This window comes from Perissodus microlepis, unplaced genomic scaffold (genome assembly GCF_051167445.1).
Source record: "Perissodus microlepis isolate ML-2025 ecotype Zambia unplaced genomic scaffold, ASM5116744v1 scaffold_24, whole genome shotgun sequence".
Taxonomy (NCBI): Eukaryota; Metazoa; Chordata; class Actinopteri; order Cichliformes; family Cichlidae; genus Perissodus; species Perissodus microlepis.
Window position 1 is genome coordinate 297,402 of NW_028182046.1, and position 72,089 is coordinate 369,490.

A 72,089-nucleotide genomic window follows, 5' to 3' on the forward strand; every position below is an offset into this window, starting at 1 on the left:
TTAGATAAGACAATGTACCACTGAACACAGGAGGGATTATTGCTGAAAATGGGTCTCTGAACACCTCTGTAGATATTCTATTAAAAATCATTCATGATTTGTGATCAGTGTTAATATTAAGCATTTATATGATTCTTTTGATAAATTGCTGTGATTCAATCTGAAACCAAATTTGAGTCTATTCAGAAAACAAGACATTTCTAATTCACCTCAGACTTTTGAGCTGTAGTCTACATTGTAATGATAGTGTATGGTTATTGATTAGAGCAGATGATATGAGACTATCAGGAGAGACTGTTAAAAAGTTATGAGCTGTCTTGATGCAGAGAAAGTGGAGTTTGTCATCCTGGAGCTGTTGCCAAGATTGAATGATGCTCTGCCTCTGTGCTCAAGTTCAGACATAGGCTTTAAGCAACCATGAGCCACTGATAAGCGTGATAGATTAATAAGCATGTATAAAGTGGACTTGTTAAACAGTTCTGATAGGAGAAAGTCACTGAGCACGCAATAAAGTGGACTTGTTAGGGACAGTTTACCATCAGCCTTGATAAAGTTTAACTTCATTTGTATTGAAAGACAGACTTTAAAGAAGATTCTTATTTGAAACTGGTGATAAAATCCAGGTCAGATACAGTTACATACAAGCATACAGTACACACTACTGCTCAAAGGTCAGAGGTCAGTTAGGAAAAGTCCCTGATTTTAATAGAAAATTGGCTTTAATGTAACATCACATGAAGTTTATCAGTAATGTTTCACAGCTTTAATCAAATCATTCATCATCCATAAGTTGTGATGGAAAAATGTCTGCAAGCGTGCAGGAGCCCATTTTTAGAGACAATCATTCCTGTGTTATCATGTTCATTGAAGTTTATCAGGTCAGACGACCAACAGATGATAAGAAATATAATCTTACTAATTATTAGAGTTGAAAAGTACTTTGCTAAGCAAATTTCAATGAGGTTAGGCTGGAGATTGAGACGTTAACATAAAAGGTTCAGTTGGTGATGCATGAAAGAAAATAATTTTCTTCTAAAAATCTATTGGAGAATTCTGATTGTAAGAAATGAAAAATATTCAAATAGTGAAACTTTTTAAAAAAAAATGAAGGTTTTGTGCAGCTGGGTGTTGCAGCCCCTTTAGAGGAAAATGGAAACTTGATTTCATGAGGTTAAAAACAAACACTGGGATGATTCAGACACATTTATTCTTTCTTTAATCACCACAATAGTTTGAGTTTGTGCAAAAATCTTTAAAAAGCTGTTTTGAGTTATAAGTTAGGCTTTAATGTGTTAAGCTTGCATTAGATAAGACAATGTACCACTGAACACAGGAGGGATTATTGCTGAAAATGGGTCTCTGAACACCTCTGTAGATATTCTATTAAAAATCATTCATGATTTGTGATCAGTGTTAATATTAAGCATTTATATGATTCTTTTGATAAATTGCTGTGATTCAATCTGAAACCAAATTTGAGTCTATTCAGAAAACAAGACATTTCTAATTCACCTCAGACTTTTGAGCTGTAGTCTACATTGTAATGATAGTGTATGGTTATTGATTAGAGCAGATGATATGAGACTATCAGGAGAGACTGTTAAAAAGTTATGAGCTGTCTTGATGCAGAGAAAGTGGAGTTTGTCATCCTGGAGCTGCTGCCAAGATGAATGATGCTCTGCCTCTGTGCTCAAGTTCAGACATAGGCTTTAAGCAACCATGAGCCACTGATAAGCGTGATAGATTAATAAGCATGTATAAAGTGGACTTGTTAAACAGCTCTGATAGGAGAAAGTCAATGAGCACGCAATAAAGTGGACTTGTTAGGGACAGTTTACCATCAGCCTTGATAAAGTTTAACTTCATTTGTATTGAAAGACAGACTTTAAAGAAGATTCTTATTTGAAACTGGTGATAAAATCCAGGTCAGATACAGTTACATACAAGCATACAGTACACACTACTGCTCAAAGGTCAGAGGTCAGTTAGGAAAAGTCCCTGATTTTAATAGAAAATTGGCTTTAATGTAACATCACATGAAGTTTATCAGTAATGTTTCACAGCTTTAATCAAATCATTCATCATCCATAAGTTGTGATGGAAAAATGTCTGCAAGCGTGCAGGAGCCCATTTTTAGAGACAATCATTCCTGTGTTATCATGTTCATTGAAGTTTATCAGGTCAGACGACCAACAGATGATAAGAAATATAATCTTACTAATTATTAGAGTTGAAAAGTACTTTGCTAAGCAAAATTCAATGAGGTTAGGCTGGAGATTGAGACGTTAACATAAAAGGTTCAGTTGGTGATGCATGAAAGAAAATAATTTTCTTCTAAAAATCTATTGGAGAATTCTGATTGTAAGAAATGAAAAATATTCAAAGACTGAAATTTTTTAAAAAAAATGAAGGTTTTGTGCAGCTGGGTGTTGCAGCCCCTTTAGAGGAAAATGGAAACTTGGTTTCATGAGGTTAAAAACAAACACTGGGATGATTCAGACACATTTATTCTTTCTTTAATCACCACAATAGTTTGAGTTTGTGCAAAAATCTTTAAAAAGCTGTTTTGAGTTATAAGTTAGGCTTTAATGTGTTAAGCTTGCATTAGATAAGACAATGTACCACTGAACACAGGAGGGATTATTGCTGAAAATGGGTCTCTGAACACCTCTGTAGATATTCTATTAAAAATCATTCATGATTTGTGATCAGTGTTAATATTAAGCATTTATATGATTCTTTTGATAAATTGCTGTGATTCAATCTGAAACCAAATTTGAGTCTATTCAGAAAACAAGACATTTCTAATTCACCTCAGACTTTTGAGCTGTAGTCTACATTGTAATGATAGTGTATGGTTATTGATTAGAGCAGATGATATGAGACTATCAGGAGAGACTGTTAAAAAGTTATGAGCTGTCTTGATGCAGAGAAAGTGGAGTTTGTCATCCTGGAGCTGTTGCCAAGATTGAATGATGCTCTGCCTCTGTGCTCAAGTTCAGACATAGGCTTTAAGCAACCATGAGCCACTGATAAGCGTGATAGATTAATAAGCATGTATAAAGTGGACTTGTTAAACAGTTCTGATAGGAGAAAGTCAATGAGCACGCAATAAAGTGGACTTGTTAGGGACAGTTTACCATCAGCCTTGATAAAGTTTAACTTCATTTGTATTGAAAGACAGACTTTAAAGAAGATTCTTATTTGAAACTGGTGATAAAATCCAGGTCAGATACAGTTACATACAAGCATACAGTACACACTACTGCTCAAAGGTCAGAGGTCAGTTAGGAAAAGTCCCTGATTTTAATAGAAAATTGGCTTTAATGTAACATCACATGAAGTTTATCAGTAATGTTTCACAGCTTTAATCAAATCATTCATCATCCATAAGTTGTGATGGAAAAATGTCTGCAAGCGTGCAGGAGCCCATTTTTAGAGACAATCATTCCTGTGTTATCATGTTCATTGAAGTTTATCAGGTCAGACGACCAACAGATGATAAGAAATATAATCTTACTAATTATTAGAGTTGAAAAGTACTTTGCTAAGCAAAATTCAATGAGGTTAGGCTGGAGATTGAGACGTTAACATAAAAGGTTCAGTTGGTGATGCATGAAAGAAAATAATTTTCTTCTAAAAATCTATTGGAGAATTCTGATTGTAAGAAATGAAAAATATTCAAAGTGTGAAACTTTCAAATCAAAAACCATGGATGACAGGAGAGGTCTACAGGCTGCTGAAAGCTAGGAATGTTGCCTTCAGAGATGGAGACGAGGCGAGCCTGAGGACAGCTAGGGCCAACCTTTCCCGTGGCATCAGAGAAGCTAAGAGACAGTACTCTAGGAAAATATCTCATCACTTCAAAGACAGCAGAGACTCACGGAGCCTGTGGCGGGGCATTCAGACCATCACAGATTACAAGCCCCCACCACAGACCTGTGATAGCACTATCCCCCTGCTGAACGAGCTGAATACTTTCTTTGCTCGCTTTGAAGCCCAAAACAGCACCACTGCACAGAAGACCCCACCCCCTCCTGGTGACCAGGTGATGACTCTGTCCCCGGACAGCGTGAGGAGATCCCTCAGCAGGATCAATGCACGTAAAGCTCCGGGTCCTGACAACATTCCTGGTCGTGTACTGAGAGACTGTGCAGTGGAACTCACTGATGTCTTCACAGACATCTTCAACATATCACTCATCCAGGCTGTCGTCCCCACATGTTTTAAAGCCACCACAATCATTCCGGTTCCAAAAAAGTCATCTCCCTCCTGCTTTAATGACTACCGTCCTGTTGCACTCACTCCCATCCTGATGAAGTGCTTCGAACGACTAGTCATGCAACACATCAAGACTGTCCTGCCCCCCTCCCTGGATCCCTTCCAGTTTGCGTATCGGCCCAACCGCTCAACCGATGATGCCATCTCCACTGCACTCCACTCAGCACTCACACACCTGGAAAAAAAAGACTCATATGTTCGAATGCTGTTCATAGATTTCAGTTCAGCATTTAACACTATAATCCCCCAACAGCTCACTCAAAAACTGGTCCAGCTGGGGCTCAACATCTCACTGTGCAACTGGCTGTTGGATTTCCTCACCGGAAGACCTCAAGCAGTACGGGTCGGCAGTAATACATCCAGCACCATCATTTTAAACACGGGGGCCCCGCAGGGATGTGTGCTGAGCCCCCTCCTCTTCACTCTGCTGACCCATGACTGCACTCCATCATATAGCTCCAACCTCTTCATCAAGTTTGCGGACGACACAACGGTGGTGGGTCTCATTAGCAACAGGGATGAGACCGACTACAGAAGTGAGGTGAGACGCCTGGCCACGTGGTGTGTTGATAACAATCTCTCTCTGAATGTGGAGAAGACGAAGGAGATTGTCGTGGACTTCAGGAGAATGCACACCCAACATGCTCCTCTGACCATCGACGGAGCGTCTGTGGAGAGAGTGAGCAGCACCAAGTTCTTGGGTGTGCATATCACAGAGGATCTCTCCTGGACGCACAACACCACAGCACTGGCCAAGAAATCACAGCAGCGTCTCTTCTTTCTCCGCAAACTAAGAAGAGCAGGAGCACCAGCCCCCATCATGTACACTTTCTACAGAGGCACCATCGAGAGCATCCTGTCGAGCTGCATCACTGTGTGGTTTGGAGCCTGCAATGCGTCCTGTCATAGAACCCTCCAACGCATAGTGAGGGCTGCAGAGAGGATCATTGGTGTCTCTCTCCCTTCCCTCCAGGACATTTACAGCACCCGTCTCACTAAAAAAGCCCTTTGCATAGCGGCTGATCCCACGCACCCAATGCAAAGCTTCTTCAAGCTGCTGCCGTCAGGGAGGAGACTGCGGAGTCTCCAGGCCAGGACCAGCAGACTGAAGGACAGCTTCATCCATCAGGCTGTCAGGAAGCTTAACTCCCTTCCGATTCTGCCTCCTCTCCCCTCTTCTCCTTCATGGTCTCACTGAACTCTGTCACACACACTCACACACACACACACACTCTCTGACTTCACTCACTGGCCTGCACCAGTTACCAGTCACTTTGTGGAGCGTTGGACTGCCAGTACCTCATAAGACTTTGTTGTCATACCATCTCTTACCGTATATTACTAATCTCCATTTGCACTATTTGCTTATTTGCACTACTCTGCCTGGTTTACACTCATGGTCATTTATCCTTACTTGAATATTGTATATTGTATATTGCATAGCTTTCTTGTTATATGTAAAATTGTATTGTATTTATTTAAATTTTTATTTTTAATTATTTTATTTGCATTTTTTAATCTAGGGTTTGAGAGTAACGAAATTTCTATTCTCTGTATGTCCTGTACATGTGGCAGAATTGACAAATAAAGTTGACTTGACTTGACTTGACTTGACTTAACTTTTTAAAAAAAAATGAAGGTTTTGTGCAGCTGGGTGTTGCAGCCCCTTTAGAGGAAAATGGAAACTTGGTTTCATGAGGTTAAAAACAAACACTGGGATGGTTCAGACACATTTATTCTTTCTTTAATCACCACAATAGTTTGAGTTTGTGCAAAAATCTTTAAAAAGCTGTTTTGAGTTATAAGTTAGGCTTTAATGTGTTAAGCTTGCATTAGATAAGACAATGTACCACTGAACACAGGAGGGATTATTGCTGAAAATGGGTCTCTGAACACCTCTGTAGATATTCTATTAAAAATCATTCATGATTTGTGATCAGTGTTAATATTAAGCATTTATATGATTCTTTTGATAAATTGCTGTGATTCAATCTGAAACCAAATTTGAGTCTATTCAGAAAACAAGACATTTCTAATTCACCTCAGACTTTTGAGCTGTAGTCTACATTGTAATGATAGTGTATGGTTATTGATTAGAGCAGATGATATGAGACTATCAGGAGAGACTGTTAAAAAGTTATGAGCTGTCTTGATGCAGAGAAAGTGGAGTTTGTCATCCTGGAGCTGTTGCCAAGATTGAATGATGCTCTGCCTCTGTGCTCAAGTTCAGACATAGGCTTTAAGCAACCATGAGCCACTGATAAGCGTGATAGATTAATAAGCATGTATAAAGTGGACTTGTTAAACAGCTCTGATAGGAGAAAGTCACTGAGCACGCAATAAAGTGGACTTGTTAGGGACAGTTTACCATCAGCCTTGATAAAGTTTAACTTCATTTGTATTGAAAGATAGACTTTAAAGAAGATTCTTATTTGAAACTGGTGATAAAATCCAGGTCAGATACAGTTACATACAAGCATACAGTACACACTACTGCTCAAAGGTCAGAGGTCAGTTAGAAAAGTCCCTGCTTTTAATAGAAAATTGGCTTTAATGTAACATCACATGAAGTTTATCAGTAATGTTTCACAGCTTTAATCAAATCATTCATCATCCATAAGTTGTGATGGAAAAATGTCTGCAAGCGTGCAGGAGCCCATTTTTAGAGACAATCATTCCTGTGTTATCATGTTCATTGAAGTTTATCAGGTCAGACGACCAACAGATGATAAGAAATATAATCTTACTAATTATTAGAGTTGAAAAGTACTTTGCTAAGCAAAATTCAATGAGGTTAGGCTGGAGATTGAGACGTTAACATAAAAGGTTCAGTTGGTGATGCATGAAAGAAAATAATTTTCTTCTAAAAATCTATTGGAGAATTCTGATTGTAAGAAATGAAAAATATTCAAAGAGTGAAACTTTTTTTAAAAAAATGAAGGTTTTGTGCAGCTGGGTGTTGCAGCCCCTTTAGAGGAAAATGGAAACTTGGTTTCATGAGGTTAAAAACAAACACTGGGATGATTCAGACACATTTATTCTTTCTTTAATCACCACAATAGTTTGAGTTTGTGCAAAAATCTTTAAAAAGCTGTTTTGAGTTATAAGTTAGGCTTTAATGTGTTAAGCTTGCATTAGATAAGACAATGTACCACTGAACACAGGAGGGATTATTGCTGAAAATGGGTCTCTGAACACCTCTGTAGATATTCTATTAAAAATCATTCATGATTTGTGATCAGTGTTAATATTAAGCATTTATATGATTCTTTTGATAAATTGCTGTGATTCAATCTGAAACCAAATTTGAGTCTATTCAGAAAACAAGACATTTCTAATTCACCTCAGACTTTTGAGCTGTAGTCTACATTGTAATGATAGTGTATGGTTATTGATTAGAGCAGATGATATGAGACTATCAGGAGAGACTGTTAAAAAGTTATGAGCTGTCTTGATGCAGAGAAAGTGGAGTTTGTCATCATTTAAAAGCAGAGCAGAATGAATGATACTGATGGGAACTATGAGCGTTTGTAGTTACAGGATCAGTGAGTGTCTGTTTAAAGATTATTAACATACTTTTAGATCACTATGGAACACCAGGATTTCTGCAGAGGACAGAACCACCTGCTTGAATCTACCATGATGCTCTGTGTTGTGTTGTCATGGCAATATGAAGTCAAATAAATACAAATGTTGAAAAATGCACATTTAAAGGAGGACAAGAAGACAGGCAACTGGAAGAGCTTTTGAAACAGGAAAACTTTTTTGGATTTCTCTTAATTTACCTGGAAATTTTGCTAATACAAGTCAAGGAGGAAACAAGGAGGCAGGTTGGATTATATTTGAGGACAGGACGCATGAAGGAGAAGCATGAGGAGAGAGGAAACAGCAGAGCGATGGTGCAGAGCTAATCATGGATCAAGTCGAAGAAGCAAGCATCAAAACTGTGAGTAAACATAACACACAAAAAGTTAAAAATGACTGTGCTGATTAAGGAAACATTAAATGTGGTTAGTTTGGGGTCTGCAGCTTCAGGTTTGTGGGTTCAGTTACTCTCAAAATTGAGGAAAGACAAAAAATGTTTCTTTTGAAAGGTTGTTGGAGGATTCTTACTGTAAGAAATATCTGGGTGTGCATCTGCTTTTATTTAAAAAAAAAAGTTGAATTTTATTTAGTCACATTGGAAAGGGAAAATTGGAGGATCAGGACAATAATGTGGCCAAATTTACTGTTTCCTTAATCAGAACAATAATTTTGATCTGAACTAGAAATGTTGAAATGGGTTATTTTCTTTCTTCTCTACTGATCACTGTGTTGCATGTTTAGTTACTTGTCAGTCTACATGGTTAATGGTACTAGAAAAAGGCTCTGCACCTGTGAAAAACAAATCCAAACCCCCAAAATCACTGTAGATCAGAGTAGCTAAGCTCTGGTTAACTGCAATTATATTACAGGAGATTACAAATATTAGGATGATTCAAAGAAACAAAGATTGCTTTAAGGTTTGAAGATTTGACTTTCTTATTGGAAGAGATGAAAACGAATCCATGTGTGACACTGAGGAAAAACTGAAAGCTAAAAAGATCTGGAGGTCCAAATGTTGTTATACAAATGTCCAAACTTGATTTAATGACATTAGAAAGAAAAAATGGGATGTTTAAAAAGGTAATATATAAAAATGATTTTTATATTACTTGAAAAAATGATGTTGGTTAGTGCGGCTGTATTTGGAAAAACTGCTGGGTCACTAGTAAGATGAGATTTAATGTGATAAAGTGAGGGAAGGTAATATAATCTGCACACTCGCTATTATTGTTGTAATCCACACACCAGCATTATTGTTGCATCCATACACCAGCTAATATTTTATCAAACATTAATCATAATTGGTGATGAATGCAAGTTTTAAGCAATTATATTTATTTGCATTCAAAACCAATTTACAAAATATAAAAAAGAATCTTGTTTTTTTTTAAAATAAAAAGACGTTTCTAACTGACTTCAGATAGCTGAGCTGTAGAGGAGATTGATAAGCACTGATAGGAGAAAGTCAATGAGCACGCAATAAAGTGGACTTGTTAGGGACAGTTTACCATCAGCCTTGATAAAGTTTAACTTCATTGGTATTGAAAGACAGACTTTAAAGATTATTATTATTATTATTAGAGTTGAAAAGTACTTTGCTAAGCAAAATTCAATGAGGTTAGGCTGGAGATTGAGACGTTAACATAAAAGGTTCAGTTGGTGATGCATGAAAGAAAATAATTTTCTTCTAAAAATCTATTGGAGAATTCTGATTGTAAGAAATGAAAAATATTCAAAGAGTGAAACTTTTTTTAAAAAAATGAAGGTTTTGTGCAGCTGGGTGTTGCAGCCCCTTTAGAGGAAAATGGAAACTTGGTTTCATGAGGTTAAAAACAAACACTGGGATGATTCAGACACATTTATTCTTTCTTTAATCACCACAATAGTTTGAGTTTGTGCAAAAATCTTTAAAAAGCTGTTTTGAGTTATAAGTTAGGCTTTAATGTGTTAAGCTTGCATTAGATAAGACAATGTACCACTGAACACAGGAGGGATTATTGCTGAAAATGGGTCTCTGAACACCTCTGTAGATATTCTATTAAAAATCATTCATGATTTGTGATCAGTGTTAATATTAAGCATTTATATGATTCTTTTGATAAATTGCTGTGATTCAATCTGAAACCAAATTTGAGTCTATTCAGAAAACAAGACATTTCTAATTCACCTCAGACTTTTGAGCTGTAGTCTACATTGTAATGATAGTGTATGGTTATTGATTAGAGCAGATGATATGAGACTATCAGGAGAGACTGTTAAAAAGTTATGAGCTGTCTTGATGCAGAGAAAGTGGAGTTTGTCATCCTGGAGCTGCTGCCAAGATGAATGATGCTCTGCCTCTGTGCTCAAGTTCAGACATAGGCTTTAAGCAACCATGAGCCACTGATAAGCGTGATAGATTAATAAGCATGTATAAAGTGGACTTGTTAAACAGCTCTGATAGGAGAAAGTCAATGAGCACGCAATAAAGTGGACTTGTTAGGGACAGTTTACCATCAGCCTTGATAAAGTTGAACTTATTTTGTATTGAAAGACAGACTTTAAAGTAGATTCTTATTTGAAACTGGTGATAAAATCCAGGTCAGACACAGTTACATACAAGCATACAGTACACACTACTGCTCAAAGGTCAGAGGTCAGTTAGAAAAGTCCCTGCTTTTAATAGAAAATTGGCTTTAATGTAACATCACATGAAGGTTATCAGTAATGTTTCACAGCTTTAATCAAATCCTTCATCATCCATAATTGTGATGGAAAAAGGTCTGCAAGCGTGCAGGAGCCCATTTTTAGAGACAATCATTCCTGTGTTATAATGCTCATTGAAGTTTATCAGGTCAGACGACCAACAGATGATAAGAAATATAATCTTACTAATTATTGGAGTTGAAAAGTACTTTGCTAAGCAAAATTCAATGAGGTTAGGCTGGAGATTGAGACGTTAACATAAAAGGTTCAGTTGGTGATGCATGAAAGAAAATAATTTTCTTCTAAAAATCTATTGGAGAATTCTGATTGTAAGAAATGAAAAATATTCAAAGACTGAAACTGTTAAAAAAAGTGAAGGTTTTATGCAGCCGGGTGTTGCAGCCCCTTTAGAGGAAAATGTAAACTTGGTTTCATGAGATTAAAAACAAACACTGGGATGATCCAGACACATTTATTGTTTCTTTAATCACCACAATAGTTTCAGTTTGTGCAAAAATCTTTAAAAAGCTGTTTTGAGTGATAAGTTAGGCTTTAACGTGTTAAGCTTGCATTAGATAAGACAATGTACCACCCCATATGGAAAAGAAATAGTAAAAACTTATATGTGATTACTCATGAAAGTGGCCACTTTCATGAGTAAATCATATAAGGCTTACATGATTTACTCATGAAAGTGGCCACTTTCTCATTACTTTCATATATTGTTTTAGTAAGTATCCAAAACATACAAGTTTCATTATATAATTTTTCAAGGGATCTTATATCTGTTTTCACTCTTATCTGCTTTTCATACAAGTTTCACACAAGACAGATACAAACTTTATAAGATTTATATATATCTTTTCCATATGGGACTGAACACAGGAGGGATTATTGCTGAAAATGGGTCTCTGAACACCTCTGTAGATATTCTATTAAAAATCATTGATGATTTGTGATCAGTGTTAATATTAAGCATTTATATGATTATTTTGATAAATTGCTGTGATTCAATCTGAAACCAAATTTGAGTCTATTCTGAAAACAAGACATTTCTAATTCACCTCAGACTTTTGAGCTGTAGTCTACATTGTAATGATAGTGTATGGTTATTGATTAGAGCAGATGATATGAGACTATCAGGAGAGACTGTTAAAAAGCTATGAGCTGTCTTGATGCAGAGAAAGTGGAGTTTGTCATCCTGGAGCTGCTGCCAAGATGAATGATGCTCTGCCTCTGTGCTCAAGTTCAGACATAGGCTTTAAGCAACCATGAGCCACTGATAAGCGTGATAGATTAATAAGCATGTATAAAGTGGACTTGTTAAACAGCTCTGACAGGAGAAAGTCAATGAGCACGCAATAAAGTGGACTTGTTAGGGACAGTTTACCATCAGCCTTGATAAAGTTGAACTTATTTTGTATTGAAAGACAGACTTTAAAGAAGATTCTTATTTGAAACTGGTGATAAAATCCAGGTCAGATACAGTTACATACAAGCATACAGTACACACTACTGCTCAAAGGTCAGAGGTCAGTTAGAAAAGTCCCTGCTTTTAATAGAAAATTGGCTTTAATGTAACATCACATGAAGGTTATCAGTAATGTTTCACAGCTTTAATCAAATCCTTCATCATCCATAATTGTGATGGAAAAATGTCTGCAAGCGTGCAGGAGCCCATTTATAGAGACAATCAGTCCTGTGTTATAATGTTCATTGAAGTTTATCAGGTCAGACGACCAACAGATGATAAGAAATATAATCTTACTAATTATTAGAGTTGAAAAGTACTTTGCTAAGCAAAATTCAATGAGGTTAGGCTTGAGCTTGAGACGTTAACATAAAAGGTTCAGTTGGTGATGCATGAAAGAAAATAAATTTCTTCTAAAAGTCTATTGGAGAATTCTGATTGTAAGAAATGAAAAATATTCAAAGACTGAAACTGTTAAAAAAAGTGAAGGTTTTATGCAGCCGGGTGTTGCAGCCCCTTTAGAGGAAAATGTAAACTTGGCTTCATGAGATTAAAAACAAACACTGGGATGATCCAGACACATTTATTGTTTCTTTAATCACCACAATAGTTTCAGTTTGTGCAAAAATCTTTAAAAAGCTGTTTTGAGTTATAAGTTAGGCTTTAATGTGTTAAGCTTGCATTAGATAAGACAATGTACCACCCCATATGGAAAAGAAATAGTAAAAACTTATATGTGATTACTCATGAAAGTGGCCACTTTCATGAGTAAATCATATAAGGCTTACATGATTTACTCATGAAAGTGGCCACTTTCTCATTACTTTCATATATTGTTTTAGTAAGTATCCAAAACATACAAGTTTCATTATATAATTTTTCAAGGGATCTTATATCTGTTTTCACTCTTATCTGCTTTTCATACAAGTTTCACACAAGACAGATACAAACTTTATAAGATTTATATATATCTTTTCCATATGGGACTGAACACAGGAGGGATTATTGCTGAAAATGGGTCTCTGAACACCTCTGTAGATATTCTATTAAAAATCATTGATGATTTGTGATCAGTGTTAATATTAAGCATTTATATGATTATTTTGATAAATTGCTGTGATTCAATCTGAAACCAAATTTGAGTCTATTCTGAAAACAAGACATTTCTAATTCACCTCAGACTTTTGAGCTGTAGTCTACATTGTAATGATAGTGTATGGTTATTGATTAGAGCAGATGATATGAGACTATCAGGAGAGACTGTTAAAAAGCTATGAGCTGTCTTGATGCAGAGAAAGTGGAGTTTGTCATCCTGGAGCTGCTGCCAAGATGAATGATGCTCTGCCTCTGTGCTCAAGTTCAGACATAGGCTTTAAGCAACCATGAGCCACTGATAAGCGTGATAGATTAACAAGCATGTATAAAGTGGACTTGTTAAACAGCTCTGATAGGAGAAAGTCAATGAGCACGCAATAAAGTGGACTTGTTAGGGACAGTTTACCATCAGCCTTGATAAAGTTGAACTTATTTTGTATTGAAGGACAGACTTTAAAGAAGATTCTTATTTGAAACTGGTGATAAAATCCAGGTCAGACACAGTTACATACAAGCATACAGTACACATTACTGCTCAAAGGTCAGAGGTCAGTTAGAAAAGTCCCTGCTTTTAATAGAAAATTGGCTTTAATGTAACATCACATGAAGGTTATCAGTAATGTTTCACAGCTTTAATCAAATCCTTCATCATCCATAATTGTGATGGAAAAAGGTCTGCAAGCGTGCAGGAGCCCATTTATAGAGACAATCAGTCCTGTGTTATAATGTTCATTGAAGTTTATCAGGTCAGACGGCCAACAGATGATAAGAAATATAATCTTACTAATTATTAGAGTTGAAAAGTACTTTGCTAAGCAAAATTCAATGAGGTTAGGCTTGAGCTTGAGACGTTAACATAAAAGGTTCAGTTGGTGATACATGAAAGAAAATAATTTTCTTCTAAAAGTCTATTGGAGAATTCTGATTGTAAGAAATGAAAAATATTCAAAGACTGAAACTGTTGAAAAAAGTGAAGGTTTTGTGCAGCCGGGTGTTGCAGCCCCTTTGGAGGAAAATGTAAACTTGGCTTCATGAGGTTAAAAACAAACACTGGGATGATCCAGACACATTTATTGTTTCTTTAATCACCACAATAGTTTCAGTTTGTGCAAAAATCTTTAAAAAGCTGTTTTGAGTGATAAGTTAGGCTTTAATGTGTTAAGCTTGCATTAGATAAGACAATGTACCACCCCATATGGAAAAGAAATAGTAAAAACTTATATGTGATTACTCATGAAAGTGGCCACTTTCTCATTACTTTCATATATTGTTTTAGTAAGTATCCAAAACATACAAGTTTCATTATATAATTTTTCAAGGGATCTTATATCTGTTTTCACTCTTATCTGCTTTTCATACAAGTTTCACACAAGACAGATACAAACTTTATAAGATTTATATATATCTTTTCCATATGGGACTGAACACAGGAGGGATTATTGCTGAAAATGGGTCTCTGAACACCTCTGTAGATATTCTATTAAAAATCATTGATGATTTGTGATCAGTGTTAATATTAAGCATTTATATGATTATTTTGATAAATTGCTGTGATTCAATCTGAAACCAAATTTGAGTCTATTCTGAAAACAAGACATTTCTAATTCACCTCAGACTTTTGAGCTGTAGTCTACATTGTAATGATAGTGTATGGTTATTGATTAGAGCAGATGATATGAGACTATCAGGAGAGACTGTTAAAAAGCTATGAGCTGTCTTGATGCAGAGAAAGTGGAGTTTGTCATCCTGGAGCTGCTGCCAAGATGAATGATGCTCTGCCTCTGTGCTCAAGTTCAGACATAGGCTTTAAGCAACCATGAGCCACTGATAAGCGTGATAGATTAATAAGCATGTATAAAGTGGACTTGTTAAACAGCTCTGATAGGAGAAAGTCAATGAGCACGCAATAAAGTGGACTTGTTAGGGACAGTTTACCATCAGCCTTGATAAAGTTGAACTTATTTTGTATTGAAAGACAGACTTTAAAGTAGATTCTTATTTGAAACTGGTGATAAAATCCAGGTCAGATACAGTTACATACAAGCATACAGTACACACTACTGCTCAAAGGTCAGAGGTCAGTTAGAAAAGTCCCTGCTTTTAATAGAAAATTGGCTTTAATGTAACATCACATGAAGGTTATCAGTAATGTTTCACAGCTTTAATCAAATCCTTCATCATCCATAATTGTGATGGAAAAATGTCTGCAAGCGTGCAGGAGCCCATTTATAGAGACAATCAGTCCTGTGTTATAATGTTCATTGAAGTTTATCAGGTCAGACGACCAACAGATGATAAGAAATATAATCTTACTAATTATTAGAGTTGAAAAGTACTTTGCTAAGCAAAATTCAATGAGGTTAGGCTTGAGCTTGAGACGTTAACATAAAAGGTTCAGTTGGTGATGCATGAAAGAAAATAATTTTCTTCTAAAAGTCTATTGGAGAATTCTGATTGTAAGAAATGAAAAATATTCAAAGACTGAAACTGTTTCACACAGTAGAAATTTTTATTCATCGTTTATATTGTTTTTTTTTCTGATTTTAGTGTTTATTTGTGAGTGTAGTTTTTATTTGCATGATTTTATTCTGTTTGTATCACATTGTTTCAGTGTGTTATTTTACATTGTTTTAATCCACTGTGGATTGGCTGTCAATGGGACAAATTAGCTGATAGTGATCACATGTTGAGGCATGGGTGTGTCCAGAGGTGTCCTTTCAGCTGTTTAAAGGTCGTATTAAAAGGAAGCAAGCTGAGCACTGGAAGGAGAGAGGCCCTAGATTGGAAGAGGAACGCATGAAGGCCAGGTGGAAAAGAGGGAGCCGCTGCGTGATCATGGGGGGTGCGACGCCTCGTCTGGAGACCGGTCAGCGTGATGTGGTGACCCAGTCCCGACAGCAGGAACGGCGACAGTAGGAGACAATGTGTGTGAGTGACATCAGGGCAGATGTATACCACTGCCTGCATTTGTGAGTAGTGTCTCACTGTTTTTCACTGGGTGCAGCCGTGTTGGGAGAGGGTCGCCATGGCTATAAGCCAGGGCAGCTTCCGGGATGATGGTTGTGGCTCCTATTTGTTTTTACTTACAGGTGATGACGTGAGGGGAGCCGCGGTGGTATCGAGCGACGGACTCCAATGCAGAATTCGAACTGGGCTGGGATGTGATGGACCCAGTGGACGGACGAGACTGGGACAGGAGGCTCCTCGTCTGCCTGACACAAGGCTGGCGTGGACCCCGCTCAGCAAGAGGAATTTCTGTCCAGCTCAAGAACACACAAGGAATATTCGTCCTGGGTTGTGGGACTGGGTGGGATTTCTGTGCATGAAGAGAATTGTATTTTGACCAGTTTTAGAATAATCTTATCCAGTCTCAGTGGGAATTTTAGCATATCGAGAAAATTTCATTGTATACTTTATTTCTTAGTATCTGGTTTGTTTTATTCCTGCTGTCCACCTCGTGGAATAAACATGAATGAAACAATACTTTCCTGTCAAAAACAATATTTTAGTCAGGGCTAGCGGAAAGTTTCATATATATCATGAACATCTTTCCTCTTTGTCTTCCTATAGTTTAGTTTCATTTTCTTACCCCAACCGGTGGAGGCAGATGGCCCCTCCCTGATTCTGGTTCTGCCGAAAATGGAGTTTTTCCTTCCCACTGTTGCCAAGTTCTTGCTCATAGGGGGTCATTTGATTGTTGGGGCTTTCTCTGTATTATTGCACAACCTTTATCTTACCATATATTTCAAGTTTATATGTTGTGAATTGGCTTGATTTAAATCAAATTGAACTCATTCAATTAAAACCAAATATAACTTGTAATCCAATCTATTCAAATGTAAAGTCATCTCACTCAATTTGGACTAGCACTGAAAAATACACTGACATCCTCTGTTTCCCAATTAGCAGATCAGAGGTTGATGTTTTATTCATGACTCAATACTTGAATGGTTTTATCCTGTTTATAAATAAACATTTAAAAAGGACGTTGCTTCATTGTCTGATTCATTCTTTGTCTGTGTCGGTCCTTAATACACATACATACATATACATACATAAACTTGAAATGAATTAATCCACCTGTTCACAGGAGATCACAGGAAGATGACACCAAACATCAGAAGATCTTATTGTGCGCTACAGTAAAAGGGTGGTTTCTTGGGGCTAAAAGCACATAATAAACTACAGCAGAAGCTCACATAAAGCAGGAAATAAGCAGGCAGCACTTGATCTGCTAATGCACGTTTCACACTTTTATTGTTGCCTCATTCACTAACAGTTCAATGGTGCAAGATTACCATACACAGAATTAGGATATCTGCATGACACATCTATGCTGTACAGCGAATGGATTATAATTATTACAAATACAGTAAACATATTTACATTTTAGTTCAAGCTCCATACAACATAGATATTTACAAAGTATGAAAATGAAACCGGTCTGACAAATAATAAACAGCGTTAATGACGTTTTTTTTTTTCTTTTCTTTTGGTGAACAAATCTGAAAGGGGGCGGGGTTAACTGATATTAATTGTCAGAGGGGGAAGGGGGAAAATATCATGGCTAGTTTTGTTTGAAAGGCATCAACAGAAAAACACACACAAAAAAAAGTGATGAGGTGAAGAAAGACACAATAAGTCTGCTGTCGTTTTAGATGTCACCAGCTACTTTGTATAGTCCTATATCTCTGATATTAGAAAAAATTAAAATGAGTTCAAATACACCTTTATTTTGATAGAGTTCAGATGGATGCCTCGCATGACTAATGAGTAGATCTCCTCCAAAAAAATAACAGACTTCTAATTCACTCAACCCGCTTTCTAATAAAGAGGAAGCACTAATGTAACTCACCTCCTCAGTCGAGGTGCAGGGGTTACATGTTAGGTCTCCTTTTCCTTCCCCCCCTCTCTTACATTCAAACCCTCTCTTAGTTCACACTAGAACAGGCCGCCACACCATCATTTGGTTTAATATGAGTGGAACAACTAAACCGCACAGACTTTAAATGATCAGTTAGTTGAACCTTTTATTAATATGTGCAAAGAGCTGCAAACTAATATTTAAACATTGCAAACAATAAATACACAATCCAAAATAAAAACACCTCTGCAAATGAAGTGGAAACGTTTGCTCTGGCAGCGCTTCGCATCAACATGTATATGAGGTACATTGCACTTTTGAGACTTGATCTGTGCATAGGTGCATCTTTGATGTGCAGCTCAGAGATCCACAATCCAGCACGTTTCTGTTTCTCTGACCGTCAGGTTGGCTGACCCGAGGTCACGTCAGAGCTTTGTTTTCTATCTATATGTAACAGACAGTTGGTACCTCTCCTTCCACGCATTTCATACGACACAGCAGGCAGACTGCTGGTTGGTTGACCAGAGTTTTTCAATACCTTTCTGCATTAACACATCTCGAGAGGCGTAGGCGCCAAAAAGTGAATCTGAAGCCGAATGTAGCAGCTGCAGCACGGCACACAGAGCAAATATTTTCATGGGGTAGTATCAGAAATAAGACCTTTGAATATGTAGTCCCTTTAACTTCTTTCCTTCTATTAAACCATTCATTCATTCTTTTTCCTTACGTCCTTCTAACCTTTTCACTGTGTTTTCTTTGCGTCTTTACAACAAGAGTGTAAAGTTAATAGCATTAAATGTCAAGGCTTTCTGATTCTCAGTGAGATAGAGCGAGCTAGAGGAGCAGAGAGGGATGTGTTAAATGAGGGTTAACTACCACACTCATCCCAGAACAGACTGCATGTACAAATCAAGTTCTCTCCTTAGTTCGTTTTCATCCTCCTAGTCCTCCTCCTCATCTCCTTGTAACCCTGTTAGTGAGTCAGTATTTTACTGACTCACTAACTGACACTGGCACTATCGGGGGTTTAGAGGCGGCGTATGTACACAGATTGAGGAGGATCTAAGTATGACGTGGATGACAGAGGAAATCGGGCGAGGCTCTCCTGTCAAAGTTCATTCCCACTTTGAGTTTTTGTTTCAGAGACGGTTCAGCCTGATGCAAATTCACTGCGAGAAGAAGAATACCCTATAAATCTATTAGCAGCTATAGTTTAGGTAGCAGAGCGTAAACTAACACGTCACTTGGAGATATCTGTAGATTTTTTCGTCATGGTTTCAAATGTAAGCTGGCTGATTTGGTTCATTTTTGTTTTTTGTTCTAAACTGAGCAAACCTGGTCTTCTCCTGAGGACTGCTGCAGGTGTCACGCGAGCATGTTAATTTAATAAAAAACCAACAGCAAAAAAACCCAAAATAGAATGAAACTCATTTCAGGAGACAAATAAAACCGATAGAGACATTTTCTTTTGTACAGATGATTGGCAAACGGAAAGTTTCTAAAGAGTTGTGCACACACAAGTAGACAACTACAACATGCTACTTAGTTAGGGGAGTTTGGGAATGACAACCAAGCGGAACAAAATTAGACCCAAACATTGTCATCGAAACGAAAACACAAAAAGCTGAGGGGAGGGAATAGAGAGGAGGAAAGCTGAGCTGGCAGCGGGGTTGCTGGAGGGAAGCGGGGAGGCAAAAGTTCTGTGGAACTTCAACGTTTCAGTCGCATGAAAAGAGACTTAAGCCACAAGTCTACTTACAAGAGAAAACCATCAAGAATTACAATGATGAATAAGTTTTAACACTTGGTATTTTCAAAGGCTTTTCAGAAAGGATGGAAGCGGTGGTTTTCCCGCGTACCGCTCCGCCCGATCAGTTCTTCGTCAGGCCGCTGCGCCGCCGCGCCAGCTTAGATCTGCAGGGAGAGTTTTACGTCTATCCTGCCTCCGACGTTTTGCTCACCTTGGTGGCCAGCTCCTTCTCACGATCCACCAGCTCTCCATGTCAGCGGAATCGTAGCCGCTGCTCTCGCTCGGCCTGATGGCGCTTTCAAAGGTGGTGCTTGAGATCTGCAAGGAGATGGAGGTGGACGTGGACAGAGTGCCCCAGCTCACGCTGGGGGACAGAGACTCGCTCAGGGACTTGGTGGTGGGAGCTGTTCCCACGGGAGCCGCCTCTCCCAGCTTCTCTCTCAGCGCCAGAAGGTGACGGGTCTTTTCATCCACCTGGACGAAAGATGGGGACGAATGTGAGGTGGGGAGAAGAGGGGAGGGTTAGTCATGTAAAGTCTGTACTCTAAAAAACCCTTTTTAGAATAGCACTTTGGTCTTTGAGTTGCAGCTGCTCCATCTTCTCTAGCTCCCACTGGTGCTCTAGGATGAGGCTATCTAAGGAAAGAAGGAAACTTTGTAACAGGGCAGATATCTTTGATTGTGAAACAGAGATGGCCACAGTGCAGCAGCCCAGATTTACCAGTCAGGAGTTTTGGAGTATTCAGTCCCAAAGAGGTTCTTGAGAGAACGGGGTGGGGACAACTTGGCGTCTCGGGAGTAAAAGACCATGCAGATGTCTTTGGTGATAATGGCAGGCTGGATGCAATGGTCCAGCTGTAAAGAGGAGATAAAGGGTGTGTGTTAGACACGATGACATCAAGAGACTTAAAAACACGTAAAAAAACAGGTACAACACGGCGGAGCAGCGGCTGACCTCCAGATACGCAGATAAGGTCATGTAGATCTTCTCTCCATAGGGAGTTACGCAGTTGAGCAGGAGGGAGTTGTGCAGGGAGCTGTCCCACACTGCCTCAAAGCGATAGAAAGTGCTGAAAAAGACAGAAAGAGGAAAAGTTAGCTTGACAGCATTATTTTTTATGAAGTCCTACTTGGTGCTAACATTACAGGGTCTCTGTTTACAGCAGTGTGTCATGTTGTTAAAAAAAAGTGAGTGACGTGAGCACAGTTCTGACATATCAAGAAGTGAACGCAGTGACTGAAGCGGTGTTCACATTCATCCTTTAATCATGACAAAACGTGAGGAATTGCACTGAGGTGAGACCTTGACAACAGACAAATCAGGAGCCACAGAGTGTCAAGTGTCAGCCGACACCAATCGGGACAATGATAAGAAAGAAATTCATTTACAGACACGTGAAAAAGCAGTTTAAGGATCTGGATCTAGATTATTACACCACATCATCATTATACCTGTGATTCAGCAGCTGATGGAACCAACTTTAGCAGCAAAAACTTGAGGTAATCATTTTTTATTAGTGTTTCACAGCAGTGTGGACGGATTTCTGGCCCATTTGTCTTTACAATGTTTCTTCGGTTCATTAAAGTTTGCAGATATTTATTCATTCACAGCTTTCTTAACGTTCAATCATGTTGAAGTCTCAACTTTGAGCCACTGCAGCACCACTCTGTTGTTGCTTTGCTGCTGCGCTCTGGAGTCACTGACCCAACGATGATCTCTTTGACTCTAGAGTACTTCATGGCTCACTCAGTGACCTGGACACTTTGCAGGTTCTTTGGCAGCAAAAAAGCTCAAATAATCATCACCCGAGCAAAACCGTTGGTATGACCTGTTTGTCTGATATGCCGTGTTTGGTTTTCACCAATGTTGAAGCTGTGCATTAGGGCTTAGGTTTTCAACTTTGCAAACCTAACCCATGCTGCCATGTTGTATTTAGAGGGAAAATGGTTTCTCCTGGAAGCCTTTCCAAACAGGCCATATTTGTTGAGTCTTTTTCTAATTGCACTGCCATGAACTCCAACATTTAGCATGCTAACTGTGGCCTGTAGAGCCTCAGATGTGTGGGGTGAATTTTCTGGGACGTCCACTCCTGGTAAGATTGGAAACAGTCTTTGAATTTTTTAACTTGCGAATAATCTTTCTTGCTGTAAAATGATGGACTTCAAAGCCTTCCCACATTCGTGGGTATCAACAACTGCTTCTCTAATCCTCACTATGTTACCACTTACCTGAATACGCCACACCAGCAAACTGACAGTAGTGGTTACACTTACTGATGATCTATTGCGTTTTGATTAGCACTTGGCTGATACTGACCCTCTTAACTAATTATGGAAATAGTCTTGGATGTACTTAGTTTTTTAAACACCACATCTGAATTTGGGATCAGTGTTTGTTAAATAAATAATGAACTGGTATAATGTGTTATGTGTTGTTCATCTGAGGTTGCATTTACCTCATATTAAGACCTACTAAGGACCTGATTGTTTTTTTTTAATTATGTCCTGATACATAAAACCTGAGAGCTCACATAACTGCATATGCTCAGAATATACAGCACACATGGATACAAATGACTGCCTTGCAGCAGCAATCGTAAGACCATCACTATGAGCTCTATACAAGGTTGCACTGTTCCTGTTATTAACAGCAGGGGGCACTATCAGCCACAGACTGAGAGCCAGATATGCTCTGCTGGTGCCTCATTGGCCTCATTGTTACTGAGGTAAGACTTTATAGTGAGAAACAGCTGAGGGGGAAAACATTGATCTGGAAACATCTGAGTGTTACAGAGGATATACATAGCACTATGGTTCAGTGTCACACAATCACAAACAAATACAGAAAAGTACTAAAAAGGGTGTTGCCTCCAAAGATCGGGGGAACCGCGCTGGCATTAGGAACAGACTGAGACAGCAGGCGCATCGCGCACCACTGCCCAGTGTCCTACTGGCCAACGTACACACAGGTATGGCTTTGTCCGAATTACATGATGTGCTAAGCTCGCTTCAAAACAAGGACCCGGGCGCAGCCCTCATTGTAGCAGGAGACTTTAATAAAGCGAACCTCAGACAAGTCATGCCAAACTTTTACCAGCATGTCTCGTGTCCAACGAGAGGGGATCGAATTTTGGATCACTGCTACACACCATACAAGCAGGGCTACAAAGCTGTCTCACACCCGGCTTTTGGAAAGTCTGACCACAACGCCATCTTCCTCATTCCCCAGTATAAACAAAACATACGGAGGGAAGACGTAACCACGAGAGAGGTAAAACGGTGGACTGCCCAATCAGAAGCTACGCTACAGGACGCACTCAACGACGTCGACTGGGACATGTTCAGAGCATGCGCAGTCGACATCAACGAGTTTACGGAAGTAGCAGTATGCTTCGTCAATATGCTAGCGGAGGAGATTATCCCCACTGCGAGGGTCACCACATTCCCAAACCAGAAACCGTGGATGGACAGATCGATCCGCACTGCAGTAAACGCCAGGACCGCCTCCTACAACGCAGGTCTCGCCACTGGCGATATGAGCGCCTACAAAGCGGCCTCATACGGCGTGCGGCGCGCGGTGAGAGATGCCAAACGCCGGTACCGGGAGCGTGTGGAATCCCGCTTCCACCAGGGCGACACACGGAGTATGTGGCACGGACTACGCACCATTACGGACTACAAAGCCAGGGACACTGCGCCGATCAACGCCGACTCTGCATTCACCAACGAGCTGAATCAGTTCTACGCCCGTTTCGAGGTTAGCCAGGCGGCTAACGCTATCTACCACCTGAATACCGAGGACAGTGACGTCATCAGCGAGAGACCGGTGACCAGCATCGCGGAGCATGACGTCCGAGCGGCATTGAGGAGAGTGAACACAAGGAAAGCGGCGGGGCCAGACGGCAAACGGAATCGCCGTGTTGCTCCAACTTGCCGTCTGCCCGACTATAAGTTAATCATCCGGTCCATTAATATGTACGCCAGCCGATTCCCATAACCGGCATGCATATGGCCGCTGTCCACGCCGACGTCCACTTTAAAAAGCTGGCAGCAGCAGGAAAAGAAACCTCACAACGGGGACAGACGGTAAAAGCAAGGCAAAGCAAAGCAGCAGCACTTCTGTTAGCGTGGCGTTGCGTAAAACTAAGGCCCACACTTCCTGCAAAGCATAATAAGTAATTACTATAAACGAACAGTAAAAGGCAGCGATCGTAACAAAATTGAATTACGTACCGAGTAGAGCGCGTCATGAAACATGAGCAGAGTGGCTCAAAGGAGGCTTCTACAGCTATGACCTAAAAACAATATCTGTTTACCACCAAGTAAGGTAATGTACACACTACAATGAGTAAACACCTACCAGCCGCGATGGAGGCTTCAGAATGATCTCTGCAACACCAAAGGAAGTCAGGTGACCAAAAAGGAGATCATAGGTAAGAGATACAGGGATGCTCAAATGGCCACTATTTATACTAGCGCCCCCCCAATGCGCCAGGCTGAAAGTGGGCTGAACCAAGGAATAACATTCATCCTGCCACAATCTACCCCTCCTTTTTGCATCGTCGCCCCGACGATGGATTACAAGGACACCCAGGTTAATCCCAAGGCCTAAAAAATGCAGAGACAGCATGCACCCTAAGCTCAGAAATAGAGTTTGCAGCCCCTGGTGCCACCTCCCCTGTTGGTCTTGGGAGATGATGGATGTTTGAATGCTGGCCAGCCGTGGACCGTGTTGTTCTTCGCACCACCATATTTCTTGTATCAGAGCTCATAGTGGGAACAGGAAGAGAGCAAGATGGAACTGGTGCTGCCCTCGGGGTCGCTGTACAAGTGGCTGGAACGGCGGAAAGCCGGTCTTCTGGTGAGAGCAACAACTCAGAGCTACTTGGAATCACTGCCACTGGGCTATAAGATGGTAAAACATTTACTTGAGGAGCTCCTACGCTCAGGAATAGCAGGTCACTGTCACTTGATGAGTCATGTTCTGAGGATGGCATTTCTGGGCCATGTGGACTACTGCTCGGAGCAGGCCCTTCTGATGGTGTAGCTGCTATTACCACAGCCTTCAACAATGTACGATGAACATGCTTCACACTGCTAGGATCATCTGCAGGTGCAATGGTATATACTGCCCCACCTCCTTTAGGTGCCTTCAGGATCCTATATACCGCTGGTTTCCATCGATCTTGGATTTTACATCTCCCTCTTCCACTCAAATCACGCAGGAACACCAACTGCCCGTCATTCAATGGTGCCTCTTTCACCTTTTTATCATGGTGCCTCTTCCTGCGGTCGGCAGCCAGTTGCAGTCGTTCCTTGGCTCCTTCATGTACAACCTGTAGCCGAGCTTTATGCTCCTGAATCCACTCGTGCACATCTCCACTGATGGGATCCGGTACTCTGCCCAACAGAAAGTCCACTGGCAACCTGGGTTCTTGCCCAAACATCAATAAAAATGGAGTTTCCCCAGTAGCCTGATGGGGAGTGGTGTTGTAGCAATAGAGTAACTGGGGCAAACATACATTCCAGTCCCTTTTCCTGGATACTGGCAGGGTCCGCAACAAATTGTGCAAAGTCCTATTAAAGCGTTCGCACTGACCATTTCCAGCCGGATGATAAGGAGTAGTATGGGACTTCTCAATACCATAAAACTTGCAGAGCTGCTGGATCAGGGAGCTTTCAAAGTTACGACCCTGATCAGAATGAATACGCGCAGGTACACCAAACTTCGAGAACCACTCTGTTACGAGAACCTGGGCCACTGTAGCAGCACATTGGTCACGAGTGGGGACAGCCAATGTATACTTGCTGAAAACATCAGTCATTACCAAGACGTTCTCCAGCCCATTCCGGGAAGGTTCAAGCAGGGTGTAATCAATAGCCAAGATTTCATTTGGTCGAGAAGCCAACAAATGTCCCATGAAACTTTGAGCTGCTGGTTGGGTGTCTTTTGCAACTTGGCAACGTTCACATCTCTGACACCAGCGAGCTACCTCAGCAGACATACCTGGCCAGTAGCACCGTGAGCGGAGAAGCGCTAGGGTCCTTTCCACACCTTGATGGCCGTGCTCCTGATGAACATGAGTCAGCACCTGCTCCATTAGTGCACTAGGCAGCAAAAGCTGAAGTACCACCTCGGCACCGTCAGGGCGATGAACCTGACGTAGGAACAGGGAACCTGAAAATGAACCTTGTCGTAGCAGCACCAGAACAGGTGGGGCAAGTTGCTGCCGCTCCTCGAAGCTAGGTCGCTGCTTCCGTCTCCAGAACACCAGGATCTCTTTTATCACTGGATCGACCTGTTGGAGGGCATGAAGATCAGGAGTAGTGAGATGGGGCAAAACTGTAATGGCAGCTTGGGATACCTCAGCTGGTCCCAGCTGCAAGGCTTGTTGAAGAGGTTCAGGCAAGGCTGTACCAGGAACCATGGCTTTAATTTCCTGAGGATCGGGTGGATGCTGGCGAGATAAAGCGTCTGCATTCTTATTACTCCTTCCTGACCTGTACTTTAAGTCGAAGTCAAACGAAGCAAGCTGAGCTGCCCAGCGCTGTTCAGTAGCCCCAAGTTTAGCAGAAGACAAATGACTAAGAGGATTGTTGTCAGTGTAAACAATACACTTGTGGCCCAACAAGTACTCTCTAAACTTCTCAGTCATGGCCCACTTAAGTGCCAAAAACTCCAGCTTCATTGAGCTATAATTTAGCATATTGCGCTCAGTAGGCCTCAAACCCCGACTGGCATAGGCTATTGGCCTCACCTTACCTCCCTGCTCCTGGGAGAGCACTGCTCCTAGGCCGCCATGACTGGCATCCACTTCTAAAATAAAAGGCAAAGAGAAATCTGCATAAGCGAGCACTGGTGCTGTGGTCAGTTTAGTCTTTAATGCCTCAAAACTTTGAGCACATTCTGTAGTCCAGTTCTCCATTACACCATGCTCTGACCTCTTCTTTGATTTTCTGCCTCCCCACTCTGCCACCAGTCTATGCAGAGGTGCCGCCAACTTGGCAAAACCCTCTACAAAACGGCGATAATAGCTGGCAAACCCAAGAAAGGACCGCAGTTCTGAAACAGTCTTAGGAGGCTGCCAGTTAGCCACCACTTCAACCTTGCTAGGGTCCGTGGAGACACCCTGATCGGAGATGACGTGGCCCAAGTAGCGAACCTCCCGCTGGAAAAAGGCACATTTGGCAAGCTTTGCTTTCAAACCCTCCTGCTGAAGCCGACCTAGCACCACATCCAGCCGCTCAAGATGTTGCTGTACTGTTGATGAGAAGATTACAATGTCATCAAGATAGAGAAGCAGAGACTGGCACTGTTGATCACCGAAAAGGCGTTGCATTAGTCTCTGGAAGGTGCTAGGGGCATTACAGAGCCCAAATGGCATTCGGTTCCACTCAAATAGGCCAAAAGGAGTACAGAAGGCAGTCTTGGGCCTATCCTCTTCCGTAACTGGGACCTGATTGTAGCCACTGGCTAAATCCATGGTGGAAAACCAACGGGCACCAGTCAGCGCATCTAGGGATTCCTCAATGCGCGGCAGGGGGAAGGCATCTTTCCTTGTCTTGTTGTTCAATTGCCGATAATCAACACACATGCGTGGGCTGCCATCCTTTTTCTTAACGAGCACAATGGGAGAAGCATAGGGGCTGCTACTCTCTCTAATCACCTTAGCCCCTAGTAACTGGTTAATATGCTCTTTCACAACCTCATACTCTGAAGGGGGGATGCGCCTATAACGCTGCCGCACGGGGATATCATCTAAGAGCGGAATGTCATGGGAGATCAAGTTAGTGCAACCCAAATCAGTGTCATGAGCAGAAAAGACCGCGCTGTATTTCTTAAGGAGAGACCTCACCTGTCCCTGTTCCTCGGCTGACAGTTTAGACAAATCAATTCCTTCCATCTGATCCTGCACAGTAGGCGTGGCGGTGTGAGATGCCATTGTTGCTATGTTATGGGGTATTTCTGTCACACCAGCAGGCAAACTGACAACGTGAACATCCTCCAGGGTCCCCATAATGGTCCTGGGTTGAAGCAAAACCGCTGTGGTCCCTACATTAACAACTGGTATGTATGCAGTACCTCTAACCACTCGAACCAATGCAGGGGACGCTAAGAGTCCAGCAGGCAAATTAACATCATTGGGTTCAAATAACACGGTGGCACCTGAATATTGCTCAGAACAGGTGGCGGCCACTATTTTCATTACACCACCCGGAATGCAACATGCTCGCTTACCTCTCACTCTCACATGGCCAGACAAATCCGGTGGGGCTCTTGTACTAACATCATGACACTTTTGCAGCGCATGCACAAGGGGTTTAGGGGCCTCTGTGACAGAGCCTAAACTAAACAATGCTTCACCATGTTGCCCAAAAAGCTCGTGGTAACACTTCCGAATCACATTCATCCCCAATACACCTGGAACCGTAGAAGGTCCTGCACCTGGCGGATCATTAACGATCAACACGCCACACTGTGGAATAAACTTACCAAAGAGCTCTACACCTAGCTCTATATAGCCAAGGTAGGGAATAGACAAACCATTAGCCGCTTTAAGCTGCAACCAATGACAAGCTTGGAGATGTTCTTGACCCCAGGACTCAAAATGCTGGCGGAAAAAGCTTTCAGTAATGGTAGACACCATGGACCCTGTATCAACCAAACAAGGTAGTTTTATACCGCCCATGTCCACATCTATATGTGGACAGGATGAAACTAATTTGGAGACTGCCTCTGGACCATTGGAAACAACCCTTGAGCCAATAGACACCCCACCCGAACTGTGGCTCGGCAGTACGGAGGGTGCTAGTTTTCCGAGGCCGTATTTAAAGGAGAGTGCCTGCGATTATGCGGAGGGGCCCGAGAAGGAGGCCGGGAACGAAGAACACGTTCCCCATCACATTCCCGAGCAAAATGTCCAGGTTGCTGACAACGCCTGCATATAATGGAATCGCTCTGTCCTGAGCGAGACATTCGATGGGGGCCCTGCAATCGAGCAATGCTCTGAGTGAGCTGATTAAGTTGCTCCTGCTGGCGCTTTAACAAGTCCTTCATCTCACTCATCTCAGACAGATGGGTGGACTGGGCTATTCCTGAAGGACCGCTATGGACCCCATACTGAATGCCATAGACAGAAGGGACAGAACTACTTCTATGTCTAACGCCACTAGGCAACCCTTCACGTTCCCACCTAATAGCTTCCCCTCTAATTTCTAGCAATGTCAGGGTTGGCTGCCTCCTTACTAGCTTCTTTAATTCCCGCCGCAACGTACTGTCCAAGACCTGTTCAACAAATTGATCTCTTAGTAAAACATCAGCATTGGGCATGCCATTAGGGGCACTCGATTTAACTTTTTCCATAAGACCCAAGAGGGCAAGGGAAAACTCTTGCAGTGTCTCACCTTCCTGCTGTTTTCTAGAGAAGAAAGCTTCCTGCAATGCTACATAGGAGTCTGAACAGCCATAAAGTTCTTGCAATATAGTGATGATCTTAGCGGGATCAGTCCTCTCTACACTAGAGCGATATTTGATCTCCTCACGTGCTTCCCCTTCCAGGTGGTCAAACAGGAAAAATGCTTTATCAGCCAAAGACAAATGACGTGCCCTAGCACAAACTTCTATTTCCTCCAACCATTCATTCAACCCTATACCTGATTTTCCTCTAAACATAGGGCATTTTCTGTCACGGGGCACAAAAACTAGTCTCTCTGCTACAGGGACACTAGCAGTTGGGGGGTTAACAGATGATGCAGTTGAAGTAGAAGGTGTAGCACTTGTACCTGACCCAACAGCCCTCTCCTGACGCAGCCTCTCATTGTCTGCTTTTAGCTGCGCAATCAAGTCCCTGAGTTCCTGTAACTCTTCCTCCATCTCTGTAACACAGATGTGGAATCCAACACCAAAGTAGCTGCTGCTTTGCTTTTATCCTGTACAAAATGAATTAAAAAAAAACAAAAAAAACACTTTACGTTACACCAGATAATAAAAAAAAATAAAAAAGGAACACACGTCTTTGTTTTTAAAGAGTATATCCTGTCGACAAACGCCAAGTTTGTGGCAGCACGAGGTGAGAATAAAGTAAATACTCTTCACAGTTTAAGACAACGCCACTCTGGGAATTTCACCCAGAGAATACTGGAAGTAACACTAATCACCAAGGAGGCAGTTAGGTTTGTTATACTCAGTACAGAGATGAGGTTCAATGATAAAACAAGTTGACAATATATTAAAAATTATTTAAAACACCGTATAAAAGCACAATCATAAATATCCATGTACAAATATGCTTAAAAAGGTATTCAGAGCTGAGGCTTACCAGTGGAGGGGCAGGGATGCCACGCACAAACTCCAAAAAAAGAAAACACACCAAGACACAAGTGCAACACAAAATCACACACACTAATAAACTAAACAAGGCAGGTGTGTACACTCAAGGATCCCACCACCAAGGCACCCTAGTCTCCTCCACGTCGGCACTCCGCATCTGAATAAAAGAACAAAGAAAATTTTAATATATTACAACAAAACTAATGTAGCGCTGGGGGATAACCCAACTGCAGGACCACACTGGTGATCTGCAGCTAGAAAAAGGGCCTCCCACCAGTGGCGTAACAAAAATCAAAACTACAAATCAAAACAACAGAAAACATACAACGGGATAAAACTTTAAAATCTGGAGCAAACGGAATCGCCGTGTTGCTCCAACTTGCCGTCTGCCCGACTATAAGTTAATCATCCGGTCCATTAATATGTACGCCAGCCGATTCCCATAACCGGCATGCATATGGCCGCTGTCCACGCCGACGTCCACTTTAAAAGGCTGGCAGCAGCAGGAAAAGAAACCTCACAACGGGGACAGACGGTAAAAGCAAGGCAACCTTTTATTAATATGTGCAAAGAGCTGCAAACTAATATTTAAACATTGCAAACAATAAATACACAATCCAAAATAAAAACACCTCTGCAAATGAAGTGGAAACGTTTGCTCTGGCAGCGCTTCGCATCAACATGTATATGAGGTACATTGCACTTTTGAGACTTGATCTGTGCATAGGTGCATCTTTGATGTGCAGCTCAGAGATCCACAATCCAGCACGTTTCTGTTTCTCTGACCGTCAGGTTGGCTGACCCGAGGTCACGTCAGAGCTTTGTTTTTCATCTATATGTAACAGACAGTTGGTACCTCTCCTTCCACGCATTTCATACGACACAGCAGGCAGACTGCTGGTTGGTTGACCAGAGTTTTTCAATACCTTTCTGCATTAACACATCTCGAGAGGCGTAGGCGCCAAAAAGTGAATCCGAAGCCGAATGTAGCAGCTGCAGCACGGCACACAGAGCAAATATTTTCATGGGGTAGTATCAGAAATAAGACCTTTGAATATGTAGTCCCTTTAACTTCTTTCCTTCTATTAAACCATTCATTCATTCTTTTTCCTTACGTCCTTCTAACCTTTTCACTGTGTTTTCTTTGCGTCTTTACAACAAGAGTGTAAAGTTAATAGCAGTAAATGTCAAGGCTTTCTGATTCTCAGTGAGATAGAGCGAGCTAGAGGAGCAGAGAGGGATGTGTTAAATGAGGGTTAACTACCACACTCATCCCAGAACAGACTGCATGTACAAATCAAGTTCTCTCCTTAGTTCGTTTTCATCCTCCTAGTCCTCCTCCTCATCTCCTTGTAACCCTGTTAGTGAGTCAGTATTTTACTGACTCACTAACTGACACTGGCACTATCGGGGGTTTAGAGGCGGCGTATGTACACAGATTGAGGAGGATCTAAGTATGACGTGGATGACAGAGGAAATCGGGCGAGGCTCTCCTGTCAAAGTTCATTCCCACTTTGAGTTTTTGTTTCAGAGACGGTTCAGCCTGATGCAAATTCACTGCGAGAAGAAGAATACCCTATAAATCTATTAGCAGCTATAGTTTAGGTAGCAGAGCGTAAACTAACACGTCACTTGGAGATATCTGTAGATTTTTTCGTCATGGTTTCAAATGTAAGCTGGCTGATTTGGTTCATTTTTGTTTTTTGTTCTAAACTGAGCAAACCTGGTCTTCTCCTGAGGACTGCTGCAGGTGTCACGCGAGCATGTTAATTTAATAAAAAACCAACAGCAAAAAAACCCAAAATAGAATGAAACTCATTTCAGGAGACAAATAAAACCGATAGAGACATTTTCTTTTGTACAGATGATTGGCAAACGGAAAGTTTCTAAAGAGTTGTGCACACACAAGTAGACAACTACAACATGCTACTTAGTTAGGGGAGTTTGGGAATGACAACCAAGCGGAACAAAATTAGACCCAAACATTGTCATCGAAACGAAAACACAAAAAGCTGAGGGGAGGGAATAGAGAGGAGGAAAGCTGAGCTGGCAGCGGGGTTGCTGGAGGGAAGCGGGGAGGCAAAAGTTCTGTGGAACTTCAACGTTTCAGTCGCATGAAAAGAGACTTAAGCCACAAGTCTACTTACAAGAGAAAACCATCAAGAATCACAATGATGAATAAGTTTTAACACTTGGTATTTTCTGTATTTTCAAAGGCTTTTCAGAAAGGATGGAAGCGGTGGTTTTCCCGCGTACCGCTCCGCCCGATCAGTTCTTCGTCAGGCCGCCGCGCCGCCTCGCCAGCTTAGATCTGCAGGGAGAGTTTTACGTCTATCCTGCCTCCGACGTTTTTCTCACCTTGGTGGCCAGCTCCTTCTCACGATCCACCAGCTCTCCATGTCAGCGGAATCGTAGCCGCTGCTCTCGCTCGGCCTGATGGCGCTTTCAAAGGTGGTGCTTGAGATCTGCAAGGAGATGGAGGTGGACGTGGACAGAGTGCCCCAGCTCACGCTGGGGGACAGAGACTCGCTCAGGGACTTGGTGGTGGGAGCTGTTCCCACGGGAGCCGCCTCTCCCAGCTTCTCTCTCAGCGCCAGAAGGTGACGGGTCTTTTCATCCACCTGGACGAAAGATGGGGACGAATGTGAGGTGGGGAGAAGAGGGGAGGGTTAGTCATGTAAAGTCTGTACTCTAAAAAACCCTTTTTAGAATAGCACTTTGGTCTTTGAGTTGCAGCTGCTCCATCTTCTCTAGCTCCCACTGGTGCTCTAGGATGAGGCTATCTAAGGAAAGAAGGAAACTTTGTAACAGGGCAGATATCTTTGATTGTGAAACAGAGATGGCCACAGTGCAGCAGCCCAGATTTACCAGTCAGGAGTTTTGGAGTATTCAGTCCCAAAGAGGTTCTTGAGAGAACGGGGTGGGGACAACTTGGCGTCTCGGGAGTAAAAGACCATGCAGATGTCTTTGGTGATAATGGCAGGCTGGATGCAATGGTCCAGCTGTAAAGAGGAGATAAAGGGTGTGTGTTAGACACGATGACATCAAGAGACTTAAAAACACGTAAAAAAACAGGTACAACACGGCGGAGCAGCGGCTGACCTCCAGATACGCAGATAAGGTCATGTAGATCTTCTCTCCATAGGGAGTTACGCAGTTGAGCAGGAGGGAGTTGTGCAGGGAGCTGTCCCACACTGCCTCAAAGCGATAGAAAGTGCTGAAAAAGACAGAAAGAGGAAAAGTTAGCTTGACAGCATTATTTTTTATGAAGTCCTACTTGGTGCTAACATTACAGGGTCTCTGTTTACAGCAGTGTGTCATGTTGTTAAAAAAAGGGAGTGACGTGAGCACAGTTCTGACATATCAAGAAGTGAACGCAGTGACTGAAGCGGTGTTCACATTCATCCTTTAATCATGACAAAACGTGAGGAATTGCACTGAGGTTAGACCTTGACAACAGACAAATCAGGAGCCACAGAGTGTCAAGTGTCAGCCGACACCAATCGGGACAATGATAAGAAAGAAATTCATTTACAGACACGTGAAAAAGCAGTTTAAGGATCTGGATCTAGATTATTACACCACATCATCATTATACCTGTGATTCAGCAGCTGATGGAACCAACTTTAGCAGCAAAAACTTGAGGTAATCATTTTTTATTAGTGTTTCACAGCAGTGTGGACGGATTTCTGGCCCATTTGTCTTTACAATGTTTCTTCGGTTCATTAAAGTTTGCAGATATTTATTCATTCACAGCTTTCTTAACGTTCAATCATGTTGAAGTCTCAACTTTGAGCCACTGCAGCACCACTCTGTTGTTGCTTTGCTGCTGCGCTCTGGAGTCACTGACCCAACGATGATCTCTTTGACTCTAGAGTACTTCATGGCTCACTCAGTGACCTGGACACTTTGCAGGTTCTTTGGCAGCAAAAAAGCTCAAATAATCATCACCCGAGCAAAACCGTTGGTATGACCTGTTTGTCTGATATGCCGTGTTTGGTTTTCACCAATGTTGAAGCTGTGCATTAGGGCTTAGGTTTTCAACTTTGCAAACCTAACCCATGCTGCCATGTTGTATTTAGAGGGAAAATGGTTTCTCCTGGAAGCCTTTCCAAACAGGCCATATTTGTTGAGTCTTTTTCTAATTGCACTGCCATGAACTCCAACGTTTAGCATGCTAACTGTGGCCTGTAGAGCCTCAGATGTGTGGGGTGAATTTTCTGGGACGTCCACTCCTGGTAAGATTGGAAACAGTCTTTGAATTTTTTAACTTGCGAATAATCTTTCTTGCTGTAAAATGATGGACTTCAAAGCCTTCCCACATTCGTGGGTATCAACAACTGCTTCTCTAATCCTCACTATGTTACCACTTACCTGAATACGCCACACCAGCAAACTGACAGTAGTGGTTACACTTACTGATGATCTATTGCGTTTTGATTAGCACTTGGCTGATACTGACCCTCTTAACTAATTATGGAAATAGTCTTGGATGTACTTAGTTTTTTAAACACCACATCTGAATTTCAGCTCAGTGTTTGTTAAATAAATAATGACCTGGTATAATGTGTTATGTGTTGTTCATCTGAGGTTGCATTTACCTCATATTAAGACCTACTAAGGACCTGTTTGTTTTTTTTTAATTATGTCCTGATACATAAAACCTGAGAGCTCACATAACTGCATATGCTCAGAATATACAGCACACATGGATACAAATGACTGCCTTGCAGCAGCAATCGTAAGACCATCACTATGAGCTCTATACAAGGTTGCACTGTTCCTGTTATTAACAGCAGGGGGCACTATCAGCCACAGACTGAGAGCCAGATATGCTCTGCTGGTGCCTCATTGGCCTCATTGTTACTGAGGTAAGACTTTATAGTGAGAAACAGCTGAGGGGGAAAACATTGATCTGGAAACATCTGAGTGTTACAGAGGATATACATAGCACTATGGTTCAGTGTCACACAATCACAAACAAATACAGAAAAGTACTAAAAAGGGTGTTGCCTCCAAAGATCGCTTTTACTGGTTTGGAGCTTAGGAGGCTTAATATCGACAGGCATGAATGAAGACAGATCAGAACAGCTGTTTTATCACAGCATCCAGTACCAACACAACCATCCACACTCAAGAGCCTGTTGGCTTCAGAGTCAGCAGCTGAATGTCTAAAATATGAAATGTAATTTTTTGGTCCATCAGCTACAGCTACAGCATGAACTGCTTAAAGTGAGAAGCAGCCTAAAGCCCGACAGATTCATCTTTCCAGACTGAAAATATCTCAGAGTGAACCGAGTGGTGCGTTTTCAGTGTGATCTCACAAAGTCAAATCCCTTTAATGATGTTCTGTCCTGTCTTCCTCTATCAAAAGCACACAAACACTATAAAACATTGTTTCTGTGCTTTGGGTTTGTTGTTTTCTACACAGAGGTATAGTACGACTAAACCCTAAAGGTAGGCTGCTCACCTACAACCAGCTCACGAATATCTTTCCAATGGAGCTCGCTGCCCTTCTCGTGGATGAGGGTCACTGTGATCCTCTGCTGGATCCCCTGCAGCAAACATAACAGGAGTTCAGGATCACAGTGAGCACAGCTAGAGCAACATTACGCTTTAAAAGAAGAGATTCAACTGTGTACAAAGGAAGCAGTTACCACTGTGTGAGTAATAAGAAAACAACATTGTTGGGTCTGTGTTTCCACAAGCCCCGCTAATTCTAGAGACTTATTCATCATGAAGAAAACAAGACAGTCGATCGATCAATCACTTGCACAAGGGAGGCCTGTGTCCACCACGAAAATGACCTCGACGACGACCTCCCTTGCTGCCCTTTTTATTGAGAAACAGTTCACACAAAACACGTCAGAACAAAGCCACGCCCAGACAAGGCATTGTATGTATATGTGTGAACTTCTGTATTTAAGTAAGAATGTGTGTGTGTGTGTGTGTGTGTGTGTGTGTGTGTGTGTGTGTGTGTGTGTGTGTGTGTGTGTGTGTGTGTGTTCTCCTGCTGATCAAAGGGTCATATAGCATAAAAGCAGGAGGAACATCCTTGGTCATAAAGAGGGTAGTCTCCCCCACACCCTAGATGGTTCACCCTAGATAACACAGTGAAGCCATACAAAGGGGAGGAAGTTTACCAACATCAAACAGAGCTTCACAAGGATGTTCCTGTGATTAAAAACACTACTGCCCCCCATCCAGATTCTCGAGAATCTGGGGAGGGGAGGACAGAAAGAATTCCTTAAAACAATCTACAAATGGTAAACATAAAAATGACAAACATTTAACAATTCACTCTAACAAACATGTGCACCAATCCTGTACCTGGTGCAGCAGGTAGGTACCATGGCAGAGCAGGCCTCCACTGTGATCCACGATGGCTGGGATGTACCTGTGCATGGAGGGAGGAGGTGACACAACATCCCAAATGATAATATTCTTCGTGGAGATAATTTTTATGGTTCCTTTAAAGCTTGTGCGTGAATATAACACTCCAGGTGGATACTCACTCTCCAGTGGGCTCCAGCTCGCTGATCTCAAACCAGACCAGCAGGTCGTACTTGCTGACACACTGACCCAGGTTGGATTTGGTGATGGTGTTCAACTTGGAGGCTGCAACTGGCACACACACACACACACACACACACACACACACACACACACACACACACACACAGAAGCTCAACGTTATCAAGCTGGAATTTGTCTGCATTTAAGAGAAGATGAATAAAAGTGAGGAGTATTTACTACATTCTTTGGGTGACTAAATGGAGGATGGATAGGTGACGTGAAAACACTACCAGTGGCAGCACCCTGCTGTCTCACACATCGGGATCACGGTCCTGTTGAAACGGGCTAATCGCTAAAGCTCACAGTTGCATTCGTCTATACTCAATATGATAGAGAGGAATGTTATTACACTTGAAAACTGCTCTATTCACGTCTTCTTTGGTGTGAATGATATGTCATTGACCCTGAAGTTGTCTCCTCAGGACAGTTTCTAAGCAACGGATGGGAATAGGATAGTACTTCCTGGATGCTGTTGGAGGACTGTTGACATAATAAAAATACATTTTATTTATATATGCATATAAAATTAGCCAATGTGATTAGAATACAATCGTCTACACATTTCTAACAAAATCTGCTGCATTAAATATGAATTATCACTGCATGACTGGATCTGCTGTTTGACCCCCACCAACCTGTTCACGTCCTGGCCATGGAGGTGCAGCGAGTGCTGCTGGTAGTGGCCGAACACTTCAAACACGACGGGCTTGCTCTTGATGTGCTCAATAAAAGACTTTGTAACTTTGACAGAAATCTGTTCCAACAGATAAAAAAAAAGGGTTTGACAAACTGAGTTGGAATAAAATCGTTGAAGCACAGTTAGTGTGTGTAGGTGCAGATGTGTGTGTGCACCCACATTCTGGACGTGGTAAAAGCCCGGAGGAGCTCCTTTGCCAGTGTTTTTCAGAGGCTTGGTGGAAAAAGCCTCATTGTGACGGTGCAAGAAACTGAGGGGTTCATTCTGGTTCATCACATTGGTGATCACAGCACCACAGGGAACTGTGCTGTCCCCTCTTCTCTTCACCCTGTACACCTCTGACGTCTGCTACAACTCTGAATCTCAGACGTTTGTGGACGACACAGCCATCATGGGGTGTATCTAGGATGACCAGGAAGAGGAGTACAGGAGTCTGGTGAGAAACGTCATTACATGAAGTCACACAAACCACCTGCAACTCAACACTTCAAAGACCAAGCAACTGGTTGTGGACTTCGGGAGGTCCAGACCGGGTCCACTGACAGTTCAGATAGAGAGAGAGGAGGTGGAGGTGGAGGTGGTCAACAAGTACAAGTACCTCGGGCTGTGGGTGGACAACAAACTGGACTGGTCATGCAACACACAGCACCTGTATAAAAAAGGCCAAAGCAGACTGTACTTCCTCAGGAGACTGAGGTCTTTCAACATCTGCAGGAAGCTCCTGAGGTTGCCGGAGGACTATTCTATGCTGTGGTGTGCTGGGGAAGCAGCACTGTGGTTGGCATGAAGCTGGACACTCTGGTGACAGTGGCAGAGAAGAGGACATTAAAGAAAATGCGGGACATTATGGACAATGCTGGGCATCCTCTGCATATGTTCATAAACAACCAAAGGAGTCTGCTCAGCGACAGGTTGGTCTAGGACCAACAGACTTAAAAACTCCTTTGTCCCACACGCCATCAAACTGGTTAATTCCTCGCTGGAGGGGAGAGGGAGGGGAAACAGGAGGACAAAGGAGGGCAGGAACAACTAAGCTGTAGTGTTGTCTCACTGTGCAACAGACTTTAGCTGTCTTCATCTCATTAATGAGTACATTTCACTATTATTCCTATTATATATTCTGTATTTATAAATGTGTATATGTGCTATATTTTTCTGCTTATGCTCATACTCTCATTCCCCTTTACTTGATATTCTAACTCTGTAATATGCAACTTCTGTCAGTGTTCGGATACTGGAAACTGAATTTCCCGGAGGAACCACCCGAGGGATTAATAACGTTCTATCTAATCTACATCGACAACAGAAAAAGAAAATCTGCTGCTTGCAACAGCATTGTGTTAGAAGCATTTTTACTGGAGTGAATGCATTTAACTGTACTTGCATCATCTGTTAAAAGTACTTATATATTGCAATAAGACTGCAAAAAGCAAAGGGGACTGAATTCTTTAGTATGTGGTATGTGTATAAGGTGACACATGTATGCAGTTTCCTGCCATTAGTGTAATGTAAACTTGGAATCATCACATATCTACAGGTATTTGTACTGAATGAAATGAGCTGTGGTGATTAAAAGCATCAGCAAAAGCATACTTACTAGTGGCCTTTTCTTCTTAGGTCTGGATCTTGATGCTTCTGGGACTGAAGATCACAGCCAAGTCACCAGTTTCATAAACAATAAACAAACAAAAAGCAAATAAACAAAACACTTTCAGAGATCGCACAACTTTTGTTTTCATCTGCATATGATAATGTTCCTTGAATCGAATCTACCATACACTACCATACACACTCTACTACAGTGTATCAAACTATTCTAAATACTTCCACAAACAATGACATACCCATCTTTGTCTTTTTGTGGCTTTCACCAAAAACTCTCCCCCTGGTGGATCCTGTGTTGACGTATGTGATTTTAGGAGAAAAACAAAAACAAAATCATTTTAAATGGTTACATTAAATGTAATAATATCAACATTCAATAGATTTGACTGTACATGTATCAACTGGTGTAAAATACATGTTCCTTGATCCTTGGTCAGGGAACATAAATTACTGTTGTTTCAGCCATCAGGTACTCCTCTAAAATTCAGCCTGGACTCCAAATATAAAGCATACAATACATACAAACATACAAATCACCTTTGCTGGTCTTGTTGCCTGCGTGCTCCACTTGCCCCTCTGAAGTGCTCAGTGGGTCATCCTGTCCCTTGTTGAGCTCAATCTTCTCCATCACATTCCTCACTTCCTCCACCTGCGTGGTCCTCACCTCCCGTGGCTCCATAATCGTTGCCTCCTCCTGGTTGTTGATCATTCGAGTTAGTTTACACAATGGGTCAAACTTTGAACTTTATCCTGCTTTACGCCTCCTGGTTTGTAGCAGACTAAGTATATATGACGTATGAAAGGGAACAGAGTAGAGTTAAAGTGTGAGGGTGAAGGAGAAGATGTTGTGACTCAGTGATGATGATGATGATGATGACCAAACGTCAGTCTACTGGAAGTGCAAAATGCTACAGACCCCTGACTCCACCAAAACATCGTGCTTAAGACTACATACCTTTTCTTCAAGGCCCGTGTACAATGTGCTCTTTAAAAAAACTAAAGTAAAATGTGATCATTTCTGCCCAGATTACTAACATTTAAATATCCACAAAGGTTCCGATGCAACGTTATCTATACCCATCACTATTTTATTAAGCTACACCATCACTTGATTTTATGCCATTTACAGTGTGTAAGTACTTTAATACTACTTTAATTAACATAGATTCTCATTCACACATCACATGTATCAGTTACACATCACATGTATCAGTTACACATATATCAATGAAGGAAGAAAACAGGCACAAACAGATTGTCAGTTGTCTAAGTAGCTGCAATCTGCAGATCAGTCTTTTGATAACTTTGCTTTCTTTCTATCTTTAAGCGTGATAGCAGCAAAAGTGGCTGTCACTCAAGATTTGGAAAGGAAAAATAAGCCACCATATGTTGTTAACTACTGCTGAGGAAGAAACCAACACTTATAAATGATGTGCTGCTTATGTGAAAATGGGAGAAGGATTGATGATTGAATTTCTGTTTTTACAGTAAAATGGTCTTCTAACAGGTAAACATAAGAAAATATTTTTAGACACTAAACATAAATCATAACTTTAAAACTGCAGGATCTGAATCTTACCTTTACAAAGGTACTCATAACATCAGCCCATCCTCTGAAGGGATTCCTGAACATAGGCTGTTAGTCTGCAGCCAGGGGTTAATATTTCATATCCGAGTTCTCCTTTTTTGCTCTTCTTCCCAAGAAGCAGTGCTGGTTTGTAGCCAAGGGCATGGAGTTTTTCAAGCTGCAATAAAGCATGATATTTATATTTATTGGACAGCCTGAGGCGTTCTTCAGTAAACTGGACTACCCCACAGCAGAGCTGGACTGGGACAAAAAATCAGCCCGGGCATTTTGACTAGAGACCGGCCCACCAGGTATTATAGGAAAAACCATAAAGCCTTTGAATGAAAACAAACGTCGTTGTGACAGTGATGTACACTGTCTTGTTGGTACATATGTATCAATCTAATAAACTTAAACCTACACCATCCTCCCTATTCTGCTATTCTAAACAGTACTTAGCCGAAACCCAAAGACTGCTTGGTTGAGTTAACTTCCTGAACTATCTACAACATATGGTGGAAACCTGAAATTAAGACAGAGAAGACTAGAGGTGAGACATGACCATTACTGAATATTAAAAATAATAAATGATAGATTTAGTGATATTTTCATCAACTATTTATTTACCACAAACCTGTTTCTCCATCACCTGTTCAGCTCTGATGATTCAGTAAGGACATCTCCTGGTTTCATCTTCATGTTTCCCTCTCACCAGATAACCAAACCGATATCATGACCAGCAGCTTTTACAGCTGTGGCTCCAACAAACATCAGCTGATACTAGAAAGTAATATTAAATAAATTCTAACAACAGCTTATCAAGTTTAAAGGCGCTTCTGCTGTTTAACGCGACCTCCGCTAGTTTCCTCTTTCTGGCGCAAAGCGGGAGATAAACAAGCAAGAGAGACGGGACTTGTGGCAGAAACGCCGATCAGCTGATCATTGATCAGTTTCATGATTGAAGTAGCAGCAGGAGAGGGAGGGGGGAGAGTGAGAGAAGAAGAGGCAGCTGACAGCGTAAAGACACAGAATAACTCCAGCTTTGTGTCTTTTTTTATTGTAGCTGAAGTACGGGACAAATCGCGTTTATTTTCAGCTCAATACAAACCGCATAATATTAACTCTGAATACCAGAGGATTCCGTTTTTTATGGCACGGTTGGCAACTCTACTAAGTAACCTTATGAATAAAATAAAGTTCACCAGTAACATCATAGCACCCACCCAACTGTACAGAAACTCCATCATGCTAGCTAGTACACAGTACCAGTTATTGTAACTGACTGTAGCACAACGTTAGCACAAGTTAGCACAACGAAAATAAACTACACCTAAACTTGGTTTGACCCAGATAGACTGCAGGTCATAACTTCTTACCTGAAGCTCATTTCACCTGACAGTCGGACTGGCGGCCGCCTTGGGTCTCTCCACCTCCGCCACCCCTTTCCCCCATCCACCTGCTGGCCTCCACCACTTGCTAATTTTACTGAATCTGTGTAAGCTCCACCATAGCCACTACCAAACAATTGAGTTATTTTTACACGTCTGCCAGCATCTGTCCAATCCGCCACCTTTCACTGTTTACACGGTTATGGAAAAAAAGACAACAACAAAACATTGGCCCATTTAAAACGAAAAATGACCATCGGCCCACCGGGCAAATGCCCGGTATGCCCGATGGCCAGTCCAGCTATGCTGATGGGGACTGTGAGGGTTTGTAGTTAAATTCCCGCTCTTACAGGATCAGTGAGTGTCTGTTTAAAGATTATTAACATACTTTTACATCACTATGGAACACCAGCATTTCTGCAGAGGACAGAACCCCCTGCCTTAATCTACCATGATGCTCTGTGCTATGTTGTCATGGCAATATGAAGTCAAATAAATACAAATGTAGAAAAATGCACATTTAAAGGAGGACAAGAAGACAGGCAACTGGAAGAGCTTTTGAAGCAGGAAAACTTTTCTGGATTTCTCTTAATTTAACTGGAAATTTTGCTAATACAAGTCAAGGAGGAAACAAGGAGGCAGGTTGGATTATATTTGAGGACAGGACGCATGAAGGAGAAGCATGAGGAGAGAGAAACAGCAGAGCGATGGTGAAGAGCTAATCGTGGATCAAGTCGAAGAAGCAAGCATCAAAACTGTGAGTAAACATAACACACAAAGAGTTAAAAATTACTGTGCTGATTCAGGAAACATTAAATTTGGTTAGTTTGGGGTCTCGAGCTTCAGGTTTGTGGCTTCAGTTACTCTCAAAATTGAGGAAAGACAAAAAATGTTTCTTTTGAAAGGTTGTTGGAGGATTCTTAGTGTAAGAAATATCTGGGTGTTCATCTGCTTTTATTTAAAAAAAAAAAAAGTTGAATTTTATTTAGTCACATTGGAAAGGGAAAATTGGAGGATCAGGACAATAACGTGGCCAAATTTACTGTTTCCTTAATCAGAACAATAATTTTGATCTGAACTAGAAATGTTGAAATGGGTTATTTTCTTTCTTCTCTACTGATCACTGTGTTACATGTTTAGTTACTTGTCAGTCTACATAGTTAATGGTACTTTTGAAAAAATGCAGTTTATTCTTAATTTTGTAGAAAAAGGCTCTGCACCTGTGAAAAACAAATCCAAACCCCCCAAATCACTGTAGATCAGAGTAGCTAAGCTCTGGTTAACTGCAATTATATTACAGGAGATTAAAAATATTAGGATGATTGAAAGAAACAAAGATTGCTTTAATGTCTGAAGATTTGACTTTCTTATTGAAAGAGACGAAAACTAATCCATGTGTGACACTGAGAAAAAACTAAAAGCTAAAAAGATCTGGAGGTCCAACTGTTGTTATACAAATGTGCAAACTTGATTTAATGACATTAGAAAGAAAAAATGGGATGTTTAAAAAGGTAATATATAAAAATGATTTTTATATTACTTGAAAAAATGATGTTGGTTAGTGCAGCTGTATTTGGAAAAACTGCTGGGTCACTAGTAAGATGAGATTTAATGTGATAAACTGAGGGAAGGTAATATAATCTGCACACTCGCTATTATTGTTGTAATCCACACACCACCATTATTGTTGCATCCATACACCAGCAAATATTTTATCAAACATTAATCATAATTGGTGATCAATGCAAGTTTTAAGCAATTATATTTATTTGCATTCAAAACCAATTTACAAAATATAAAAAAGAATCTTGTTTTTTTTTAAGAAAAAAAGACGTTTCTAACTGACTTCAGTTAGCTGAGCTGTAGAGGAGATTGATGAGCACGCAATAAAGTGAACTTGTTAGGGAGAGATTGCAATCAACTCAAATTTTGATGATAGACACAGATAAAAATGAGCGTTTTTTTAGACACTGGTGTGTGGACCAATCACATGATTATAAACCAGGTGAAAATTGACTTCAAACTTTTGAGCTGTAGTGTAGACTGATTACAATGATAGCGTATAGTTATCTATTACAGAAGAATGTATAGAAGTATGAGGACAGAAAGACACTGTTAAAAAGCTATGAGCTGTCTTGATGCAGAGAAAGTGGAGTTTGTCATCCTGGAGCTGCTGCCAAGATGAATGATGCTCTGCCTCTGTGCTCAAGTTCAGACATAGGCTTTAAGCAACCATGAGCCACTGATAAGCGTGATAGATTAATAAGCATGTATAAAGTGGACTTGTTAAACAGCTCTGATAGGAGAAAGTCAATGAGCACGCAATAAAGTGGACTTGTTAGGGACAGTTTACCATCAGCCTTGATAAAGTTGAACTTATTTTGTATTGAAAGACAGACTTTAAAGTAGATTCTTATTTGAAACTGGTGATAAAATCCAGGTCAGACACAGTTACATACAAGCATACTGTACACACTACTGCTCAAAGGTCAGAGGTCAGTTAGAAAAGTCCCTGCTTTTAATAGAAAATTGGCTTTAATGTAACATCACATGAAGGTTATCAGTAATGTTTCACAGCTTTAATCAAATCCTTCATCATCCATAATTGTGATGGAAAAATGTCTGCAAGCGTGCAGGAGCCCATTTTTAGAGACAATCATTCCTGTGTTATCATGTTCATTGAAGTTTATCAGGTCAGACGACCAACAGATGATAAGAAATATAATCTTACTAATTATTAGAGTTGAAAAGTACTTTGCTAAGCAAAATTCAATGAGGTTAGGCTGGAGATTGAGACGTTAACATAAAAGGTTCCGTTGGTGATGCATGAAAGAAAATAATTTTCTTCTAAAAATCTATTGGAGAATTCTGATTGTAAGAAATGAAAAATATTCAAAGAGTGAAACTGTTGAAAAAAGTGAAGGTTTTGTGCAGCTGGGTGTTGCAGCCCCTTTAGAGGAAAATGTAAACTTGGTTTCATGAGATTAAAAACAAACACTGGGATGATCCAGACACATTTATTCTTTCTTTAATCACCACAATAGTTTCAGTTTGTGCAAAAATCTTTAAAAAGCTGTTTTGAGTGATAAGTTAGGCTTTAATGTGTTAAGCTTGCATTAGATAAGACAATGTACCACCCCATATGGAAAAGAAATAGTAAAAACTTATATGTGATTACTCATGAAAGTGGCCACTTTCATGAGTAAATCATATAAGGCTTACATGATTTACTCATGAAAGTGGCCACTTTCTCATTACTTTCATACATTGTTTTAGTAAGTATCCAAAACATACAAGTTTCATTATATAAGTTTTCAAGGGATCTTATATCTGTTTTCACTCTTATCTGCTTTTCATACAAGTTTCGCACAAGACAGATACAAACTTTATAAGATTTATATATATCTTTTCCATATGGGACTGAACACAGGAGGGATTATTGCTGAAAATGGGTCTCTGAACACCTCTGTAGATATTCTATTAAAAATCATTGATGATTTGTGATCAGTGTTAATATTAAGCATTTATATGATTATTTTGATAAATTGCTGTGATTCAATCTGAAACCAAATTTGAGTCTATTCTGAAAACAAGACATTTCTAATTCACCTCAGACATTTGAGCTGTAGTCTACATTGTAATGATAGTGTATGGTTATTGATTAGAGCAGATGATATGAGACTATCAGGAGAGACTGTTAAAAAGCTATGAGCTGTCTTGATGCAGAGAAAGTGGAGTTTGTCATCCTGGAGCTGCTGCCAAGATGAATGATGCTCTGCCTCTGTGCTCAAGTTCAGACATAGGCTTTAAGCAACCATGAGCCACTGATAAGCGTGATAGATTAATAAGCATGTATAAAGTGGACTTGTTAAACAGTTCTGATAGGAGAAAGTCAATGAGCACGCAATAAAGTGGACTTGTTAGGGACAGTTTACCATCAGCCTTGATAAAGTTGAACTTATTTTGTATTGAAAGACAGACTTTAAAGTAGATACTTATTTGAAACTGGTGATAAAATCCAGGTCAGACACAGTTACATACAAGCATACAGTACACACTACTGCTCAAAGGTCAGAGGTCAGTTAGAAAAGTCCCTGCTTTTAATAGAAAATTGGCTTTAATGTAACATCACATGAAGGTTATCAGTAATGTTTCACAGCTTTAATCAAATCCTTCATCATCCATAATTGTGATGGAAAAATGTCTGCAAGCGTGCAGGAGCCCATTTATAGAGACAATCATTCCTGTGTTATCATGTTCATTGAAGTTTATCAGGTCAGACGACCAACAGATGATAAGAAATATAATCTTACTAATTATTAGAGTTGAAAAGTACTTTGCTAAGCAAAATTCAATGAGGTTAGGCTTGAGCTTGAGACGTTAACATAAAAGGTTCAGTTGGTGATGCATGAAAGAAAAAAATTTTCTTCTAAAAGTCTGGAGAATTCTGATTGTAAGAAATGAAAAATATTCAAAGACTGAAACTGTTGAAAAAAGTGAAGGTTTTGTGCAGCCGGGTGTTGCAGCCCCTTTAGAGGAAAATGTAAACTTGGTTTCATGAGGTTAAAAACAAACACTGGGATGATCCAGACACATTTATTGTTTCTTTAATCACCACAATAGTTTCAGTTTGTGCAAAAATCTTTAAAAAGCTGTTTTGAGTGATAAGTTAGGCTTTAATGTGTTAAGCTTGCATTAGATAAGACAATGTACCACCCCATATGGAAAAGAAATAGTAAAAACTTATATGTGATTACTCATGAAAGTGGCCACTTTCATGAGTAAATCATATAAGGCTTACATGATTTACTCATGAAAGTGGCCACTTTCTCATTACTTTCATATATTGTTTTAGTAAGTATCCAAAACATACAAGTTTCATTATATAATTTTTCAAGGGATCTTATATCTGTTTTCACTCTTATCTGCTTTTCATACAAGTTTCACACAAGACAGATACAAACTTTATAAGATTTATATATATCTTTTCCATATGGGACTGAACACAGGAGGGATTATTGCTGAAAATGGGTCTCTGAACACCTCTGTAGATATTCTATTAAAAATCATTCATGATTTGTGATCAGTGTTAATATTAAGCATTTATATGATTCTTTTGATAAATTGCTGTGATTCAATCTGAAACCAAATTTGAGTCTATTCAGAAAACAAGACATTTCTAATTCACCTCAGACTTTTGAGCTGTAGTCTACATTGTAATGATAGTGTATGGTTATTGATTAGAGCAGATGATATGAGACTATCAGGAGAGACTGTTAAAAAGTTATGAGCTGTCTTGATGCAGAGAAAGTGGAGTTTGTCATCCTGGAGCTGTTGCCAAGATTGAATGATGCTCTGCCTCTGTGCTCAAGTTCAGACATAGGCTTTAAGCAACCATGAGCCACTGATAAGCGTGATAGATTAATAAGCATGTATAAAGTGGACTTGTTAAACAGCTCTGATAGGAGAAATTCACTGAGCACGCAATAAAGTGGACTTGTTAGGGACAGTTTACCATCAGCCTTGATAAAGTTTAACTTCATTTGTATTGAAAGACAGACTTTAAAGAAGATTCTTATTTGAAACTGGTGATAAAATCCAGGTCAGATACAGTTACATACAAGCATACAGTACACACTACTGCTCAAAGGTCAGAGGTCAGTTAGGAAAAGTCCCTGATTTTAATAGAAAATTGGCTTTAATGTAACATCACATGAAGTTTATCAGTAATGTTTCACAGCTTTAATCAAATCATTCATCATCCATAAGTTGTGATGGAAAAATGTCTGCAAGCGTGTAGGAGCCCATTTTTAGAGACAATCATTCCTGTGTTATAATGCTCATTGAAGTTTATCAGGTCAGACGACCAACAGATGATAAGAAATATAATCTTACTAATTATTAGAGTTGAAAAGTACTTTGCTAAGCAAAATTCAATGAGGTTAGGCTGGAGATTGAGACGTTAACATAAAAGGTTCAGTTGGTGATGCATGAAAGAAAATAATTTTCTTCTAAAAATCTATTGGAGAATTCTGATTGTAAGAAATGAAAAATATTCAAAGAGTGAAACTTTTTAAAAAAAAATGAAGGTTTTGTGCAGCTGGGTGTTGCAGCCCCTTTAGAGGAAAATGGAAACTTGGTTTCATGAGGTTAAAAACAAACACTGGGATGATTCAGACACATTTATTCTTTCTTTAATCACCACAATAGTTTGAGTTTGTGCAAAAATCTTTAAAAAGCTGTTTTGAGTTATAAGTTAGGCTTTAATGTGTTAAGCTTGCATTAGATAAGACAATGTACCACTGAACACAGGAGGGATTATTGCTGAAAATGGGTCTCTGAACACCTCTGTAGATATTCTATTAAAAATCATTCATGATTTGTGATCAGTGTTAATATTAAGCATTTATATGATTCTTTTGATAAATTGCTGTGATTCAATCTGAAACCAAATTTGAGTCTATTCAGAAAACAAGACATTTCTAATTCACCTCAGACTTTTGAGCTGTAGTCTACATTGTAATGATAGTGTATGGTTATTGATTAGAGCAGATGATATGAGACTATCAGGAGAGACTGTTAAAAAGTTATGAGCTGTCTTGATGCAGAGAAAGTGGAGTTTGTCATCCTGGAGCTGTTGCCAAGATTGAATGATGCTCTGCCTCTGTGCTCAAGTTCAGACATAGGCTTTAAGCAACCATGAGCCACTGATAAGCGTGATAGATTAATAAGCATGTATAAAGTGGACTTGTTAAACAGCTCTGATAGGAGAAAGTCACTGAGCACGCAATAAAGTGGACTTGTTAGGGACAGTTTACCATCAGCCTTGATAAAGTTTAACTTCATTTGTATTGAAAGACAGACTTTAAAGAAGATTCTTATTTGAAACTGGTGATAAAATCCAGGTCAGATACAGTTACATACAAGCATACAGTACACACTACTGCTCAAAGGTCAGAGGTCAGTTAGGAAAAGTCCCTGATTTTAATAGAAAATTGGCTTTAATGTAACATCACATGAAGTTTATCAGTAATGTTTCACAGCTTTAATCAAATCATTCATCATCCATAAGTTGTGATGGAAAAATGTCTGCAAGCGTGCAGGAGCCCATTTTTAGAGACAATCATTCCTGTGTTATCATGTTCATTGAAGTTTATCAGGTCAGACGACCAACAGATGATAAGAAATATAATCTTACTAATTATTAGAGTTGAAAAGTACTTTGCTAAGCAAATTTCAATGAGGTTAGGCTGGAGATTGAGACGTTAACATAAAAGGTTCAGTTGGTGATGCATGAAAGAAAATAATTTTCTTCTAAAAATCTATTGGAGAATTCTGATTGTAAGAAATGAAAAATATTCAAAGAGTGAAACTTTTTAAAAAAAAAATGAAGGTTTTGTGCAGCTGGGTGTTGCAGCCCCTTTAGAGGAAAATGGAAACTTGGTTTCATGAGGTTAAAAACAAACACTGGGATGATTCAGACACATTTATTCTTTCTTTAATCACCACAATAGTTTGAGTTTGTGCAAAAATCTTTAAAAAGCTGTTTTGAGTTATAAGTTAGGCTTTAATGTGTTAAGCTTGCATTAGATAAGACAATGTACCACTGAACACAGGAGGGATTATTGCTGAAAATGGGTCTCTGAACACCTCTGTAGATATTCTATTAAAAATCATTCATGATTTGTGATCAGTGTTAATATTAAGCATTTATATGATTCTTTTGATAAATTGCTGTGATTCAATCTGAAACCAAATTTGAGTCTATTCAGAAAACAAGACATTTCTAATTCACCTCAGACTTTTGAGCTGTAGTCTACATTGTAATGATAGTGTATGGTTATTGATTAGAGCAGATGATATGAGACTATCAGGAGAGACTGTTAAAAAGTTATGAGCTGTCTTGATGCAGAGAAAGTGGAGTTTGTCATCCTGGAGCTGTTGCCAAGATTGAATGATGCTCTGCCTCTGTGCTCAAGTTCAGACATAGGCTTTAAGCAACCATGAGCCACTGATAAGCGTGATAGATTAATAAGCATGTATAAAGTGGACTTGTTAAACAGCTCTGATAGGAGAAAGTCACTGAGCACGCAATAAAGTGGACTTGTTAGGGACAGTTTACCATCAGCCTTGATAAAGTTTAACTTCATTTGTATTGAAAGACAGACTTTAAAGAAGATTCTTATTTGAAACTGGTGATAAAATCCAGGTCAGATACAGTTACATACAAGCATACAGTACACACTACTGCTCAAAGGTCAGAGGTCAGTTAGGAAAAGTCCCTGATTTTAATAGAAAATTGGCTTTAATGTAACATCACATGAAGTTTATCAGTAATGTTTCACAGCTTTAATCAAATCATTCATCATCCATAAGTTGTGATGGAAAAATGTCTGCAAGCGTGCAGGAGCCCATTTTTAGAGACAATCATTCCTGCGTTATCATGTTCATTGAAGTTTATCAGGTCAGACGACCAACAGATGATAAGAAATATAATCTTACTAATTATTAGAGTTGAAAAGTACTTTGCTAAGCAAATTTCAATGAGGTTAGGCTGGAGAATGAGACGTTAACATAAAAGGTTCAGTTGGTGATGCATGAAAGAAAATAATTTTCTTCTAAAAATCTATTGGAGAATTCTGATTGTAAGAAATGAAAAATATTCAAAGAGTGAAACTTTTTTAAAAAAATGAAGGTTTTGTGCAGCTGGGTGTTGCAGCCCCTTTAGAGGAAAATGGAAACTTGGTTTCATGAGGTTAAAAACAAACACTGGGATGATCCAGACACATTTATTCTTTCTTTAATCACCACAATAGTTTGAGTTTGTGCAAAAATCTTTAAAAAGCTGTTTTGAGTTATAAGTTAGGCTTTAATGTGTTAAGCTTGCATTAGATAAGACAATGTACCACTGAACACAGGAGGGATTATTGCTGAAAATGGGTCTCTGAACACCTCTGTAGATATTCTATTAAAAATCATTCATGATTTGTGATCAGTGTTAATATTAAGCATTTATATGATTCTTTTGATAAATTGCTGTGATTCAATCTGAAACCAAATTTGAGTCTATTCAGAAAACAAGACATTTCTAATTCACCTCAGACTTTTGAGCTGTAGTCTACATTGTAATGATAGTGTATGGTTATTGATTAGAGCAGATGATATGAGACTATCAGGAGAGACTGTTAAAAAGTTATGAGCTGTCTTGATGCAGAGAAAGTGGAGTTTGTCATCCTGGAGCTGTTGCCAAGATTGAATGATGCTCTGCCTCTGTGCTCAAGTTCAGACATAGGCTTTAAGCAACCATGAGCCACTGATAAGCGTGATAGATTAATAAGCATGTATAAAGTGGACTTGTTAAACAGTTCTGATAGGAGAAAGTCAATGAGCACGCAATAAAGTGGACTTGTTAGGGACAGTTTACCATCAGCCTTGATAAAGTTTAACTTCATTTGTATTGAAAGACAGACTTTAAAGAAGATTCTTATTTGAAACTGGTGATAAAATCCAGGTCAGATACAGTTACATACAAGCATACAGTACACACTACTGCTCAAAGGTCAGAGGTCAGTTAGGAAAAGTCCCTGATTTTAATAGAAAATTGGCTTTAATGTAACATCACATGAAGTTTATCAGTAATGTTTCACAGCTTTAATCAAATCATTCATCATCCATAAGTTGTGATGGAAAAATGTCTGCAAGCGTGCAGGAGCCCATTTTTAGAGACAATCATTCCTGTGTTATCATGTTCATTGAAGTTTATCAGGTCAGACGACCAACAGATGATAAGAAATATAATCTTACTAATTATTGGAGTTGAAAAGTACTTTGCTAAGCAAAATTCAATGAGGTTAGGCTGGAGATTGAGACGTTAACATAAAAGGTTCAATTGGTGATGCATGAAAGAAAATAATTTTCTTCTAAAAATCTATTGGCGAATTCTGATTGTAAGAAATGAAAAATATTCAAAGAGTGAAACTTTTTTAAAAAAATGAAGGTTTTGTGCAGCTGGGTGTTGCAGCCCCTTTAGAGGAAAATGGAAACTTGGTTTCATGAGGTTAAAAACAAACACTGGGATGATCCAGACACATTTATTCTTTCTTTAATCACCACAATAGTTTGAGTTTGTGCAAAAATCTTTAAAAAGCTGTTTTGAGTTATAAGTTAGGCTTTAATGTGTTAAGCTTGCATTAGATAAGACAATGTACCACTGAACACAGGAGGGATTATTGCTGAAAATGGGTCTCTGAACACCTCTGTAGATATTCTATTAAAAATCATTCATGATTTGTGATCAGTGTTAATATTAAGCATTTATATGATTCTTTTGATAAATTGCTGTGATTCAATCTGAAACCAAATTTGAGTCTATTCAGAAAACAAGACATTTCTAATTCACCTCAGACTTTTGAGCTGTAGTCTACATTGCAATGATAGTGTATGGTTATTGATTAGAGCAGATGATATGAGACTATCAGGAGAGACTGTTAAAAAGTTATGAGCTGTCTTGATGCAGAGAAAGTGGAGTTTGTCATCCTGGAGCTGTTGCCAAGATTGAATGATGCTCTGCCTCTGTGCTCAAGTTCAGACATAGGCTTTAAGCAACCATGAGCCACTGATAAGCGTGATAGATTAATAAGCATGTATAAAGTGGACTTGTTAAACAGCTCTGATAGGAGAAAGTCACTGAGCACGCAATAAAGTGGACTTGTTAGGGACAGTTTACCATCAGCCTTGATAAAGTTTAACTTCATTTGTATTGAAAGACAGACTTTAAAGAAGATTCTTATTTGAAACTGGTGATAAAATCCAGGTCAGATACAGTTACATACAAGCATACAGTACACACTACTGCTCAAAGGTCAGAGGTCAGTTAGGAAAAGTCCCTGATTTTAATAGAAAATTGGCTTTAATGTAACATCACATGAAGTTTATCAGTAATGTTTCACAGCTTTAATCAAATCATTCATCATCCATAAGTTGTGATGGAAAAATGTCTGCAAGCGTGCAGGAGCCCATTTTTAGAGACAATCATTCCTGCGTTATCATGTTCATTGAAGTTTATCAGGTCAGACGACCAACAGATGATAAGAAATATAATCTTACTAATTATTAGAGTTGAAAAGTACTTTGCTAAGCAAATTTCAATGAGGTTAGGCTGGAGAATGAGACGTTAACATAAAAGGTTCAGTTGGTGATGCATGAAAGAAAATAATTTTCTTCTAAAAATCTATTGGAGAATTCTGATTGTAAGAAATGAAAAATATTCAAAGAGTGAAACTTTTTAAAAAAAATGAAGGTTTTGTGCAGCTGGGTGTTGCAGCCCCTTTAGAGGAAAATGGAAACTTGGTTTCATGAGGTTAAAAACAAACACTGGGATGATCCAGACACATTTATTCTTTCTTTAATCACCACAATAGTTTGAGTTTGTGCAAAAATCTTTAAAAAGCTGTTTTGAGTTATAAGTTAGGCTTTAATGTGTTAAGCTTGCATTAGATAAGACAATGTACCACTGAACACAGGAGGGATTATTGCTGAAAATGGGTCTCTGAACACCTCTGTAGATATTCTATTAAAAATCATTCATGATTTGTGATCAGTGTTAATATTAAGCATTTATATGATTCTTTTGATAAATTGCTGTGATTCAATCTGAAACCAAATTTGAGTCTATTCAGAAAACAAGACATTTCTAATTCACCTCAGACTTTTGAGCTGTAGTCTACATTGTAATGATAGTGTATGGTTATTGATTAGAGCAGATGATATGAGACTATCAGGAGAGACTGTTAAAAAGTTATGAGCTGTCTTGATGCAGAGAAAGTGGAGTTTGTCATCCTGGAGCTGTTGCCAAGATTGAATGATGCTCTGCCTCTGTGCTCAAGTTCAGACATAGGCTTTAAGCAACCATGAGCCACTGATAAGCGTGATAGATTAATAAGCATGTATAAAGTGGACTTGTTAAACAGTTCTGATAGGAGAAAGTCAATGAGCACGCAATAAAGTGGACTTGTTAGGGACAGTTTACCATCAGCCTTGATAAAGTTTAACTTCATTTGTATTGAAAGACAGACTTTAAAGAAGATTCTTATTTGAAACTGGTGATAAAATCCAGGTCAGATACAGTTACATACAAGCATACAGTACACACTACTGCTCAAAGGTCAGAGGTCAGTTAGGAAAAGTCCCTGATTTTAATAGAAAATTGGCTTTAATGTAACATCACATGAAGTTTATCAGTAATGTTTCACAGCTTTAATCAAATCATTCATCATCCATAAGTTGTGATGGAAAAATGTCTGCAAGCGTGCAGGAGCCCATTTTTAGAGACAATCATTCCTGTGTTATCATGTTCATTGAACTTTATCAGGTCAGACGACCAACAGATGATAAGAAATATAATCTTACTAATTATTGGAGTTGAAAAGTACTTTGCTAAGCAAAATTCAATGAGGTTAGGCTGGAGATTGAGACGTTAACATAAAAGGTTCAATTGGTGATGCATGAAAGAAAATAATTTTCTTCTAAAAATCTATTGGAGAATTCTGATTGTAAGAAATGAAAAATATTCAAAGAGTGAAACTTTTTAAAAAAAATGAAGGTTTTGTGCAGCTGGGTGTTGCAGCCCCTTTAGAGGAAAATGGAAACTTGGTTTCATGAGGTTAAAAACAAACACTGGGATGATCCAGACACATTTATTCTTTCTTTAATCACCACAATAGTTTGAGTTTGTGCAAAAATCTTTAAAAAGCTGTTTTGAGTTATAAGTTAGGCTTTAATGTGTTAAGCTTGCATTAGATAAGACAATGTACCACTGAACACAGGAGGGATTATTGCTGAAAATGGGTCTCTGAACACCTCTGTAGATATTCTATTAAAAATCATTCATGATTTGTGATCAGTGTTAATATTAAGCATTTATATGATTCTTTTGATAAATTGCTGTGATTCAATCTGAAACCAAATTTGAGTCTATTCAGAAAACAAGACATTTCTAATTCACCTCAGACTTTTGAGCTGTAGTCTACATTGTAATGATAGTGTATGGTTATTGATTAGAGCAGATGATATGAGACTATCAGGAGAGACTGTTAAAAAGTTATGAGCTGTCTTGATGCAGAGAAAGTGGAGTTTGTCATCCTGGAGCTGTTGCCAAGATTGAATGATGCTCTGCCTCTGTGCTCAAGTTCAGACATAGGCTTTAAGCAACCATGAGCCACTGATAAGCGTGATAGATTAATAAGCATGTATAAAGTGGGCTTGTTAAACAGCTCTGATAGGAGAAAGTCAATGAGCACGCAATAAAGTGGACTTGTTAGGGACAGTTTACCATCAGCCTTGATAAAGTTTAACTTCATTTGTATTGAAAGACAGACTTTAAAGAAGATTCTTATTTGAAACTGGTGATAAAATCCAGGTCAGATACAGTTACATACAAGCATACAGTACACACTACTGCTCAAAGGTCAGAGGTCAGTTAGGAAAAGTCCCTGATTTTAATAGAAAATTGGCTTTAATGTAACATCACATGAAGTTTATCAGTAATGTTTCACAGCTTTAATCAAATCATTCATCATCCATAAGTTGTGATGGAAAAATGTCTGCAAGCGTGCAGGAGCCCATTTTTAGAGACAATCATTCCTGTGTTATCATGTTCATTGAAGTTTATCAGGTCAGACGACCAACAGATGATAAGAAATATAATCTTACTAATTATTAGAGTTGAAAAGTACTTTGCTAAGCAAAATTCAATGAGGTTAGGCTGGAGATTGAGACGTTAACATAAAAGGTTCAATTGGTGATGCATGAAAGAAAATAATTTTCATCTAAAAATCTATTGGAGAATTCTGATTGTAAGAAATGAAAAATATTCAAAGAGTGAAACTTTTTTAAAAAAAATGAAGGTTTTGTGCAGCTGGGTGTTGCAGCCCCTTTAGAGGAAAATGGAAACTTGGTTTCATGAGGTTAAAAACAAACACTGGGATGATTCAGACACATTTATTCTTTCTTTAATCACCACAATAGTTTGAGTTTGTGCAAAAATCTTTAAAAAGCTGTTTTGAGTTATAAGTTAGGCTTTAATGTGTTAAGCTTGCATTAGATAAGACAATGTACCACTGAACACAGGAGGGATTATTGCTGAAAATGGGTCTCTGAACACCTCTGTAGATATTCTATTAAAAATCATTCATGATTTGTGATCAGTGTTAATATTAAGCATTTATATGATTCTTTTGATAAATTGCTGTGATTCAATCTGAAACCAAATTTGAGTCTATTCAGAAAACAAGACATTTCTAATTCACCTCAGACTTTTGAGCTGTAGTCTACATTGTAATGATAGTGTATGGTTATTGATTAGAGCAGATGATATGAGACTATCAGGAGAGACTGTTAAAAAGTTATGAGCTGTCTTGATGCAGAGAAAGTGGAGTTTGTCATCCTGGAGCTGTTGCCAAGATTGAATGATGCTCTGCCTCTGTGCTCAAGTTCAGACATAGGCTTTAAGCAACCATGAGCCACTGATAAGCGTGATAGATTAATAAGCATGTATAAAGTGGGCTTGTTAAACAGCTCTGATAGGAGAAAGTCAATGAGCACGCAATAAAGTGGACTTGTTAGGGACAGTTTACCATCAGCCTTGATAAAGTTTAACTTCATTTGTATTGAAAGACAGACTTTAAAGAAGATTCTTATTTGAAACTGGTGATAAAATCCAGGTCAGATACAGTTACATACAAGCATACAGTACACACTACTGCTCAAAGGTCAGAGGTCAGTTAGGAAAAGTCCCTGATTTTAATAGAAAATTGGCTTTAATGTAACATCACATGAAGTTTATCAGTAATGTTTCACAGCTTTAATCAAATCATTCATCATCCATAAGTTGTGATGGAAAAATGTCTGCAAGCGTGCAGGAGCCCATTTTTAGAGACAATCATTCCTGTGTTATCATGTTCATTGAAGTTTATCAGGTCAGACGACCAACAGATGATAAGAAATATAATCTTACTAATTATTAGAGTTGAAAAGTACTTTGCTAAGCAAAATTCAATGAGGTTAGGCTGGAGATTGAGACGTTAACATAAAAGGTTCAGTTGGTGATGCATGAAAGAAAATAATTTTCTTCTAAAAATCTATTGGAGAATTCTGATTGTAAGAAATGAAAAATATTCAAAGAGTGAAACTTTTTTAAAAAAAAATGAAGGTTTTGTGCAGCTGGGTGTTGCAGCCCCTTTAGAGGAAAATGGAAACTTGGTTTCATGAGGTTAAAAACAAACACTGGGATGATCCAGACACATTTATTCTTTCTTTAATCACCACAATAGTTTGAGTTTGTGCAAAAATCTTTAAAAAGCTGTTTTGAGTTATAAGTTAGGCTTTAATGTGTTAAGCTTGCATTAGATAAGACAATGTACCACTGAACACAGGAGGGATTATTGCTGAAAATGGGTCTCTGAACACCTCTGTAGATATTCTATTAAAAATCATTCATGATTTGTGATCAGTGTTAATATTAAGCATTTATATGATTCTTTTGATAAATTGCTGTGATTCAATCTGAAACCAAATTTGAGTCTATTCAGAAAACAAGACATTTCTAATTCACCTCAGACTTTTGAGCTGTAGTCTACATTGTAATGATAGTGTATGGTTATTGATTAGAGCAGATGATATGAGACTATCAGGAGAGACTGTTAAAAAGTTATGAGCTGTCTTGATGCAGAGAAAGTGGAGTTTGTCATCCTGGAGCTGTTGCCAAGATTGAATGATGCTCTGCCTCTGTGCTCAAGTTCAGACATAGGCTTTAAGCAACCATGAGCCACTGATAAGCGTGATAGATTAATAAGCATGTATAAAGTGGACTTGTTAAACAGCTCTGATAGGAGAAAGTCACTGAGCACGCAATAAAGTGGACTTGTTAGGGACAGTTTACCATCAGCCTTGATAAAGTTTAACTTCATTTGTATTGAAAGACAGACTTTAAAGAAGATTCTTATTTGAAACTGGTGATAAAATCCAGGTCAGATACAGTTACATACAAGCATACAGTACACACTACTGCTCAAAGGTCAGAGGTCAGTTAGGAAAAGTCCCTGATTTTAATAGAAAATTGGCTTTAATGTAACATCACATGAAGTTTATCAGTAATGTTTCACAGCTTTAATCAAATCATTCATCATCCATAAGTTGTGATGGAAAAATGTCTGCAAGCGTGCAGGAGCCCATTTTTAGAGACAATCATTCCTGTGTTATCATGTTCATTGAAGTTTATCAGGTCAGACGACCAACAGATGATAAGAAATATAATCTTACTAATTATTAGAGTTGAAAAGTACTTTGCTAAGCAAAATTCAATGAGGTTAGGCTGGAGATTGAGACGTTAACATAAAAGGTTCAGTTGGTGATGCATGAAAGAAAATAATTTTCTTCTAAAAATCTATTGGAGAATTCTGATTGTAAGAAATGAAAAATATTCAAAGAGTGAAACTTTTTTAAAAAAAATGAAGGTTTTGTGCAGCTGGGTGTTGCAGCCCCTTTAGAGGAAAATGGAAACTTGGTTTCATGAGGTTAAAAACAAACACTGGGATGATTCAGACACATTTATTCTTTCTTTAATCACCACAATAGTTTGAGTTTGTGCAAAAATCTTTAAAAAGCTGTTTTGAGTTATAAGTTAGGCTTTAATGTGTTAAGCTTGCATTAGATAAGACAATGTACCACTGAACACAGGAGGGATTATTGCTGAAAATGGGTCTCTGAACACCTCTGTAGATATTCTATTAAAAATCATTCATGATTTGTGATCAGTGTTAATATTAAGCATTTATATGATTCTTTTGATAAATTGCTGTGATTCAATCTGAAACCAAATTTGAGTCTATTCAGAAAACAAGACATTTCTAATTCACCTCAGACTTTTGAGCTGTAGTCTACATTGTAATGATAGTGTATGGTTATTGATTAGAGCAGATGATATGAGACTATCAGGAGAGACTGTTAAAAAGTTATGAGCTGTCTTGATGCAGAGAAAGTGGAGTTTGTCATCCTGGAGCTGTTGCCAAGATTGAATGATGCTCTGCCTCTGTGCTCAAGTTCAGACATAGGCTTTAAGCAACCATGAGCCACTGATAAGCGTGATAGATTAATAAGCATGTATAAAGTGGACTTGTTAAACAGTTCTGATAGGAGAAAGTCAATGAGCACGCAATAAAGTGGACTTGTTAGGGACAGTTTACCATCAGCCTTGATAAAGTTTAACTTCATTTGTATTGAAAGACAGACTTTAAAGAAGATTCTTATTTGAAACTGGTGATAAAATCCAGGTCAGATACAGTTACATACAAGCATACAGTACACACTACTGCTCAAAGGTCAGAGGTCAGTTAGGAAAAGTCCCTGATTTTAATAGAAAATTGGCTTTAATGTAACATCACATGAAGTTTATCAGTAATGTTTCACAGCTTTAATCAAATCATTCATCATCCATAAGTTGTGATGGAAAAATGTCTGCAAGCGTGCAGGAGCCCATTTTTAGAGACAATCATTCCTGTGTTATCATGTTCATTGAACTTTATCAGGTCAGACGACCAACAGATGATAAGAAATATAATCTTACTAATTATTAGAGTTGAAAAGTACTTTGCTAAGCAAAATTCAATGAGGTTAGGCTGGAGATTGAGACGTTAACATAAAAGGTTCAGTTGGTGATGCATGAAAGAAAATAATTTTCTTCTAAAAATCTATTGGAGAATTCTGATTGTAAGAAATGAAAAATATTCAAAGTGTGAAACTTTTTAAAAAAAAAATGAAGGTTTTGTGCAGCTGGGTGTTGCAGCCCCTTTAGAGGAAAATGGAAACTTGGTTTCATGAGGTTAAAAACAAACACTGGGATGATTCAGACACATTTATTCTTTCTTTAATCACCACAATAGTTTGAGTTTGTGCAAAAATCTTTAAAAAGCTGTTTTGAGTTATAAGTTAGGCTTTAATGTGTTAAGCTTGCATTAGATAAGACAATGTACCACTGAACACAGGAGGGATTATTGCTGAAAATGGGTCTCTGAACACCTCTGTAGATATTCTATTAAAAATCATTCATGATTTGTGATCAGTGTTAATATTAAGCATTTATATGATTCTTTTGATAAATTGCTGTGATTCAATCTGAAACCAAATTTGAGTCTATTCAGAAAACAAGACATTTCTAATTCACCTCAGACTTTTGAGCTGTAGTCTACATTGTAATGATAGTGTATGGTTATTGATTAGAGCAGATGATATGAGACTATCAGGAGAGACTGTTAAAAAGTTATGAGCTGTCTTGATGCAGAGAAAGTGGAGTTTGTCATCCTGGAGCTGTTGCCAAGATTGAATGATGCTCTGCCTCTGTGCTCAAGTTCAGACATAGGCTTTAAGCAACCATGAGCCACTGATAAGCGTGATAGATTAATAAGCATGTATAAAGTGGACTTGTTAAACAGCTCTGATAGGAGAAAGTCACTGAGCACGCAATAAAGTGGACTTGTTAGGGACAGTTTACCATCAGCCTTGATAAAGTTTAACTTCATTTGTATTGAAAGACAGACTTTAAAGAAGATTCTTATTTGAAACTGGTGATAAAATCCAGGTCAGATACAGTTACATACAAGCATACAGTACACACTACTGCTCAAAGGTCAGAGGTCAGTTAGGAAAGGTCCCTGATTTTCATAGAAAATTGGCTTTAATGTAACATCACATGAAGTTTATCAGTAATGTTTCACAGCTTTAATCAAATCATTCATCATCCATAAGTTGTGATGGAAAAATGTCTGCAAGCGTGCAGGAGCCCATTTTTAGAGACAATCATTCCTGTGTTATCATGTTCATTGAAGTTTATCAGGTCAGACGACCAACAGATGATAAGAAATATAATCTTACTAATTATTAGAGTTGAAAAGTACTTTGCTAAGCAAAATTCAATGAGGTTAGGCTGGAGATTGAGACGTTAACATAAAAGGTTCAGTTGGTGATGCATGAAAGAAAATAATTTTCTTCTAAAAATCTATTGGAGAATTCTGATTGTAAGAAATGAAAAATATTCAAAGTGTGAAACTTTTTAAAAAAAAAACTGAAGGTTTTGTGCAGCTGGGTGTTGCAGCCCCTTTAGAGGAAAATGGAAACTTGGTTTCATGAGGTTAAAAACAAACACTGGGATGATCCAGACACATTTATTCTTTCTTTAATCACCACAATAGTTTGAGTTTGTGCAAAAATCTTTAAAAAGCTGTTTTGAGTTATAAGTTAGGCTTTAATGTGTTAAGCTTGCATTAGATAAGACAATGTACCACTGAACACAGGAGGGATTATTGCTGAAAATGGGTCTCTGAACACCTCTGTAGATATTCTATTAAAAATCATTCATGATTTGTGATCAGTGTTAATATTAAGCATTTATATGATTCTTTTGATAAATTGCTGTGATTCAATCTGAAACCAAATTTGAGTCTATTCAGAAAACAAGACATTTCTAATTCACCTCAGACTTTTGAGCTGTAGTCTACATTGTAATGATAGTGTATGGTTATTGATTAGAGCAGATGATATGAGACTATCAGGAGAGACTGTTAAAAAGTTATGAGCTGTCTTGATGCAGAGAAAGTGGAGTTTGTCATCCTGGAGCTGTTGCCAAGATTGAATGATGCTCTGCCTCTGTGCTCAAGTTCAGACATAGGCTTTAAGCAACCATGAGCCACTGATAAGCGTGATAGATTAATAAGCATGTATAAAGTGGACTTGTTAAACAGCTCTGATAGGAGAAAGTCACTGAGCACGCAATAAAGTGGACTTGTTAGGGACAGTTTACCATCAGCCTTGATAAAGTTTATCTTCATTTGTATTGAAAGACAGACTTTAAAGAAGATTCTTATTTGAAACTGGTGATAAAATCCAGGTCAGATACAGTTACATACAAGCATACAGTACACACTACTGCTCAAAGGTCAGAGGTCAGTTAGGAAAAGTCCCTGATTTTAATAGAAAATTGGCTTTAATGTAACATCACATGAAGTTTATCAGTAATGTTTCACAGCTTTAATCAAATCATTCATCATCCATAAGTTGTGATGGAAAAATGTCTGCAAGCGTGCAGGAGCCCATTTTTAGAGACAATCATTCCTGTGTTATCATGTTCATTGAAGTTTATCAGGTCAGACGACCAACAGATGATAAGAAATATAATCTTACTAATTATTAGAGTTGAAAAGTACTTTGCTAAGCAAAATTCAATGAGGTTAGGCTGGAGATTGAGACGTTAACATAAAAGGTTCAGTTGGTGATGCATGAAAGAAAATAATTTTCTTCTAAAAATCTATTGGAGAATTCTGATTGTAAGAAATGAAAAATATTCAAAGTGTGAAACTTTTTTAAAAAAAAATGAAGGTTTTGTGCAGCTGGGTGTTGCAGCCCCTTTAGAGGAAAATGGAAACTTGGTTTCATGAGGTTAAAAACAAACACTGGGATGATTCAGACACATTTATTCTTTCTTTAATCACCACAATAGTTTGAGTTTGTGCAAAAATCTTTAAAAAGCTGTTTTGAGTTATAAGTTAGGCTTTAATGTGTTAAGCTTGCATTAGATAAGACAATGTACCACTGAACACAGGAGGGATTATTGCTGAAAATGGGTCTCTGAACACCTCTGTAGATATTCTATTAAAAATCATTCATGATTTGTGATCAGTGTTAATATTAAGCATTTATATGATTCTTTTGATAAATTGCTGTGATTCAATCTGAAACCAAATTTGAGTCTATTCAGAAAACAAGACATTTCTAATTCACCTCAGACTTTTGAGCTGTAGTCTACATTGTAATGATAGTGTATGGTTATTGATTAGAGCAGATGATATGAGACTATCAGGAGAGACTGTTAAAAAGTTATGAGCTGTCTTGATGCAGAGAAAGTGGAGTTTGTCATCCTGGAGCTGTTGCCAAGATTGAATGATGCTCTGCCTCTGTGCTCAAGTTCAGACATAGGCTTTAAGCAACCATGAGCCACTGATAAGCGTGATAGATTAATAAGCATGTATAAAGTGGACTTGTTAAACAGCTCTGATAGGAGAAAGTCACTGAGCACGCAATAAAGTGGACTTGTTAGGGACAGTTTACCATCAGCCTTGATAAAGTTTAACTTCATTTGTATTGAAAGACAGACTTTAAAGAAGATTCTTATTTGAAACTGGTGATAAAATCCAGGTCAGATACAGTTACATACAAGCATACAGTACACACTACTGCTCAAAGGTCAGAGGTCAGTTAGGAAAGGTCCCTGATTTTCATAGAAAATTGGCTTTAATGTAACATCACATGAAGTTTATCAGTAATGTTTCACAGCTTTAATCAAATCATTCATCATCCATAAGTTGTGATGGAAAAATGTCTGCAAGCGTGCAGGAGCCCATTTTTAGAGACAATCATTCCTGTGTTATCATGTTCATTGAAGTTTATCAGGTCAGACGACCAACAGATGATAAGAAATATAATCTTACTAATTATTAGAGTTGAAAAGTACTTTGCTAAGCAAAATTCAATGAGGTTAGGCTGGAGATTGAGACGTTAACATAAAAGGTTCAGTTGGTGATGCATGAAAGAAAATAATTTTCTTCTAAAAATCTATTGGAGAATTCTGATTGTAAGAAATGAAAAATATTCAAAGTGTGAAACTTTTTAAAAAAAAAACTGAAGGTTTTGTGCAGCTGGGTGTTGCAGCCCCTTTAGAGGAAAATGGAAACTTGGTTTCATGAGGTTAAAAACAAACACTGGGATGATTCAGACACATTTATTCTTTCTTTAATCACCACAATAGTTTGAGTTTGTGCAAAAATCTTTAAAAAGCTGTTTTGAGTTATAAGTTAGGCTTTAATGTGTTAAGCTTGCATTAGATAAGACAATGTACCACTGAACACAGGAGGGATTATTGCTGAAAATGGGTCTCTGAACACCTCTGTAGATATTCTATTAAAAATCATTCATGATTTGTGATCAGTGTTAATATTAAGCATTTATATGATTCTTTTGATAAATTGCTGTGATTCAATCTGAAACCAAATTTGAGTCTATTCAGAAAACAAGACATTTCTAATTCACCTCAGACTTTTGAGCTGTAGTCTACATTGTAATGATAGTGTATGGTTATTGATTAGAGCAGATGATATGAGACTATCAGGAGAGACTGTTAAAAAGTTATGAGCTATCTTGATGCAGAGAAAGTGGAGTTTGTCATCCTGGAGCTGTTGCCAAGATTGAATGATGCTCTGCCTCTGTGCTCAAGTTCAGACATAGGCTTTAAGCAACCATGAGCCACTGATAAGCGTGATAGATTAATAAGCATGTATAAAGTGGACTTGTTAAACAGCTCTGATAGGAGAAAGTCAATGAGCACGCAATAAAGTGGACTTGTTAGGGACAGTTTACCATCAGCCTTGATAAAGTTTAACTTCATTTGTATTGAAAGACAGACTTTAAAGAAGATTCTTATTTGAAACTAGTGATAAAATCCAGGTCAGATACAGTTACATACAAGCATACAGTACACACTACTGCTCAAAGGTCAGAGGTCAGTTAGGAAAAGTCCCTGATTTTAATAGAAAATTGGCTTTAATGTAACATCACATGAAGTTTATCAGTAATGTTTCACAGCTTTAATCAAATCATTCATCATCCATAAGTTGTGATGGAAAAATGTCTGCAAGCGTGCAGGAGCCCATTTTTAGAGACAATCATTCCTGTGTTATCATGTTCATTGAAGTTTATCAGGTCAGACGACCAACAGATGATAAGAAATATAATCTTACTAATTATTAGAGTTGAAAAGTACTTTGCTAAGCAAAATTCAATGAGGTTAGGCTGGAGATTGAGACGTTAACATAAAAGGTTCAGTTGGTGATGCATGAAAGAAAATAATTTTCTTCTAAAAATCTATTGGAGAATTCTGATTGTAAGAAATGAAAAATATTCAAAGTGTGAAACTTTTTAAAAAAAAATGAAGGTTTTGTGCAGCTGGGTGTTGCAGCCCCTTTAGAGGAAAATGGAAACTTGGTTTCATGAGGTTAAAAACAAACACTGGGATGATTCAGACACATTTATTCTTTCTTTAATCACCACAATAGTTTGAGTTTGTGCAAAAATCTTTAAAAAGCTGTTTTGAGTTATAAGTTAGGCTTTAATGTGTTAAGCTTGCATTAGATAAGACAATGTACCACTGAACACAGGAGGGATTATTGCTGAAAATGGGTCTCTGAACACCTCTGTAGATATTCTATTAAAAATCATTCATGATTTGTGATCAGTGTTAATATTAAGCATTTATATGATTCTTTTGATAAATTGCTGTGATTCAATCTGAAACCAAATTTGAGTCTATTCAGAAAACAAGACATTTCTAATTCACCTCAGACTTTTGAGCTGTAGTCTACATTGTAATGATAGTGTATGGTTATTGATTAGAGCAGATGATATGAGACTATCAGGAGAGACTGTTAAAAAGTTATGAGCTGTCTTGATGCAGAGAAAGTGGAGTTTGTCATCCTGGAGCTGTTGCCAAGATTGAATGATGCTCTGCCTCTGTGCTCAAGTTCAGACATAGGCTTTAAGCAACCATGAGCCACTGATAAGCGTGATAGATTAATAAGCATGTATAAAGTGGACTTGTTAAACAGCTCTGATAGGAGAAAGTCACTGAGCACGCAATAAAGTGGACTTGTTAGGGACAGTTTACCATCAGCCTTGATAAAGTTTAACTTCATTTGTATTGAAAGACAGACTTTAAAGAAGATTCTTATTTGAAACTGGTGATAAAATCCAGGTCAGATACAGTTACATACAAGCATACAGTACACACTACTGCTCAAAGGTCAGAGGTCAGTTAGGAAAAGTCCCTGATTTTAATAGAAAATTGGCTTTAATGTAACATCACATGAAGTTTATCAGTAATGTTTCACAGCTTTAATCAAATCATTCATCATCCATAAGTTGTGATGGAAAAATGTCTGCAAGCGTGCAGGAGCCCATTTTTAGAGACAATCATTCCTGTGTTATCATGTTCATTGAAGTTTATCAGGTCAGACGACCAACAGATGATAAGAAATATAATCTTACTAATTATTGGAGTTGAAAAGTACTTTGCTAAGCAAAATTCAATGAGGTTAGGCTGGAGATTGAGACGTTAACATAAAAGGTTCAGTTGGTGATGCATGAAAGAAAATAATTTTCTTCTAAAAATCTATTGGAGAATTCTGATTGTAAGAAATGAAAAATATTCAAAGAGTGAAACTTTTTAAAAAAAAATGAAGGTTTTGTGCAGCTGGGTGTTGCAGCCCCTTTAGAGGAAAATGGAAACTTGGTTTCATGAGGTTAAAAACAAACACTGGGATGATTCAGACACATTTATTCTTTCTTTAATCACCACCATAGTTTGAGTTTGTGCAAAAATCTTTAAAAAGCTGTTTTGAGTTATAAGTTAGGCTTTAATGTGTTAAGCTTGCATTAGATAAGACAATGTACCACTGAACACAGGAGGGATTATTGCTGAAAATGGGTCTCTGAACACCTCTGTAGATATTCTATTAAAAATCATTCATGATTTGTGATCAGTGTTAATATTAAGCATTTATATGATTCTTTTGATAAATTGCTGTGATTCAATCTGAAACCAAATTTGAGTCTATTCAGAAAACAAGACATTTCTAATTCACCTCAGACTTTTGAGCTGTAGTCTACATTGTAATGATAGTGTATGGTTATTGATTAGAGCAGATGATATGAGACTATCAGGAGAGTGTTAAAAAGTTATGAGCTGTCTTGATGCAGAGAAAGTGGAGTTTGTCATCCTGGAGCTGTTGCCAAGATTGAATGATGCTCTGCCTCTGTGCTCAAGTTCAGACATAGGCTTTAAGCAACCATGAGCCACTGATAAGCGTGATAGATTAATAAGCATGTATAAAGTGGACTTGTTAAACAGTTCTGATAGGAGAAAGTCAATGAGCACGCAATAAAGTGGACTTGTTAGGGACAGTTTACCATCAGCCTTGATAAAGTTTAACTTCATTTGTATTGAAAGACAGACTTTAAAGAAGATTCTTATTTGAAACTGGTGATAAAATCCAGGTCAGATACAGTTACATACAAGCATACAGTACACACTACTGCTCAAAGGTCAGAGGTCAGTTAGGAAAAGTCCCTGATTTTAATAGAAAATTGGCTTTAATGTAACATCACATGAAGTTTATCAGTAATGTTTCACAGCTTTAATCAAATCATTCATCATCCATAAGTTGTGATGGAAAAATGTCTGCAAGCGTGCAGGAGCCCATTTTTAGAGACAATCATTCCTGTGTTATCATGTTCATTGAAGTTTATCAGGTCAGACGACCAACAGATGATAAGAAATATAATCTTACTAATTATTAGAGTTGAAAAGTACTTTGCTAAGCAAAATTCAATGAGGTTAGGCTGGAGATTGAGACGTTAACATAAAAGGTTCAGTTGGTGATGCATGAAAGAAAATAATTTTCTTCTAAAAATCTATTGGAGAATTCTGATTGTAAGAAATGAAAAATATTCAAAGAGTGAAACTTTTTTAAAAAAAATGAAGGTTTTGTGCAGCTGGGTGTTGCAGCCCCTTTAGAGGAAAATGGAAACTTGGTTTCATGAGGTTAAAAACAAACACTGGGATGATTCAGACACATTTATTCTTTCTTTAATCACCACAATAGTTTGAGTTTGTGCAAAAATCTTTAAAAAGCTGTTTTGAGTTATAAGTTAGGCTTTAATGTGTTAAGCTTGCATTAGATAAGACAATGTACCACTGAACACAGGAGGGATTATTGCTGAAAATGGGTCTCTGAACACCTCTGTAGATATTCTATTAAAAATCATTCATGATTTGTGATCAGTGTTAATATTAAGCATTTATATGATTCTTTTGATAAATTGCTGTGATTGAATCTGAAACCAAATTTGAGTCTATTCAGAAAACAAGACATTTCTAATTCACCTCAGACTTTTGAGCTGTAGTCTACATTGTAATGATAGTGTATGGTTATTGATTAGAGCAGATGATATGAGACTATCAGGAGAGACTGTTAAAAAGTTATGAGCTGTCTTGATGCAGAGAAAGTGGAGTTTGTCATCCTGGAGCTGTTGCCAAGATTGAATGATGCTCTGCCTCTGTGCTCAAGTTCAGACATAGGCTTTAAGCAACCATGAGCCACTGATAAGCGTGATAGATTAATAAGCATGTATAAAGTGGACTTGTTAAACAGCTCTGATAGGAGAAAGTCACTGAGCACGCAATAAAGTGGACTTGTTAGGGACAGTTTACCATCAGCCTTGATAAAGTTTAACTTCATTTGTATTGAAAGACAGACTTTAAAGAAGATTCTTATTTGAAACTGGTGATAAAATCCAGGTCAGATACAGTTACATACAAGCATACAGTACACACTACTGCTCAAAGGTCAGAGGTCAGTTAGGAAAAGTCCCTGATTTTAATAGAAAATTGGCTTTAATGTAACATCACATGAAGTTTATCAGTAATGTTTCACAGCTTTAATCAAATCATTCATCATCCATAAGTTGTGATGGAAAAATGTCTGCAAGCGTGCAGGAGCCCATTTTTAGAGACAATCATTCCTGTGTTATCATGTTCATTGAAGTTTATCAGGTCAGACGACCAACAGATGATAAGAAATATAATCTTACTAATTATTAGAGTTGAAAAGTACTTTGCTAAGCAAAATTCAATGAGGTTAGGCTGGAGATTGAGACGTTAACATAAAAGGTTCAGTTGGTGATGCATGAAAGAAAATAATTTTCTTCTAAAAATCTATTGGAGAATTCTGATTGTAAGAAATGAAAAATATTCAAAGAGTGAAACTTTTTAAAAAAAAATGAAGGTTTTGTGCAGCTGGGTGTTGCAACCCCTTTAGAGGAAAATGGAAACTTGGTTTCATGAGGTTAAAAACAAACACTGGGATGATTCAGACACATTTATTCTTTCTTTAATCACCACAATAGTTTGAGTTTGTGCAAAAATCTTTAAAAAGCTGTTTTGAGTTATAAGTTAGGCTTTAATGTGTTAAGCTTGCATTAGATAAGACAATGTACCACTGAACACAGGAGGGTTTATTGCTGAAAATGGGTCTCTGAACACCTCTGTAGATATTCTATTAAAAATCATTCATGATTTGTGATCAGTGTTAATATTAAGCATTTATATGATTCTTTTGATAAATTGCTGTGATTCAATCTGAAACCAAATTTGAGTCTATTCAGAAAACAAGACATTTCTAATTCACCTCAGACTTTTGAGCTGTAGTCTACATTGTAATGATAGTGTATGGTTATTGATTAGAGCAGATGATATGAGACTATCAGGAGAGACTGTTAAAAAGTTATGAGCTGTCTTGATGCAGAGAAAGTGGAGTTTGTCATCCTGGAGCTGTTGCCAAGATTGAATGATGCTCTGCCTCTGTGCTCAAGTTCAGACATAGGCTTTAAGCAACCATGAGCCACTGATAAGCGTGATAGATTAATAAGCATGTATAAAGTGGACTTGTTAAACAGCTCTGATAGGAGAAAGTCACTGAGCACGCAATAAAGTGGACTTGTTAGGGACAGTTTACCATCAGCCTTGATAAAGTTTAACTTCATTTGTATTGAAAGACAGACTTTAAAGAAGATTCTTATTTGAAACTGGTGATAAAATCCAGGTCAGATACAGTTACATACAAGCATACAGTACACACTACTGCTCAAAGGTCAGAGGTCAGTTAGGAAAAGTCCCGGATTTTAATAGAAAATTGGCTTTAATGTAACATCACATGAAGTTTATCAGTAATGTTTCACAGCTTTAATCAAATCATTCATCATCCATAAGTTGTGATGGAAAAATGTCTGCAAGCGTGCAGGAGCCCATTTTTAGAGACAATCATTCCTGTGTTATCATGTTCATTGAAGTTTATCAGGTCAGACGACCAACAGATGATAAGAAATATAATCTTACTAATTATTAGAGTTGAAAAGTACTTTGCTAAGCAAAATTCAATGAGGTTAGGCTGGAGATTGAGACGTTAACATAAAAGGTTCAGTTGGTGATGCATGAAAGAAAATAATTTTCTTCTAAAAATCTATTGGAGAATTCTGATTGTAAGAAATGAAAAATATTCAAAGAGTGAAACTTTTTAAAAAAAAATGAAGGTTTTGTGCAGCTGGGTGTTGCAGCCCCTTTAGAGGAAAATGGAAACTTGGTTTCATGAGGTTAAAAACAAACACTGGGATGATTCAGACACATTTATTCTTTCTTTAATCACCACCATAGTTTGAGTTTGTGCAAAAATCTTTAAAAAGCTGTTTTGAGTTATAAGTTAGGCTTTAATGTGTTAAGCTTGCATTAGATAAGACAATGTACCACTGAACACAGGAGGGATTATTGCTGAAAATGGGTCTCTGAACACCTCTGTAGATATTCTATTAAAAATCATTCATGATTTGTGATCAGTGTTAATATTAAGCATTTATATGATTCTTTTGATAAATTGCTGTGATTCAATCTGAAACCAAATTTGAGTCTATTCAGAAAACAAGACATTTCTAATTCACCTCAGACTTTTGAGCTGTAGTCTACATTGTAATGATAGTGTATGGTTATTGATTAGAGCAGATGATATGAGACTATCAGGAGAGACTGTTAAAAAGCTATGAGCTGTCTTGATGCAGAGAAAGTGGAGTTTGTCATCCTGGAGCTGTTGCCAAGATTGAATGATGCTCTGCCTCTGTGCTCAAGTTCAGACATAGGCTTTAAGCAACCATGAGCCACTGATAAGCGTGATAGATTAATAAGCATGTATAAAGTGGACTTGTTAAACAGCTCTGATAGGAGAAAGTCAATGAGCACGCAATAAAGTGGACTTGTTAGGGACAGTTTACCATCAGCCTTGATAAAGTTTAACTTCATTTGTATTGAAAGACAGACTTTAAAGAAGATTCTTATTTGAAACTGGTGATAAAATCCAGGTCAGATACAGTTACATACAAGCATATAGTACACACTACTGCTCAAAGGTCAGAGGTCAGTTAGGAAAAGTCCCTGATTTTAATAGAAAATTGGCTTTAATGTAACATCACATGAAGTTTATCAGTAATGTTTCACAGCTTTAATCAAATCATTCATCATCCATAAGTTGTGATGGAAAAATGTCTGCAAGCGTGCAGGAGCCCATTTTTAGAGACAATCATTCCTGTGTTATCATGTTCATTGAAGTTTATCAGGTCAGACGACCAACAGATGATAAGAAATATAATCTTACTAATTATTAGAGTTGAAAAGTACTTTGCTAAGCAAAATTCAATGAGGTTAGGCTGGAGATTGAGACGTTAACATAAAAGGTTCAGTTGGTGATGCATGAAAGAAAATAATTTTCTTCTAAAAATCTATTGGAGAATTCTGATTGTAAGAAATGAAAAATATTCAAAGAGTGAAACTTTTTAAAAAAAAATGAAGGTTTTGTGCAGCTGGGTGTTGCAGCCCCTTTAGAGGAAAATGGAAACTTGGTTTCATGAGGTTAAAAACAAACACTGGGATGATTCAGACACATTTATTCTTTCTTTAATCACCACCATAGTTTGAGTTTGTGCAAAAATCTTTAAAAAGCTGTTTTGAGTTATAAGTTAGGCTTTAATGTGTTAAGCTTGCATTAGATAAGACAATGTACCACTGCACACAGGAGGGATTATTGCTGAAAATGGGTCTCTGAACACCTCTGTAGATATTCTATTAAAAATCATTCATGATTTGTGATCAGTGTTAATATTAAGCATTTATATGATTCTTTTGATAAATTGCTGTGATTCAATCTGAAACCAAATTTGAGTCTATTCAGAAAACAAGACATTTCTAATTCACCTCAGACTTTTGAGCTGTAGTCTACATTGTAATGATAGTGTATGGTTATTGATTAGAGCAGATGATATGAGACTATCAGGAGAGACTGTTAAAAAGCTATGAGCTGTCTTGATGCAGAGAAAGTGGAGTTTGTCATCCTGGAGCTGTTGCCAAGATTGAATGATGCTCTGCCTCTGTGCTCAAGTTCAGACATAGGCTTTAAGCAACCATGAGCCACTGATAAGCGTGATAGATTAATAAGCATGTA

At 38.5% G+C, this 72,089-nt stretch overlaps 1 protein-coding gene across 1 annotated transcript; it reads right to left on the minus strand.

The window, feature by feature from the left end:
• Window positions 1-17,357: 17,357 nt before the first annotated feature.
• LOC146360572 (kinesin-like protein KIF1B) lies at window positions 17,358-37,608 on the minus strand. The gene is made up of 11 exons (XM_084922739.1): window positions 37,495-37,608; window positions 37,274-37,392; window positions 37,042-37,118; window positions 36,578-36,686; window positions 36,393-36,459; window positions 35,533-35,617; window positions 33,164-33,278; window positions 29,515-33,063; window positions 20,687-20,801; window positions 20,453-20,586; window positions 17,358-20,367 (listed from the first exon to the last, which is right to left on the minus strand). The coding sequence occupies exons 1-7, from the start codon at window positions 37,606-37,608 to the stop codon at window positions 33,211-33,213; spliced, it is 639 nt and encodes a 212-aa protein (XP_084778865.1). The 3' UTR covers window positions 17,358-20,367; window positions 20,453-20,586; window positions 20,687-20,801; window positions 29,515-33,063; window positions 33,164-33,210.
• Between the last annotated feature and the right edge of the window lie 34,481 nt (window positions 37,609-72,089).

What these genes read in the sequence shown, in the direction of transcription:
- LOC146360572 (XM_084922739.1), bottom strand. Translation starts at nt 37,608, where the DNA reads ATGAACCAGAATGAACCCCTCAGTTTCTTGCACCGTCACAATGAGGCT. An exon ending in GCTTTTACCACGTCCAGAAT is followed by an intron (nt 37,393 to 37,494) that starts GTGGGTGCACAC and finishes CTGTTGGAACAG; the next exon opens with ATTTCTGTCAAAGTTACAAA. An exon ending in TATTCGTGAGCTGGTTGTAG is followed by an intron (nt 33,279 to 35,532) that starts GTGAGCAGCCTA and finishes TGTCTTTTTCAG; the next exon opens with CACTTTCTATCGCTTTGAGG.